General features: G+C 41.9%; 3 protein-coding genes across 3 annotated transcripts; all 3 read right to left on the reverse strand.

Annotated features, from left to right (window-relative positions):
* Positions 1-5399: 5399 nt before the first annotated feature.
* LOC113033334 (E3 ubiquitin-protein ligase NEURL3-like) lies at positions 5400-6735 on the reverse strand. The gene is made up of 2 exons (XM_026187030.1): positions 6723-6735; positions 5400-6193 (listed from the first exon to the last, which is right to left on the reverse strand). The coding sequence occupies exons 1-2, from the start codon at positions 6733-6735 to the stop codon at positions 5625-5627; spliced, it is 582 nt and encodes a 193-aa protein (XP_026042815.1). The 3' UTR covers positions 5400-5624.
* A 13938-nt stretch (positions 6736-20673) lies between these two features.
* Positions 20674-37831, reverse strand: LOC113033703 (type I inositol 1,4,5-trisphosphate 5-phosphatase-like). The gene is made up of 9 exons (XM_026187755.1): positions 37822-37831; positions 31265-31306; positions 30480-30580; positions 30142-30226; positions 22862-22935; positions 22665-22776; positions 21849-21917; positions 21713-21769; positions 20674-21061 (listed from the first exon to the last, which is right to left on the reverse strand). Exons 3-8 carry the CDS (start codon positions 30512-30514, stop codon positions 21725-21727), a joined length of 420 nt encoding a protein of 139 aa, XP_026043540.1. The 5' UTR covers positions 30515-30580; positions 31265-31306; positions 37822-37831; the 3' UTR covers positions 20674-21061; positions 21713-21724.
* A 19112-nt stretch (positions 37832-56943) lies between these two features.
* LOC113033907 (E3 ubiquitin-protein ligase NEURL3-like) lies at positions 56944-59520 on the reverse strand. Its single transcript, XM_026188087.1, has 4 exons — positions 59426-59520; positions 57860-58369; positions 57566-57724; positions 56944-57416 (listed from the first exon to the last, which is right to left on the reverse strand). The coding sequence occupies exons 1-4, from the start codon at positions 59481-59483 to the stop codon at positions 57241-57243; spliced, it is 903 nt and encodes a 300-aa protein (XP_026043872.1). The 5' UTR covers positions 59484-59520; the 3' UTR covers positions 56944-57240.
* Positions 59521-60373: the final 853 nt, after the last annotated feature.

Raw genomic sequence — 60373 nt, forward strand, 5'->3', positions numbered from 1 at the left:
TACTTCTCAGAAGGTGTTCATAAAGCTTCCTCATCTTCATGAGGATGTCACGTGCAGCACCTTCTGCTGGTTAGATCTGAGTGATCACGTCCCCTACTATACGGCACTTACGGTCAAACTGTCCAAGAAACAGAATTGGCTGGTAGCCCAGGGCATGTAGTTTTGAAACCTGCAAGAACAACAAAGAAAAACATGCAGCCAGTCTTTCATGTAAGCAAATTGATGTATAACAAACCTTTAAGTTTCACATCTTTGTTGTTTTATTGTTGTAGATAGTTAAAAAGTATTTATGGTGACCAAACCTGTAAATGTATGATAAAATCCATCTTGAAATGTTTTGTCTCTAAGTTAATAGCCGATTAAATTAAAAATCAGAAGTAGCTTAAATAAAAATTGTTTTTAACAAGTTTTTTCTAGTTTGATGTCTTTAGTGCGATGGTGTTATTCTGATGTGAATAACTTTTTTTATTTATGCTCTTTTATAAATTAATATTTTATGTGTATATACATGTCTTGTTAGTTTCTTACTTCATGATATACAAGAAAACATTGACAACTGTGATTAATAAAGAATTGTCTACCAGACCAACCACTTATTAGATCAGAACTTTTAAACTTACTGACAACTGGGCTGAATTAACCACCCTGCTCGCATTTCTGTTGTTTTTAACAGAGGCAGCCCAGTTACTGTTTTTAAACTGTTCTTGTTTTTTTTCAATCCCTCCTTTACGTTCAGGCTGCCCAGACATCCACTGCATGTCTTCCTGTTGCAGGTGTTTGGAGCCTGACAGGAAGGGCATGGTTTGGTTTTTGGCTTTGTCATTTCTGCAAATGAAAATGGAACATGTAGGGATCATTTCAGGTCTGTTTTGGTTAAATGACTACAAAAATAATTCATGACCAAAGAAATAACTTATATTACGAGGCAGTATTACACCATATTTAGAAAAAAAATCAATTACGAGATTAAAGTCGTTAATATTGAGTTAATTACGTGAATAGGGTTAAAAAAACTCAATTGATTACAGAAAAGATACATTGCTAAAATCGAGCAGCACTAACATTAGCTGGGTGGCCAAGCAAGTGTCTTACACATGAGAATACATCACCAAAAAAAAATTAAATAAACTTTTGCAGAAGTAGTTCTCTTGGTACACAGACTGCTCTGTGAAAACATTTCAAGTTTAATATCAGTTTAACATGCAAATTACCCACAGTTTATTACAACTTACTTAGCTAGGATCTGCCTCGTGTCGAGTCGAAAGATTCGCTGCAGGACCGTGAGTTGAAAGATACATTTACTATGACTCCCAAGATGCATTGCAGTAAAAAACCATCCAATCGCCTTGCTTAAGATCTGTTGACATGTCACTAAAGGCGCGCTGTAGATAAATATTGCAATTTGTAAAAAATAAAATAAAAAAATAAAATTTGCAATTTGTAATTACATAATTAAACACTGGGCCAGTTTATTTTCGTATTATCGCTGGTTATTATTTTAGAGTAAATAAAGGAATAACGGGTAGCACCAAGCTGTTGTTATCTTCATTTCTATAGCAACGGCGTTTGAGGATTATGGGTAGTGTGCAGTTACGGGATTAGTGCGCCGTCTGCATAAATTGGTCTGATTGGTTGGAGCCGAGCGCATCCAAAACTAACAGTGGTGGAGTGGTGGATGAATCTATAAATGTGTTTTACGTGTGAAATGAAAATAATAAACCTAACAAAGGATTATATACGTTAAATCTGCGCACTTTCAGCTCGTGAATCACTTTGGAAAACACTGTGTGATGGCCACAACATGAAGCGATTTTATTGTTGAATTATCCGTGATACTTTCATGTGTTTTTGTTGAGAAATGTTAACGATGTCATTAAAAGAAAGCATTCAATTGGGGGGGGAACCCGTTCGCGGAGAGGGTCCCCGGTTCTCCAGTTAGATTGTGCTTCACGGCGTCATGTTTTGCTGTGACGGGGTTATTATTGGAGTAAATGGATGGCTGGAGCCTCTGCTCGAAGCGTCTCTGATCGCCGCGAGCGGGTTCATATTGGAATGAATTGACAACCCACAGCGTCGCATAAAAATGTGGAAGGGTACCTTTAGCGTCAGCATGAGAAGTTAAGGGACGTGACAAATCGTCAGTATTTTACACGTCGGGAGTGAGAACGGGTTTGGCTAAGATGAATGATTCTAAAAGAAAACAACTAAACAGCAAAAAAGAGCAAAAACATTTCTAAAATTAAGCAATTTCCTATCAAAATTGCTTAATAAACATTTATTTTATTTTATTTTTTATTTTATTAGTATTTTCCTTAAATGTGTTAAATATATATTTTCTCATCTAAATGTCCACTGAGCTGTGAGCCAGCTGTGATCATAATTCATCATCATCATATATGGAAAAAATGAAGTTCCTGAAGTCTCTAAACAAGAAAAGAAAGACACAGATTCTGAGTTTGTCTCATTCAGAGAAGGCCTTCCTTTCTATGATGAACCATCACTTTAGTGTGATCTTTATTAGTTTCAGACCAAAATACATTTCAAAAGGTCTGTGTGTGTGTGTTTTAGTTTTTAACAATATATAGTATTTAAAGGAACACACTCCACTTTTTTTTGGAAATAGGCTCATTCTCCATCTCCCTCTGACTTAACAATGCAGCGTCTTCTTTCTAAATTAATAGGACTTTGGAGCGGGATCTTAAGGGATGGGGCGTGGCCAGGATTTTTGCTCGAGGCGCCATATCAGCTGGCCAAACAAATGCTTGCTGTGTGTGGACACACAGACACGCATACACGTTTACACACACAAACCATCATATAGAAGAGAGATTTCTGAATAGGGATTTTGTTTCTGTTTTTTGTTAAAGAGACATGAAAGACCTCAACTTAAGGTTAAGTGTATAAACTTGAAACATCTTTATGATGCAACCGAAAGAATCATGAATCTGAAAAGCTACATGATTTTTCTGGATTTTATTTTTGTCGACTTATGAAGTTATATATATTGTTTTGTATATTTTTGAAATTTCTTAAGGAGAAGATTGCTGATTGGTCCTAACCAATTACTGTATAAAAGATGAACGACACGACAGCACTTCCTCCCATTGTGCAAAAATGAAGCCAAAATATCCCGCTTGTGGGAGCTGCCATGTTCCACTTTTGGAGCCAGAGTCTGCTCAGTAGTAACTCGTGGTGGAGCGTCTCTGCCCACACACCCGCTGGACGTGACCGTGAACACGCCCCCTTACACTTTTTACATAGCCCAGCTGCTCTGTCTCTCATTCTGCAGGGTATGGGTAAAATTTATCATACAAAACATGCACTCTGTGCAATATAGATTAACGTTACTGCTGAAGATGTGAGGACATCTGATCTCTGAAAAAACAACTGTTAATGAAGCTGGAAAAACACACCCACGTCTTGATCCTTAAAAAAGCATATTAATATATAGTAAAAGCCAATCAGAAGTAAGTAGAAGTAAAAGGCTTCAGCCTACTAATATTAGTCAATAAAATACATTCTCTGCGTCAAAAGTGATGAGATAATATTGAAAATAATACTTTGATCTCTTAAAATAAATTAAATCATAACTTATTACTAAAACTGATTATGTTGTTCTCCACCTTTTGCTTAACCAGACCAGAGTCTTGTACTGCAGGATTAATCTGAGTGTACCAGTCCTGGACCGTTTTTTTAACCAGGAGGATCCCAGGCTTGATTTTCGGCTAAGCAGGGAGTCTATGGCAGTGTTGCTAAATCTCCTGGATGCCACAATTGAGACCCTGATGTTTCTTTTCTGGTTGGCAAGAGGAGCATCCTACAGGTGGTCTCAAGAGTGTTCGGGATGCCTCATTCTACTGTTCACTACATTGTTGATAGACTCACAGAGGGGGTGGTGGCCATTCGCCACTAGATCATGTTGCTCCCAAAGACCCTCAAGGAGCTGGAGGTATTGTCCTGTGGGTTTGCATGGCTGGCACGCCATAGAGACTTTCTGAGAGCCGTTGGTGCAATCGACAGCTGCCACATCTGCATCAAGTCTCCAAGCAGCCCTGATGGTCAGTGCTACAGAAACAGGAAACTGATCCCATCAGTCATCTTCCAGGCAGTTTGTGACCATCGGGGCCGCTTCATCAACACGTATGTGGGCTGGCCTGGGTCGGCAATACAGTCTGTTCTTACCTGAACTCCTGCTTTGATTTTTCACTTAATATCTCCATAATCAGTAAATACCTGATTGTAGAGACATCTTTAATCAAACATGGTCTCGACAGGTTCCCTTTCATCACAGTCCATTTAATATCACTCTTGTTTACAGTAAGTTCCATAAAAACACATACAGTTAAATAACAGAAAAGCGCTTATTATGGCATATTACAGATTATTTATACTGGCACAGTTGAATTTTGTATTTTTTTAAAAATTCAACATTGCTTTACAATTTACAATAACAATGAAAAATAAACCATACAGCACATTTTGTGTTTAAGTGTTTAAGTCACACAATGACTTAAAAATTACAAAAATACATTTTGTTTATAAAACAAAAAGAGATGTACTATTTCAATTATTTCAATTTAGAAATATTTCAGTTCAGTGTCATCAACCTTTTAGTAAAGTTTCTTTCTTCCTCTTCTTCTTCTTCTGGTTGTTCCCTTCCAGGGTCGGCACAGTGGATCATCCTATCATCCTTTTCTGTCTTGCTTTCTTCCTCCTGTCTAACAGCTCCATCTTCAACATCCTTTGGCCAGTTTATTCACCATCACTCTTCTGCATAAGTACAAACCATCTTAGCCTTGCTTTTTTAACTTTGTCTCCAAACCACTCAATCTGAGCTGTCCTCTAAATGTACTCATTTCTAGTCCTATCCCGTATGGTCACTAACGGAGACATTCTTAGCATCTTCAATACTGCCAACACTTGGCCTCCTGTCTGTTTGTCTGTGCCACCATCTCCACATCAGCAGACCTTCACTAGCATCTTGTAAACGTTCCTTTTCACTCTTGCTGCTATTCTTCTGTCACAATTCCATGCTGTTGTCTCAAAGATCAGCTGACCTCTATAAACCACCGCTCCCCCACTGATGGAGCGCTGATCGTGTGTCGACACAGCGGACAGGTGCCAAACTGCTCACAGACTCTGAAGTTGCAGTCTTTACATAAACATCGGTGGCCACAAGGCAGTGTGATTCTGGCCTCTTTCGCCATGCACACCACACAGACGTTATCTGTTGTAAAAAGAGAGAGATCCCAATTACATATGTGACATCAGGAAATGAGACCACACTATCACAGCTGATTTCACTTTTATCTTCTCTGGTCAGAAATGTGCAACTGAAAACAGCCAAAAATGTTTGAAATGACTCTTTACCTTCTGGCATTTTTGTGTCAAGACAGGAGATGCAGTCCTCACGTCTGAAGTCTGAAACATCAGGAACTGAACGAAAGTGACTGTCAGGATCAGGTGAGGCGAGCGGTTCAGGTGCAGGACAGGATCTTCTACGGTAAAGCAGCTTTTTGTTTTTCTTGGAGTCTTCAGCAAAGAGAAAGGAGTATTTGAATAGTCATTCAGTCTATGAATCAGACAACATTTATAACTCTCAGAGCATGTGAATTGCTCTGCATTCACAGAACAGGAAAAACATTCTGTAGGTCAAATATAACCGTGGTTCTAGTGAACTTACCCAGCAGCAAAATGGAGCGCGTCTGCCCGTAGATGTCTATCATGGCCCACAGCGGCTGTTTAGTGTCCACTCCTGGTAGTCGCTCGTACTCCTCGTTGTTGACACCTATGTATATGCTGCCATGAGAAGAAACCCAAAACTCCAGCTCTGAACCTGCTTGGCAGACAGATTCATCCAATGGAACAGCCCAGTGTCCGGACTTGTCAGTGAGGTTGGGGATGGACATGCTGGGCAGAGGCAGAGATCTGGTTGAGGGTGGCACAGTGGTAAAGCCCACACGCAGAGCCCCATCCCAGATGGATGAATCCTTCTCTATTCTCAGACAAATCTTCTCCTGGATCTTCACTGGACGGTTGCTGAACACCAGCCCATTCTTGAAGGTGTTATCAGTCTTCTCTGCGAGTCGACCTCCATGACTCAAGCGGACCTTTTCTCCCACAGCCTGACTGTCGAAGGACAGAGGACTGACACAGCGTGAGCTGCATCTGTGTGACACCTCTGACTTGCCAACTACACAGAATTAAATAAAACTTATTAGTGGTGATATAAAAATATTTCTTTGCATGTGATCAGATGCTTAAATATCATGCATACATTTAATGGTTTAATGGAAAATTAGTAGTCTGACTTACTATTAATAAAAGATAACTGAAAATAATGTGACAAGGTTTTCTGTCATGAGCTTATTTTACACCTTTAAGATGTTTCTGAAAAAGATTTTAGTGCAATAATAAAAGCTAATAAACTTGTAAACAAGTCGTAATAAAATTTGCAAACTCCTGTGCTTTCACTTTTGAGAATGATGTGACACTTTGGACTTCATCCTGATCATTAAATAAAGTGAACTAAGTTGCATTCAATGTCCACTAGGTGGCCTGTGATTATTCATTGTTTATGTCTCACACAGTTATTGTGTTTGCACTTTATCTTTGGCAATAAGCATTTCCTCTAAAATATAAACTTTATCTTTAAAGATTTTTGCATTTAATTCACAGCTTATAATTAAGATTTTTTTTTGCAGTCGTTTGCTAATCCTTACAGTACTTTGCCATTTTTCATATATTCTTTATTGTTTTCATTCAGTTTTCATGGATTTATTTCAATAGATAACAGCAGATTTTACATTCTTCAAAATTGCAAGTGAAAAACATCTGTTTCTCATATTTATGCACTATAATTTCCAAAGTCAATTATGTTGCTTGTTTTCATATAATATAAATAACTGTTTAGTCTAGTAACAATATAGAAACAGCTGACATTTGTTGATTTGGGTATAATAGTTCTTGATTTACCAAACTGATATATAAAGCAGCTCTGTAACTTACATTTAAAAATCCTCATAGAGCGTGACCATGGCATTTTGAAGTTGTAAATAATACTTGTCAGCTGAGTCCTGATGGATGATAGTGTGTGTGCTCCTTTATAGTTTCCACATGTGGGTTGAAAACACAAACACTCCCAGCATAACCAGGAAAGGAAAAGAGGAGGGGCTGGGGAAGTTACTGTACTTTCCGATGATGTCATTAACCTCCATTCACAGTTCAATGTCTGAGCTGAGTGAGGACATCAGGACACTCACAGTAACAGTCTTATTGAGCTTTAATCTTCTGTGCACAGATTCTATACTATAGTATAGAATCTGTGCACAGAAGCCTAACAATAGTACATATATGTACTATTGTTAGGCTTTGTTTATACATGTGAAATATCAGCCCAAAATGCTTTTTTTTTTTTTTTTTTTACACTTGTCAGGAATTAAATCCAAACCAACCTGCATGCTTCAAAATAGCCAGACAGTCTTCCAGGGACATAATAAAGACTTTCTGTTTGAATAACAAAACAAAGAAAAAACAAAAGAACTGGATGATGATGGTGCTAATTAAAAATATTGCTGTTTTTTGGTTTGCTTTGGAGTATCTTTGTCAGTCTTCTACTTTGGTTTTAGTTTTTATTTTGATGGATATTTTACGGCTATAAAACCGAAACACATTGAACTGTAGAAGAGTGATGCACTTTTCATGCACAATCTAGATAGATATTAGAACATTAACAGTAGTGTAATAGTTAATGACGCTGAAGGTTTAGGAGATGGCTTCTTTGTTGTTTTGCTGTCAGTTTAATCTTTGTTAACCTGACCTTTTCTGGGAGTGACTTTTATCGGTTGTAAATCTCTGCATCTATCTGCATTTTTGAGAACTTTGTTACACTCGTTCATGCATTAGGAAATCCTTTACACATTAACAAAGGAAAAACAGCGCAGCTTTTTTTTATACTATAAAGTGACTCAGATAAAGCTTTTAAGTTAACCTGTACACAAGTCATAATGAAAGTACCAAACTCTTGCTTTTACTTTTGCAGACCAGGTTAAAGTTTGGCCTTAGTCAGATGAGTTACCGACAGAAACAGTTCACTAGATGAGCTTTGATTTAAAATTCAGGGTTAGTTTTCTTTCTTTTGTCATTGCTGCAGTGGGTGGGATGAAAAAAATTTTTATGTTTAGATTTCTGTTGATGTAAGTTCAATGTGCTGCAGTAAACATCAGCTGAGTGAAAACAGGACAACCATGGCAAAAAGCATAAACATAATCATAAACTTAAGGAGAAGAAGTGAATTTGGAAAGAGTTTATGACCGTAAGGCAGGATTGTCCAACTCCAGGCCTCGAGGGCCGGTGTCCTGCAGGTCTTAGACGTGTCCTTGATCCACAACACAGCTGATTTAAATGGCTAAATGACCTCCTCAACAGTTAATGAACTCATCATTTGATTTAGGTGTGTGGACATAAGGTGATATCTAAAACCTGCAGGACAACGGCCCCCGAGGCCTGGAAGGTTGGACACTCTGGCTGTAAGGCTTTTGTCATATATAATCCAAAATGAGAAGAACAACACAAGAAACAAAAAACCTTTAGGATCTGAAAAATGTCCACCATGAATCACACCTCTTTATAAATACAAATAGTTACTCACAGAACAAGACTAAGTTTAAAACCTGCTGATTTGTTGTTGCATGTTGTTTGTTCACTGAACTCTAAGTTAAAGAATACGTTTTTTTATACAAATATGGGGTAACATTGCATACTAAAGAAAAGGTGCTACACCTATCAGGAAGATCAAACCACGAGAGCCGAATACAAAAGTTAGCCTTGATCTTCATTAATTTTCATGTCACAGCCAATCAGTCTTCCAGCTCTTTAATAAACTATTTGAAATAACGAACAAACAAACAATAGGAAAGCTCCGTGGGGCTGAGGATGGAAATTTGGGCCTTCAAAATCAAACTACAAACTATTTTTGTTTTATTTTGACCACCAGTGTTATTAATTTGTCACAGTCTGACAATAGAGAATAAGGTTTTTAATTTCACTGAGATTTTACTGTCATGGTTCTGGGTCCTTTTAGGCCAGCATTTTGTGTTTTCTTGTATTCCTGTGGTAGTTTGTATTATTAGATTATGTTCTGGTTCATTAGTGGTCTTTAGTTTTCCATTGTGAGTTATATTCCCTGTTTAGTATTTTCCCCTTGTGTCTGTGATGTCTCTCTCTGTGTCTGCGTTGTCTTGTGTCTTGTTTCCTCCTCGTGTTTCATTCTGTTTTCACCTGCCTGCCATGTTTATCCATGTTTCCCCAGTCAGTCACGTCTCTGTGTCTGTCTGCACCTCTGTGCGTGTGTTCCCATTGCTTCCTGTTTTATTTTGGTAGTTTCCTATCTGTGTGCGCCATGTTTTGCTTTGCTTCTGCTATTGTGAAGGTACCTTGTCTGATCTGTTATATTTAGCTTTATTTTCTTCTGTCCACCGTCACGGTCTCCCTCAGTCCACACTGTGTGTTCTGTCTGCTAAAACTGCTAGTTTATTTTGTATCTTCAGTTAAGTTAGTTTTTCCTTGTTCAGCAATAAAGCTGTTTTTTGAGTTTATGTTTCACATCCTGGAGTCTGCATTAATGCACCCAAATGCATTTGGGTCCTCCCTTCCTGCCTGCTGCATGCAGTTTATGACATTTACAACTGCAAACAATACAACAATGTAAATAAATAATAATAAAACTAAATGGACTGAATTGGACGTTTGAAGAAGCATCAAACATCTTTTTTTTGGTAACTGTTAGGTTTTGTATTGTTGATTGTCATTTATGCTTAGAAATATTCAACCATATATCCTTAGAGGTGTATAATCAATTGTGTAGTGATAGGATGTGTGATCTTTAGCAGGCTGCAAAGGCTTGGTGTGCATTCCTGGAATTTTTTGGTAGGATAAACGTGGCTATATCTGTTTTAGTCTAAGTGCTTTTTTACATATAGATGAACTGTTGGATTTTCCAGACCAGCAGGTTTAGGGAAGTTGTTTATGGGGCCACACACACACACACACAGACACACACACAGACACACACGCAGGCAAGGTACTCTTTGTTTGTATGAAGACGTCATATGTTAATGAACCTATGCATATTCATTTAACCTCAATAAAAGACCAGTGTTACGGGGGAGCGGACGAGAGCAACTGGGGTCAAGCGAAGGAACGGCGTTTGTCCGGTTCTCTCCCATGCACGAGAAACATGAAGAACTTTGCCTACTTCGTGTCTTGCTTGCTGTGTAATTATATTGTCTTCCAGCGAATAGGTTCAAGCTACAAACCTATCAGTAACCCAAACCTGAATTGATGATTTGTACCAGTACAGTTTACTTTAGTTACACATTAACAATAGAAACTGCTTAGGGTTGTTTTTTTTTTTTAATATAAATGATAAAGTCTTTCAGATAAAGCTTTCAATATAACTATAGATGTAGATAAAGTTTTAAACAAATCATATTGAAACTCTTCTTTTACTTTTGAGGACTATGTGAAGGTTCAACCACATTCTACCATTAATATTTAACTGCTGCACACTTGCATCTGCTGCAGGTTTTCTATCAGAGGAGTTTCAGTCTTCTGCAAGCATCTGTTTTCTTTTCTTTAGCATGATCCATTTAATAATAGTGTTATTTGCAGTAAGTTTCATAATATTAAGAGCAACAAATTACACTTTACTAATGTTGCCATAGTTTAACCATCAGAGAATTTGACAATTGTTCAACATAGTAATTTCACAGAAAGTTGCTTTAAACGGAACACATTTTGCACTCAATGTTTTAAGTCATACACTTTTAATGTTAATCAGACAAAAAAAAAGGTTGAGTATATTTTAATCATATAGAAATACAGTTCAGTAAATTTACATCAACTTCTGATCTCAAAGACTGCAGATTTACATGTTTAACAAACAGAAAACAACTCATATACAAAGTTTTACATCAGGTTCTGTTCACTGTGTTTGTGTGTTAGTCACTCAGCAGTTTTTATTTGGTGATAATTCCTGGCTGATGTCTTGGGGGTTAGATGGTCCCTGAAATAGTTATATGTTAGTGACCAATAAAAATTGAACCAATGTGAAGCAACGCAAACCCCGGGGTGTAGAGCTTCTGAGTACACACAGCAGTCCTGAACCCCTCCTCCTGCTGTTGGGTACCCTTTCATCCTTTGTTCTTTCTTGGTGAGTCTTAAGTTTTTATTTTATTCTTTCAACTGTACAAATGTCATATTACCCCAATCATTATATGTTTATCAATATTTTCCCCCAATCAGTTTTTAATCATACATGTTTCTTTTGTTTAATCTTAAACTTGGTTACACAACTTTCTGGCACCATAACTTTTCGAGTGCCAGTCCTGGCATCCATCATTTATAATTGGGTCACTTTGTCAGTTTAATGGCCAAAGTGAGTTCGAAGGTTTGCAAAAAGGCAGATAACAGTTAATCATTTTGGCAATTTTGTCGGGTTCGCTTGTCAGAAGTACACGACTATCCATGATAAGAAAGGGTACTTTTCACCTGTGGTGGCTGAGGCAAGAAAACAGAATCCTAGGTGCATCCTAGGCAGGGCCAGGTTTGTTTACCATATAGGCTGTGGAAGGGCTGGATACAGAATGAAGACGAGCAGAGAGTCCCAGGTGCACATTTAGCAGTGCCAAGTTGAAATAACTCTATGTTTGGACTTGTCACCATTGGCCTTAACACAATCAATCCTAATTATTACATTTTCAAACAGCATTGATCAACATGTGTTCATACAAGAAGTGGCACAAACTTCATTAATATAACTATAGATAATATTTGACCTAAATATGTGGGTCTTGTGATTTGAACATGTATGTTAGAGGATTATCATAATGATTACATTATATAAAACACTCCAGTGTAGGTATATATAGTATATTTGCGAGTATATGTCCAGTGTATACAGGTATATATGTCAAATATCATAAAAAATCCACAACAAAACTCTCTAGATCAATGTCCACTAGGTGGCTTGTGATGACTCATTGTTTAGGTGTGACTCTCACACAATATGTGTGCACTTTATCTTATAGGAAGCTGAGCATTTCCTCTAAAACATAAACTTTATCGTGGCGGTCATTCGCTAATCCTTAAAGTACTTTCTCTGTTTTATTTATTTTATTTTATTTATCATCAGTGATGTTTTACTTAATAACAACAGATCACTCTGAAATTCTTAAGAAAATTGAACCTTTGAGAGAAAATACAGCTGTCTCATAATGATATGCTATAAATTCCTTAAAAATAATCAATATTCTTGTCTACATGTACAAAATCTAAATTACTGTTTATTCTTGTAAAAAGACTGAAAAAGCTGTTTTGTGTTGATTTTAGCATAATAAATGATTTACCAGACTGATAGATAAAGCAGTATTTTAACTTATATATCAAGTTCTCTGTTAAGATTTACCAGAGCTCTTCTCCTTAGTTTGCGTTGCCATCTTAAAGACGTAACTAATACTTGTTGAATGAGTTCCACGTTTGAGTGTGACATGGGAACTGCTGGGTGCTTGAAGACATGGAGTGCATATGGTTTGAAAACACAAACACTTCCAGAATCGCAGGAAAAATGAAAGGGCAGGGACGGAGGAACGAACCCAATGTAGGAGATTTCCCAGAATTATTTTGAGAGTTTGGTTGTGACCAGTTTCCTTATTTACTGTGTAACCCCTGTTTCTTTGAGAGCAGACAAACAATTTTGATAATTAAAGTAGATTAATGCACGTAATCCTTTTTTTTTTTTTTTGTGGGGGGGGTTATTAACTGGCATTTTAATCTTATAGTGCCACGTGGCCTTATTGAAAGAATTTAGTTTTATCTGTTGTAGATCTAAAGTGTTCTGCATGTTTACATCTCTGGGAACATCATGTAACGTTGGAAACCATCAGGACAATCACGGTTAATTTTTTTTTCATCTGAGAATAAAACTTTCTTCCACTTTTCAGTGTTCTGTGGCATTCAAGGAAACAAGGCCTTTGAAGCCCCTTTTTTTTTGAAGCCCTTGAGTATGCCGCTTGATGGTTATGGGGCTGCAGTTCGCACCAGTAAAAGCCTTAATTTGGATCGTCCAATGTCTTAAAGGACAGCCAATTGGTTCGTGCTGGTGAAATTATTTTGCTGGTTTAACTTTTTTGTTCCATAACAAATGGAGATTAAAGTGATAGAGCCCCTCTGTCCACTATTGAAAAGTCACTGATTTATAGCTGACTGGGAGATGATATCTAAAAATCATGCATGTATGGTTGACTGGGAGACAATCCTGTATTAGTCAACATTAAATGTTGTCCTTTGAGATTTAAACATAAGACTGGGAATAATATTAAACTAAAGATTTAAACCTTTAGTTCCAATTTGTTCTTTTCATTTAACAACACCACCCAGAGTCAAAATTATCATCAACAGACACATTCATCCTGGGGAAAAATGAGTGAGGGAGACCATCAGAGTTAAGCTGGGTTTGCTGGCTGCAGAGGTTTCATCAAACATGTCCTGTTTTAAGTGTTCTGTTACTCACTGAAGCACCCATCTTGTCAGAAAGATCAGAGAGATTGAAGCTCATTGCAAGGATCAAGCAGGACTCAGAATCTTCACCAGCAGCTCCCTCAGAGGGAAATCTTCAGACCTCCACCGTAGAAGATGGACAAACCCAGCACTTTATGAACAGTGTGATAGTGACCTTTGCTTTGTATATGTTAGACAAACTTACAAGTTTAGACCTGAAGCATTCAGCATCTTTATATCTCTGGCAGATTTCTCTTGCACTTGTTTATACATTACAAGTTACTTTAGTTACACATTAACAATAGAAAAAAAGGCATAGGGTTGTTTTTTAATATAAATGATAACGTCTTTCAGATAAATATTTCAATATAACTATAAATGTAGATAAAGTTGTAAACAAGTCATATTGAAACCCGCAAACTCTGCTTTCACTTTTGAGAACCACGTGAAGGTTTGACCTTCATCTACGATTAATATTTAACTCATACACATTACAACAGAGTGAATCTTTTATTTTTAAATAGTCAGCAGTTTTTATTTGGTGATGATTCCTGGCTGATGTCTTGGAGCTTAGATGATCCCTGAAATAGTTATATATTAGTGATCCTGATACATGCTCAGTCATCCAGCTAAGAAAATCCCAAAAGGTTGATTCTGTTCATATAGACGTAACGTTTTCAGTGGGAGAAACGTTTCGTCACTATGTCCAGATGAAGAGAATCAACCTTTTGGGATATTAGTGAATACATACACATTTGATAAAACAATGTAATTAAATGCAGTTCTAACTCTAAAACATTTTTTGCACATTGCATAAACTTAAATTGTCACAATATATTCAAAGTTCTCTTCATGTTAACAATATAAAATCAGAGAACAAAATTCAGAAACATGTGACAAAGTTTTCTGATTGGAGATCACTTGTGCTTCTTTTGCACCATAAAGCTGTTGAAGTTTGATTAACCACTTATATACTATTTCTTTACCTGTAGTAACAAAGACACCAGTAAACCCGGATAAACTTGTAAAAAAGTCATAATATAATCAGCAAACTTATATGCTTCCACCTTTGAGAAACATGTGAAGCTTTGCACTTCATCCTTATCAGTTGAAGCAAACTCTCAAGGTCAATGTCCACTAGGTGGCTTGTGATGACTCATTGTTTAGGTGTGACTCTCACACAATTACTACGTGTGCACTTTATCTTATAGGAAGCTGAGCATTTCCTCTAAAACATAAACGTTATCATGGCAGTCATTCTCTAATCCTTAAAGTACTTTCTCTGTTTTATTTATTTTATTTTATTTATCATCACTGATGTTTTACTTAATAATAACAGATCACTCTGAAATTCTTAAGCCCTGTAGGAGTGTCCCCCCAAGAGGGACATGGACACTCTAATGATCCTCTACCTAATCACACGAGCCAAGGTGTGAAAACAGGTGTATGTCAAAATCAGCTGAGGTTTCGGGTGAGCTCATTGTGAAACCTAGCCCTACCTTGTATGTAAGTACAGGGTACTTCCACCTTGTTGCCTGCAAATTGCATGCCAATACAGGGTACTTACAGAGTACTTGTTTAATTATTTCTTGCAAAAAGTGATACTTGTTTCTTGCAAATTGCATGTAAGTAAAGGTTACTTGTGTGTGCAATTTGTATGCAAGTGCAGGGTACTTAAAGTGTACTTGTTTCATTGTTTCTGGCAAAAACCTGACTTGTTGGCTGCAAAACACACGTAAGTACAGTGTACTCGTCCCTTACTTGCGTCGTGTTATAAGGTGCTACAGAAATGCCATTGATTTATATAGTTGAAGAAATGTGGCTTTATAGTTGACTGGGAGATTAAAGTGGTAGAGCCCATCTGTCCACTATTGAAAAGTCACTGATTTATAGCTGACTGGGAGATGATATCTAAAAATCATGCATGTATGGTTGACTGGGAGACAATTAGTCAACATTGTCCTTTAATTTAAACATAAGACTGGGAATAATATTAAACTAAAGATTTAAACCTTTAGTTCCAATTTGTTCTTTTCATTTAACCACACCACCAAGAGTCAAAATTATCATCAACAGACACATTCATCCTGGGGGAAAATGAGTGAGGGAGACCATCAGAGTTAAGCTGGGTTTGCTGGCTGCAGAGGTTTGGAGAGACTCTCTCCCTCTCATCAAATGACTTACTTTAGTTACACATTAACAATGGGGAAAAAAAGGCATAGGGTTGTTTTTTAATATAAATGATAACGTCTTTCAGATAAATATTTCAATATAACTATAAATGTAGATAAAGTTGTAAACAAGTCATATTGAAACCACCAAACTCTTCTTTCACTTTTGAGAACCACGTGAAGGTTTGACCTTCATCTACAATTAATATTTAACTCATACTGTCATGATCCTGGGTCCTTTTGACCCAGCGTTTTGTGTTTTCTCTTATTGCGATTTTGGTTCTGTTCTTCCTCTGTTTAGTGTTTATTCGGTTCTGCTCATGTATTCCTGTGTTAAGTCCGCGTTTCTTAGTCTGTGTCCTTGCTTTGTAAGTTCCTGTTTTATTGTGAAGGTCTGTGTCTTATGTCAGTGTGTTCTGGTTACGTTTCCCCTGCCTCGTCAGCTGTGATGTCTTCCAGGTGTGTTCCCCTCCTGTTTCCCTTCTCCTGATTCCTGGTGTGTGTGTTTATAGTGTGTGTTACCTCGTCCTCGTTGCTGGTTCGTCTGTGTTGTTTCCCCTCGATCTCCCTGCGTCTCTCTGTATGTATTTCCCCGGACCTCCCTGCATCTTCGTTTCTGGGTTGTTTTGTTAGTTTTACCCAGTTTAGGTTTCCGGTTTCATGTTCACCCACCATTGCTGTTTGTACCCACTCCTGTAAATAAATACTCACCTGCACCAGAGCTGCCGCCTTTTGGGTCCTTTCTACAACTCCACACGTCTGCCACACCGGACGTGATACATACACATTACAACAGAGTGAATCTTTTATTTTTATGAAACAAGAACAGGTTGAGTATATTTTAATAATATAGAAATGCAGTTCAGTAAATTTACATCAACTTTTCATCTCAAAGACTCTGCAGATTTACAAGTTTAACAAAAAGAAAATAATTCATATACAAAATTTTACATCAGGTGCTATTCATTGTGTTTGTCTGTTATTTTTTTTTAATATTAATGACAAAGTATTTCAGATAAAGCATTCAATATAACTATAAATGTAGATAAAGTTGTAAACAAGTCATATTGAAACCCGCAAACTCTGCTTTCACTTTTGAGAACCACATGAAGATTTGACCTTCATCTACGATTAATATTTAACTGCTGCACATTTGCAGCTGCTGCAGATTTTATCATTTTCAGTCTTCTGCAAGTGTCTGTTTTCAGCTACACAATCTTTTTATATTTGAAGGTCACGTATTTCTTTTCTTTACCATTATCGATTTAATAATAGTGCTATTTGCAGTAAGTTTCATAATATTAAGAGCAACAAAATACATTTTATTAATGTTGCCATAGTTTAACCATCAAACACTTTCACAGAAAACTGTTTTAAACAGCACATTTTGCACTCAGTGTTTTAAGTCATACACATTACAATAGAGTGAACCTTTTATTTTTATCAAATCAGTAAATTTACATCAACCTTTGATGTCAAAGACTCTGCACATTTACATGTTTAACAAAAAGAAAATAATTCATATATAAAGCTTTACATCAGGTTCTATTCATTGTGTTTGTCGGTTAGTCAGCCAGCAGTTTTTATTGGGTGATAATTCCTGATGTCTTGGAGTTTAGATGATCCCTGAAATAGTTATATATGAGTATTTATCCTGATACATGCTTAACCATCCGGGTTAGAAAATCCCAAAAGGTTGATTCTGTTCATCTGGACGTAACATTTTCAGTTTCGTCTTGTCCATGTTGTCAAGTTTGCGTTGTCATGTCTGCGTTCCATGCTGTTTCCCGTTTTATTGTGAAAGTCCTGTCCTATGTGCTGTGCGTCTGGTTTTGTTTGCCCTTGTCTCGTTAGGTCTGATTTGTCTCATCTGTGTTCCCACCTGTTCCCCATTTATAGCGTTATTTTTGTGTCACTATTCTGAGTGCACTTAAAAAAATCTTTTGAGCGCACGTAAAAAAAAAAAAAAAAAAATAAAAATGCAGGTGCAAGTGTTGCATTTTGAGGAGAAATTTATTTTGAGCAAAGAAAAGCTGGTGATGGTGAGAATTGGTAAGCACACCACCTCATCACTCATCCTAAACACAGGAACGCCACAGGCTTGTGTGCTTAGCCCCCTCCTTTATTCCCTGTTTACACACGACTGCGTTGCTAAGCATAAGTCCAACACCATTATCAAGTTTTCAGATGACACAACCATCATAGGCCTCATCGCAGACAACGATGAGAGGGCCTATAGAGAAGAGGTGATGGCACTGTACGAGTGGTGCCTGGAAAATAACCTGTCTCTCAACATCAGCAAAACTACAGAAATGATAGCGGACTACCAGAAATGACCAGTCAGCGAACACCAGCCCATCCACATCTTCTTTCTTCTTCAAAGTTTGTTTCTTAGTTATTATTCTAATACATAATCATTTCTAGTATGACTGGACGAACACTGTGCCTTCATTTCTGAAGGCTGTTTGAGTCTGAGTGTTGCACCTTGTGTGTCTTGTGTTCTCTGGGCTTCGCTGATCTGTCTTTTTGCAGGAAAAGAAGTCAAGTCAAGTTGCTTTATTGTCATTTCAATCATGTGCAGTGGTACAGTACACTGTGAAGTAGCACCAAGACCATGGTGCTACATAAAACAGACAATCAACACAGGACAACATAAAGTGCAAGTGTGCATTTCTGGCACACCTTCATACAACTTGATTTATGAAGGTGAGCATGTGTGTCAGACTCCTGAACACTCAGTGACTGGACTGACGGCTTGGTGGAAGAAAGTATTTCGCAGTCTGGCAATGAGGGTCCTAATCCTCCAGTACCTCTTGTCAAAAACACAGCAGGGTGAAGAGAGTGTGTGTGTGGGACGGGTGCGTGGGATTATCCCTAACGCTGGTTGCTTTGCGGATGCAACAGGTGCAATACAAAACCAGGTTTAGTTTAAATCTTTCTTCTTTCAGGTGGCTGATACCTCTTCCAAACTCTTCCTGGCAAAAGGCTTTGGTTTTGTGAGGGAGCAACGCTGAGGAAGTGTGACTGAGTCGTTATATGTGTACTGTTGAGAAGGATGTACAGGGATACCTGCAGCCAAAACCAAGCCTCCTCAGGTTAGTCATAGTTGCAGAATGCTACAGAGGGACTGAGACAGCTCAGGCATAAAATATTTGATTGAATGGATGAAAAAGAAGTTTCTACCCTGTAAGTATCACTTACAAATCTTTAAGTCTGCCAGCATGCTGAAGTCACAAAAACAAGAAAAGACTTCAGTGTTTCGACCTTTCTGTCATCATGAATTCCCCTGAAGTTCGTCACTATTAGCCAGGCAGTAATAGAATAGAGAATAGAATGCCTTTTGTTGTCACTATACACATGTACAATGAGATACAGAGAATCTCCTACTCAGTGCAAACATGTGGGAAAAGAAAGGAGGTGAGGTGCACAGTTTCTACAGCACTTTATACACATGAAGAGTATTAAGAAAAAATATAAAATGTACAAATATACAAATCCAAAAAAAAAAAAAGTTTATATATTATTAATAGTTTTATATATTTACAGTGTGGGGTATTTTTGTTAAGGGAAAAGGAAAAAAACTGTAGTTTTGAAAAATTACTCTGACACCTGAATTGAAAGTGATACCTTACTGTATTCATTCAGAATTAAGAGATGCTCTATCATGCAACAATTCATTGGCCATAATTGTGAAATATAATGCCAAGCTGTCCACTAATCTCCTGTCTGTTCAATGGATTGTTGAAATTAAGAGCTAGTGTGACATGTTTAGAGCTAAACTATCCAAACTTGAGCTCTAATAGTAGTAATGGTTTTCACTTCTGTGATTTTTCTACATGCTGGCAGAGCAGCAGTTTGTGCTCACAGATGGTGAAGGTGTGGCAAGATGGCAGTGTATCCTCAGAAGAACTACCAGAGTCACAAAGGGCACGAGTCCATCTCACCACCTTGACTGATGCTCTTCCGCACTGCACAGAAGAAATGGGGTGGCTGTAGCTCAGGTGGAAGAGCAGGTCACCTACTAACTGGAAGGTTGGTGGTTTGATCCTAGTCTGCTCCAGCCTGCCAAATCCCATGTTGCTCTCCGGTGCATTCAGGAGAGTATGAATGCATGTGAATGTTAGATAGAAAGCACTTAGAAAAAGCATAGAAACAGATGCTAATGCAAATAAGTGAATGTACAAGTTGTGTAAAGCACTTTGAGTGCTCAGAGTATAAAAGCGCTACATAGGAACCAGTCCATTTTGTCACTTCATGACATTCATACCAACAAACAGACGCAAGCACATCTTCTATCCAGACGCATATGAGAAGTATTACTTATTTCTTCAAGATGGTGAAGCAGAGCAACAACAAGAACTCTGGTAAGTCTTTATAGAGCATTTGATGCATAAAAAGCAACAAGAAAAAGTTGTTTTGTTTTTTTGCAGTTGATTTTACTAAATGAAATGGCTATACAAATTAAATTTCACATTTTAGAAGCATTTGGGTTTTTGTTTCTCTTTGTGTGTGTGTCGGGGGAAAGATTTTCTAAACGGTTCATTAAGAAATATTTTATGGCTGTGGTACCACTGGAGATAAGAGAGGGAGAATAGAAAGTTTATGTTTCACAGCAAATGAGCTGCTTGTTACTGATGAAGAGCATACACAATAACTGTGTCAGTCACACCTGCAAGATAAGTTTTTGAAGCTGCTTAGCAAACAAAGCTGACTGCAACTCTCTGATGAGGCAACTTGGAGAGTTCACTTTAAGCTCAAGTTTATTAAGCATGGATCAAACTTCATGTACTTCTCAAAAGTGAGTTTTAGTTTTTTATTCCTTCATTTCACCAACTATTTTAGTTACATTAACATTGTTTATAGTATATTTATTAATACACAGATTAAATATCAAGAAAATAATTTTTAATAAGATTTTGTTAAATGTTTATTTTCTGCTAGTTTAAATCTCGGTTTGGTTCAGATTGACATTTAAGTTTAAGGAAATATTGCCAATATTACAAATACAACATCCCTAAAAAGAAATTAAAAGTTAACTTGCTTAATTCCAAATAAAACAAAATATACACCCTACAAAAATAACCTACCTAATCACCACATAAACAGGAGAAAATTAGGGATAACAAATTAAAGGCAGCTCTACCCTACAAACACAGTCTAAACAAAATCACATGTGGCTAAAAATACAACTCAAAGGCATTTAAGCCTCTAAAACCCAATGAGTGAGTATGAGCAGTCAAAATGGCCAGAAGTACAGCTCCCCAGACATACAGGGCTTTGCTGATCGACTTGATTTAGGCAGCAGCACCCAATCAGGACGGAGGCAGCAAAGCCTAGACAAGACACAAGGCATTACTTCACAAAAAAACAACGGTTACATAAACAACATGTTTATGAACACACCTTGCAAGAGCTAAAATGTAGCCTAAAAATAATAGCAGTAGGCCAAACCTTTCATATGCCTTGAAATGTCAAAAACACAAAAGAAGATAGTTGTAGCCTCTTCAAGCACTCCCATTGTGAAGAAGGACAATCATGAAAAGGCAGTTCTTCCTTAAAAAAATAAATTGAAATGGCAGCAAAACAAAATCATGGCCATAAAAATGGCCGTAAAAATGCCCCGCACAATGAATGTGTCTCCAGCCAGCCATCCATGTGGTAATTAATGAAAAGCAGGCCAGCATTAAACCTAATGTGTAGCCACAGTGACAGTGAGGAGGATTCAATAGACATAGATCAGCGAGAGTGCAGATCGCCTGCACTCCAACTACGATGTGCACAAAGGATCTCTTATGTCCCGCACGCATTACTCTTAGTTCATATCCCGACTCCACTGGGCCAGTAAGGTTATGGCTCTCCAGGGACCAGAGAAAGATTACTGTGCTCACTCTCTCACACTGAATCCATTCACTGGAATTACCACATCGACTCAGCTGCACTTGCACATGCAGTACAGAACACACACACTCAGTGAAACTTCTTACCATTTAGAAGTATCAGATGTGGTCATTTGTCTTCAGTGAGAAGGACAAGAACACAGGCTACAGAAGAAAAACAAAAAACATCAGAGTCAGTCCACATGGCTGATGTGCACAACACACTGCTTATGTAATCTGTTACCTTATGATCTCCCATACAGACATTAGGACCCATTGTGTTGTAAACAACACTCTTCTCACCATCGTCTCTCTGAAAAGAAGAATGAACTTGAAGATCATTTATATGTAAACATAACGAACAGATTCTTCTTAAATTATATTAACTTAAATTTTGAGTATCACATTTGTGTGGGCTGGATTATGTTCATAGTGGATTTACATCACATTATATATTAAAGGTTATACAGTATGTGTGCACGAATGTAAAACCGTGTACCAAAGTATGCGAAGCCCGTTGTCTAATGACTTGTGATTAACAACTTCTTATGCAATGAAGATGTAGTTTTACACCAAAGTTAATCCTCAATTTCAAAATATGATCCAGAACAATCCCAAAAACTCAGGAGGACTTTTACAGACTTTGGCTCACAGACTTCTACAGGAAAAGAAGTCTTTTTGCAAACACAGGTATCACCATCTGTTAGCTAACATTAGCTTTCCTGCAAAAACAGACAAACTGCAAGCTACATATTGTAGCGAAACACTATCTTAAATAGATAATGCTAGCTAATTTTTTTAAACCCCTAGAACTGCTCTGGCTGATAAATTAACCCGTCACTATCAGCAAAGGTTTACGAACTAACCAGAGTCAGAGTCATGCAGCATAATTGGTTAACCTTAAAATGTTGCTAACTAATGCTACTGCTAAAACACATTGACTAGAAATGTTGGCTGGCTAGCTTGCCAAAGTGCTTCCTTAACACGTCATGCTAACTCACGTATTATATCAAATTGTGTTCTTGTCATCATGAAATGATGTGATTGTGCAAAGACTCACCCTGTGGATTAAATCTTGGGCTGTATGTGACATAAGGATGCGATCACACCAGGCAGGACAGCGAGTGTTCATGTACTGGGTTGGTTTAGCATGCTCTTCACTGTATGGGTAGCTGAGCACAAGACAAGAGGGGAACAAATTCTTAAAGCATGAAAAGTAAATGGCAGAAATTTGCAGCAAGTAGCAGAGTTACAGACCTTGGTGGAAACTTGATACCCTCTTCCCTAATAACAACATGGAAGGCTGCAACTTCTTTGTCATACTTCAAAAGCTGAGGGAAAGAAGCCACTATGGTTACAAATGACTACAAACATCAACACATGAAAAACAAGCATGATTGATGAGTGCAGATTTAACATTGGGGATAATTTGGGTTACTGCTACTAATGTTTCTCCCTTTTTGTGTTTACTGTGCTGTCATTTCTTTGAAGTATTCCTGCTGATCTCCAAAAGTTGATTCTGTTCATCTGGACGTAGCGTTTTGTGGGAGAAACATTTCGTCACTCATCCAAGTGACTCCTTCAGTCTCAGTTCTTAGACTGGGGCAGGGGCAGTACTTTCTTCAAAGAAAGTAAGAACATTTGGTATGCTTTGTAGTTTGAATGTATGACACAGTGCATTGTTACTCTCCGAAAACACAGCAAACTTTAAATAATAGTCTTTCCTGGGGCCGATGCCCCAGGAGGGGCTTTGCTGACACCTACTGCTTCCTGGCAGGAAGCACCATGCCACTCCTGTGTTTTAAATGCACTTTAGAACATTACACATCAACAAGACATATGAGCGGGCTGAGTAAGGTGTGGGGTCTTCACACCCCCATTCTCTGTACACGATCGGGGCAGGGGGTTGGGAGGAGTTGGCAGTCTGGTCGGGGTCTGGGACGCTGGGCCATCCCTGCAGCTGCCGGGCCGGGGGCAGTCCGTCCCTCCACCCCAGGGAAAAGGGTAACATCTCCTGGCTCTGGGGGCTCATTGCCCCCCTGGGGGCGGTGGTACCTGAACCTCGGAGTGTAAAGTATGTTTGGGAAGTGTGAAAGGGTGTATAGTGTTCATTTCTGTTTGTCTCCACATTGCGCGAGTGCTGAGTATTTGTATTTATGTGCATGAGGGTGGGAATGTATGCTTGTGTCTGTGTGTGCCAGTTTGTCTATGTCAAACTGATGCCCTCAGCCCTCAGAACCTTTGGTGGTTCTCAGTGTCTGGGGCTGAGCGCTCAGGTATGTACCCCGCATACTCCCACTGGCTGCTTGGTGAGGCCTGGCGCCCCTGGCCAGGTCGGACCCTATCTGGGGGGTGGGGTTCCCTCGGACCTCAGGGACTGGGGCTCGATCCGCTCTGGCATGACTGTCTGCCGGCATGGCCTGCGGGCTCATCACCGCAGCCACCTGTGGCATCTGCACCGTGGCTGCTGGGTGACCCCACATCTGGTGCTCTCCTCAGCTCTTTCTGGGAATGTGGTGCATTTGCCTCTCCAGTGGTCCTCCTTGGGCTTTCACACTCTGGAGGGCCTGTGGATGTCTGGGGCCTGGGTCTTCTCCATGGCTGCTTCATGCTCTGGGGCCAGGGCTATGGCTTCCCACACCCTCTAGCAGATTGTTACATGGAGAAACCTTTTGAACGCAAACGCGCTCATGCACACAGGTGTACACACGGGTGCTCACAGACACAAACTATATCTTCCTTGTATGCTATCTTAAAGCATATTGTGCGCTGTTGGCCTTGCGTGCTGCTCAATAACATTCAATATTTAGTATTTACTGTTACTTATACATATCTAGTTGTTGCTTTGATCTCTGTATTGTGTTGTTCTCTTGTTTGTTTTCTTTTTTCTTGTTTTAACAGGTGATCCAACGGATTCTCTCAGTGTCTTCTCTTACTGTCCCCCGTTCCCCTGTTTTTCTTGGCTGGCCTTAAGAAAACAATTCTGATTGCTAAAGTGACAAATGGCACAGGCAAATAACAACAACAACAACAACAATAATAATACTAAAATATTTCCAAAAGGGCCCTGAAGTGTGCGTGTCTGTTTTTGTACCCAATCATCCCTGACGTGGGGCTAACAATTTTAAATGTACTAACTCCCTGCTCCTCTTATCTGATTAATCGTGCAATGTAAAATCAATAAAGACAGAAAATTAAAACCATTTAAAAGGTATTAACCGCTTGTGCCCCAGCACACCTGGGCAAAGGAGGAAGAGTCTGTTTCATTGGCTGCAACACAAGGTTGTTGTGCAAGGACGTGTTGTGCCAAGGCAGGTATCCCCGACAGAATTTGCTTCCCTTGCATGGGGAGTACGCGCTGGGCAGGGAGAGTGGATCCATTTTACTCCACCTCCATTACAACCAACTATAGGTGGAAGTGGTGATGTTTTACTTTTGTGAAAGTGAAAGATGGATGTCGTTACATTACCGTTCAGTTTATGGGTTACAACAGAATGTGAACACACTAGTCCACTATCTCTGAAACGTGATTCTGTACTGTTCCCTGTTAATAAGGTCCGGTCAGAGACGGGGAATTATGTCACAGTGCTGAAGAACTTTATTTAAAACTGGCCCGCATCGAACACACGCTCTAGCTGGTACGGATGTGGTTCTTAAATTAGTACAATAACATAAACATCTTTCACTGGTTCAGCATCTCTCACATTAAGCACTACAGAGAACACCATTTAAGCGTGGACAGAAACAGACACCATGAAAAGATTATCATAAAGACATGACAGGATGGCTTATAGCCAATTTAGATTAAATCAACACCACCCTCTAGTGGACACAATTGCTCAATCAAATGCCGCTATGTTTACACAGGGGTTATTAGCAAGAACAGGTTCGTATGTTAGCACAGTAACTGCATCAGGTAAAACCTTTCTGAACAATTACTCTCCACAACAACAGAAAACAACTTAGAAATACCCTGTGAAGTCAGGCTACTATCTACTTTACTTCTACAGCATAGCTGTCACACAGGCAGTAGTAATGGGTGTCTACATGGGTAAATTAACTGCAACAGAAATAAAAATAGGTTCCCAACGTGACTTACTGGTTCTATGAACGCACACTTGCTAACATCGGCCCAAAGTATTGTTTATTTCTGTGCCTCTTCTCTGATCGCACGTTAAAAGAAATGCATGCGCAAATGTTGCATTTTGAGAAGAAGGTTATTTTGAGCGAAGAAAAGTTTAATTTGAGGGGACAAAATTAATTTCTTCATGCAAGAAATGTATTTCAGTGTTTGCTATTATTTGTTATTATTGCACACACAATAACAGCCCCTCTCGCTCAGTTGTTGGCATTTGCTCTTGCTCAGATCTCTGCTGTGTGCTGACAGATACCTGCGGACCTGCCCTAGGTCTTCATGCTCACATCTCTGCTTCGTGCGCGCTCAACTCTCTATAGAGTGGTGCCTCGTTTATCGCGGGAGTTATGAAATAGATGAAATCCTCGAAGTAGCCAACTTTATTTTTTACAGTTATTATAGATGTTTTAAGGCTGTAAAACCCCGGACTACACACTTTATACATTTTTCTCAGACAGGCATGAACATTTTCACACTTTTCTCTCTTGTTTAAACACTCTCAAAGTTCAAACCTTCGTAGAAAAATAAGTCCAGTATCACAGAATGAAACCAAAGATACCCGCAGGTGCCTTTGACGACGGTGCAAAACGTTTCGTCGACATTGTGGTGTTTGTTGGGGAGAAAACGTACAAACATACAGTACAGCATTTCAGAGTCACACCGCTAACGATCGAATATTTATATAAATTGGACAACTGAACGCATTCTGTACTATTCAGGAGACAGGAGGCACGAGATTGATTGACAATGGTCTACAGCCAATCAGGACCGCGAGGGACCACTGTACACCGTTATACTGTAAGTGTGCCACAAAACCTGCCAATCACAGACTTGATGCAAAAATTCTGATTGGCTGTTACGGTCTCCAGTCAGCTCGCTACCTACTGCATTCGGAAACGCGGCCCAGAATGTAGCTAAATCCATTTTCGGTGAGTATGTTTAATTATTTTATTTTAAAATATATAATTGTTGGTTTTAATCTAGTTTAAACCAAACCACTCCACTGGATTTAGCTAGATTCTGTCTTCTGCCTTAGAAGACAGCTGCCCTAGTTTTAATCTAGACTTAAATGTATTGACTTTGTCCTGTCTCTACTCTCACCTGGCCACTGAGTATCCCCTTTTTTGACTTCACACAGCTTCAATCTGCAGATGCAGCCATTGACCCCTACTGTCAAATGTTCAGTGTGAGGGTATCACCTGGGAGGAGTGTGGGTTAATACTTAAAAAAACAAAACCAAAAAACACTACTGTGCAAAAGTCTTGAGTTGCTTTTCCTTTCTTTCTCTTTTGCTAGGAAGGTGGGAAAGTCATTCCAAAAACATCTATCCATCCATCCTCATCCGCTTTATCCGAGGCCGGGCCGCGGGGGCAGCAGCCTAAGCAAAGAGGCCCAGACCTCCCTCTCCCCAGCCACCTCCTCCAGCTTATCCGGGGGAACACCAAGGCTTTCCCTGGCCAGCCGAGAGATATAATCTCTCCAGCGTGTCCTGGGTCTGCCCCGGGGCCTCCTCCCGGTGGGACATGCCTGGAACACCTCACCCAGGAGGCGCCCAGGGGGCATCCTTGTCAGATGCCCGAACCACCTCAGCTGGCTCCTTTCGATGTGGAGCAGCAGCGGCTCTACTCTGAGCCCCTCCCGGATGGCCGAACGGATGCCGCTTGTATCCGCGATCTCGTTCTTTTGGTCACTACCCACAGCTCGTGGCCATAGGTGAGGGTAGGGACGTAGATTGACCGGTAAATTGAGAGCTTCGCTTTTACACTCAGCTCCCTCTTCACCACGACGGACCGGTGCAGCGTCTGCATTACTGCAGCTGCAGCCCCAATCCGTCTGTCGATCTCCGGCTCCCTTCTCCCATCACTCGCGAACAAAACCCCGAGATACTTGAACTCCTCCACTTGGGGCAGGAACTCATCCCCGACCCAGAGTGGGCACTCCACCCTTTTCCGGCTGAGAACCATGGCCTCAGATTTGGAGGTGCTGATCCTCATTCCCGCTGCTTCACACTCGGCTGCGAACCGTTCCAGTGCGAGCTGGAGGCCCTCACCCGATGAAGCCAACAGAACCACATCATCCGCAAAAATCAGAGATGAGATTCTGAGGCCACCAAAGTGAAAGTCCTCCGCCACTTGGCTGCGCCTAGAAATCCTATCCATAAAAATTATGAACAGAACCGGAGACAAAGCCCTGACGGAGCCCATCACCCACCGGGAACGAGTCCGACTTATTGCCGGCAATGCGAACCAAGCTCTTGGAACAGATGTATAGGGATCGAATGGCCCGTAGCAATGGGCCAGACACCCCATACTCCTGCAACACCTCCCACAGGACACCCCGAGGGACACGGTCAAATGCCTTCTCCAAGTCCACAAAACACATGTAGACTGGTTGGGCAAACTCCCATGCACCCTCAAGTATCCTCGAGAGGATAAAGAGCTGGTCCAGTGTTCCACGACCAGGACGAAAACCGCATTGTTCCTCCTGTATCCGAGGTTCGACTAGCAGACGAACTCTCCTTTCCAGCACCCTGGCATAGACTTTCCCAGGGAGGCTGAGGAGTGTGATCCCCCTGTAGTTGGAACACACCCTCCGGTCCCCCTTCTTAAAGATGGGGACCACCACCCCGGTCTGCCAGTCCACAGGTACTGCCCCTGATCTCCACGTAACATTGCAGAGGCGTGTCAACCAGGACAGCCCTACAACGTCCAGAGCCTTCAGGAACTCGGGGCGGACCTCACCAACACCCGGGGCTCTGCCACCAAGGAGTTGTTTAACTGCCTCAGTGACCTCGCCCCCGGAAATTGGCGGGTCATTCCCCTCATCCCCAGACTCTGCTTCCTCCTCGGAAGACGTGTCAGTGGGATTAAGGAGATCCTCGAAGTATTCCTTCCACCGCCTGACAATTTTCTCAGTCGAGGTCAGCAGCGCTCCGCCAGCACTATACACAGTGCAGGTAGAGCACCGCTTTCCCCTCCTGAGACGCCTGACGGTTTGCCAGAATCTCTTCGAGGCAGTCCGAAAGTCTTTTTCCATGGCCTCTCCGAACTCCTCCCACACCCGAGTTTTTGCTTCAGCCACTGCCCGAGCCGCATTCCGCTTGGCCTGTCGATACCTCGGCTGCCTCCGGAGTCCCACAGGCTAACCAAGCCCGATAGTACTCCTTCTTCAGCCTGGTGGCTCCCTTCACCTCTGGTGTCCACCATTTGGTTCGGGGATTACCACCACGGCAGGCACCAACCACCTTGCGGCCGCAGCTCAATGCAGCAGCTCCGGCAATGGAGACGCTGAACATGGTCCATTTGGACTCAATGTCCCCAGTCTCCCTCGGAATGCTGCTGAAGCTCTGCCGGAGGTGTGTGTTGAAGATCCCGCGGACTGGGGCCTCTGCTAGACGTTCCCAGCACACCCTCACTACGCGTTTAGGTGCACCAGCTCTGTCCAGCGTCCTCCCCCGCCACCTGATCCAACTCACCACCAGGTGGTGATCAGTTGACAGCTCAGCCCCTCTCTTTACCCGAGTGTCCAGAACATATGGTCACAGGTCTGATGATACGATTACAAAATCGATCATCGACCTATGGCCTAGAGCGTCCTGGTGCCACGTGCACTTATGGACACTCTTATGTTCGAACAAGGTGTTCGTTATGGCCAATAACAGGCAAATAAACCCCAACGTACCGGCAGCAAGCCGAGGGGATATTAGAATACCCACCCCAGCCCGCCGCCTCTCACCAGGGGCAACTCCAGACTGAGACAGAGTCCAGCCCCTCTCCAGGAGACTGGTTCCAGAGCCCAAGCCATGCGTAGAGGTGAGCCCGACTATATCTAGCCGGTACCTCTCAACCTCACGCACTAACTCAGACTTCTTCCCCACCAGAGAGGTGACATTCCATGTCCCTATTGCCAGTCTTGGCAGCCGGGGGTCAGTCCGCCAGGGCCTCCGCTCCTGGCCGCCACCCGGCACACAATGCACCCGACCCCTATGGCGCCTCCTGCGGGTGGTGGGCCTGCGGGAGGATGGGCCCATGTCACCTCTTCGGGCTGTGCCCGGCCGGGCCCCATGGACTAAGGCCCGGCCACCAGACGCTCGCCCTCGGGCACCCTCCCCGGGCCTGGCTCCAGGGCGGGGCCCCGGTAACCCTATCCCGGGCAGGGTAAACTGTTCCCTCGATGTTCTTTTCATAAGGATCTTCTGAATCGCTCTTTGTCTGGTCCCTCACCCAGGACCAATTTGCCATGGGAGACCCTACCAGGGGGCAAAAGCCCCCAGACAACATAGCCCCTGGGATCCCTGGGACGTCACTCTCAGAAACGTCTGATTTTCCCCAGCAGAATACATTGACTGCATCCAGTTATCACACAGCAACTGCTCTGTATGAGACATTTTTGTTTTTCTTACCGTGAAGCTATCTCCTTTGAACTGGTTGTCCACATAAATGCAAGACCTGTCAAAGTCTTTCATTTCTTCACTGGAACCGAGGGTCCTGGTAACAGCAGAGCAAAAAAGTATGATCACTGCAATGGAGGTTTCTTTGTATACATATCTAAAAGCCATCAATTAATGTTATGATTTTAAATAAAGATGTAATGACTTGACTGGTTCTCGCTTCTCAAATGACATATACTGTAACTGTAGATGGTTTTCATTTTTTTGACACATTATAACGAACTGTTTAATTGACAACAACGAATCAATGGAAATGGCAAAATGCATTATAATCAGCATATTAATCCTACCAGAACAAGTTTTCTGCATGGCCCATGTTTAACATGTAGTCCTTTCCTCCCACCTCCTGCAAGTGCAGGGCAATGAAGTGTGGCTTGTAGCTCTGGATAGTCTGTTATACAGCAAAGCAAAAAGTCTCAGTGCAACGTACATGCTTACACTAAAGAGCACTGAGCGGTGTAGAAGGTCAATAATGATGATCGTCTCCAGGGAAGCCTTTTAATTTGTAATGTCAGATACAAGAAATTTTGTGTTTGCAATGCCGCCCAAGTTAAATAGAGCAGGAGCAGCTCAAACGTACTAAAATATCCCAAATTATACTTAAAAAAGAGAGGTTCAGTTATCTTAAGCAGTTAAAGTATAAAAAAGGTAATCGCATATCATTCCTGTTAATAAATAAAAACAGCAACATTGTAGTTAGCTTTGCTTACTGATTATTTGATAAAATAAAGGAAATCATCCTGCCTTTTTATCCTCACTAGTAAAGAACACCATTTGTACAAAAAGAGGCCACTTTCTCTCAATTTTAAAGTGGAATGTTTTCTTGTATGTTGAAGTATGTCCACATCTTAAATATTTGACCTTTCAGCTTGTCTCGAGTGGTCTTTTTAAAAAGCATATGCTTTAGTGATGTTTGAATGCAGATATGCTATCAGTAATTACAACTGTATAATAGAACAGTGGCCAGAACCAACACAGGTTTCGCTTCCTAGAAGTGGCCATACTCTCCACAAAACAAAACAAAACAAAACAAACTGTAATATTATTATTGCAACATGCAGAAGCTCAAGCTTACCTTGTACAGTTGTTTTAACCATTCACTTTGAATTTCACCGACCTATGAAATGTAAAAACAAACAAACATATATATATATGGGCTCAGATAATTTGGGCTCAGATCCACACATTTTTTTCAGTACATCTGGAAATCAGAATTTTTTTCATAGATTATTTATTTGTAGGTGTCAAAAATGGATAATATTTACTTTCCCGTTTTAATCTATGATAACATGATGTCCCTATTTAAATTTCACAGATCGTGAGGCTAAAGGCAGCAGAGGTTAACCAATTTGCAGTGAAGAAAAAGAAACTCATAACAAAATGGCGCCGGTGAGGTCGGCTGCCGTGCTGGATGCTCTGCCCTGACTTCTCCACTTTTTGCAGTTTTTCGTCACTTTTTGCTATATCTGCGATAATCTTGCATGGGCATCATGCAAAACACACAAATCCGCTACAGTAGAGACACTTTGGTTTCTATTGGTCTGCAGTACACGAGCATTTCACCATGTTTAACTCCGGACCCAACCTGGCCAAAGGAGATCCTGAGAGAGAACAAAGGACGCGACCCTAAGCGACGGCCTCGAGGTAAAAGAGCCGGCATCAGGAACAGGCTACGGGCTCGCGCACACCGCGCACCCATGCCCAGTATCCTGCTAGCCAATGTTCAATCCATCGAGAACAAGCTTGATGACCTCAGAGCCAGAATCAAGTTCCAGAGAGACATTCGGGACTGCAACCTCCTCTGCTTTACCGAGACTTGGCTGAACCCAGCGATACCAGACCACGCCGTACAGCCGACGGGGTTCTTTTCGGTTTACCGCATGGACAGGACAATGGAGTCGGGGAAGAAAAGAGGTGGTGGAGTGTGTTTGATGGTGAACAACAGATGGTGCGACAGCACAAACATCTCCCCACTCACACGCTCTTGCTCGCCCAATCTGGAGCTTTTGATCGTTAAGTGTCGCCCTTTCTATCTCCCTCGGGAATTCACTGCGGTCATTGCCTGCACTGTTTACATTCCGCCTCACGCGGACTCGGACACTGCCTTATGTGAGCTACATGAGGCTCTCACACATCAACAAACACTTCACCGAGATGCCGCACTCATTGTTATGGGAGATTTTAACAGAGTGAATCTCAAACGGACATTTCACAACCTTCACCAGCACATCAACTGCCCCACCCGGGGCACGAGGACATTAGACCACTGCTACACCCCGTTCAAGAACTGTTACAAGGCTCAACCCCTGCCGGCATTTGGAAAATCGGACCATTCCGCCATCTTCCTCATACCTGCTTACAAACAAAGGCTAAAGCAGCAACCACCAATCAGGAGGGAGGTCGCTCGCTGGACGGACCAATCGGTGGCCGCGCTGCAGGACGCACTGGATGACGCAGACTGGGACATGTTTCGGCGCAGCTCTGATGACATCAACATGTTTACGGAAGTGGTTGTGGGATTTATCGGGAAACTAGCGGACGACACAGCAGAAAGAACTATCATCCGAACGTTTCCCAACCAGAAGCCGTGGGTGGATAAAAACATCCGCGACGCTCTGAGATCACGCACCGCTGCCTACAATGAAGGGCTTGTCTCCGGTAATATGGACCTATACAAGGCTGCGTCCTACAACGTGCGCAGCGCGGTCCGAAAGGCAAAGCGGAGCTACGGGGAAAAACTAGAGTCACAGCTACGACAGTGCGACTCTAGGAGCCTGTGGAAAGGACTGCGGACTATAACGGACTATAAACGACCAGCTTCTTCAATGATGAATGCCGATGCTTCACTGGCTGATGAGCTGAACACGTTTTATGCTCGCTTCGACGCCGCATCAATTAAAACAACAAACGGCTGCCCGCGCTCGGAGTGCACCAATGAAGAAAATGCATTCGTCATCACAGAGCATGCCGTGAGGAACACCTTCAGGAGGGTGAACACCAGGAAGGCAGCAGGACCAGATGCAATCCCTGGCCGGGTCCTTAGAGCCTGCGCTGATCAACTAGCACCGGTGTTCACGGAGATCTTCAACCTCTCCCTGGCCCAAGCTGTGGTTCCCACATGCTTCAAACGGTCCATTATTATCCCTGTTCCAAAGAAACAACAGCCCGCTTGCCACAATGACTACCGTCCAGTAGCACTGACTTCAATTGTGATGAAGTGTTTTGAAAGACTGATGAGAGATCACATCACTTCTTCACTTCCTCCCACCATCGACTCACTTCAGTTTGCTTACCGGACTAATCGTTCCACAGACGATGCCATATCTCACCTGCTCCACACATCCCTGAGTCACCTGGACACTGGCAGAGGGAATTATGTTAGGATGCTGTTCGTGGACTACAGTTCAGCATTCAACACAATAATTCCCTCTAAGCTTTTCACCAAGTTGACGGATCTAGGACTCAGCTCATCACTGTGTCAGTGGATCCTCAACTTCCTCACAGACAGACCCCAATCAGTGAGGGTAGGAAAACAAGTCTCCCCCTCCATCTCACTCAGCACTGGAGTGCCTCAGGGCTGTGTTTTAAGCCCCCTGCTGTACTCACTGTACACTTATGACTGTGTAGCCACATCCGACACCACCTCCATTGTCAAGTTTGCTGACGACACTGCTGTTGTGGGCCTGATCTCCGACAACATCGAGACGGCCTACCTGGAGGAGATTAGGAACCTGGAGACCTGGTGCCAGGAGAATAACCTCCTCCTAAACATCAGCAAGACTAAGGAGCTGATCGTGGACTTCACTACAAAGCAGGCGAGGAATTACAAACCCCTCATCATCAGTGGCACGCCAGTGGAGAGAGTGGACAGTTTCCGATACCTGGGTGTCCACATCACTCAGGACCTGTCATGGTCCTGTCACATCAACACCCTGGTTAAGAAAGCCCGTCAGCGTCTCTTCTTCCTCAGAAGACTTAGAGACTTCCATCTGCCACTGAAGGTGCTCAAGAACTTCTACTCCTGCACCATCGAGAGCGTCCTGACGTCAAACATCTGCACCTGGTTTGGGAACAGCACCAAGCAGGACAGACGAGATCTGCAAAGGGTGGTGCGCTCGGCAGAACGCATCATTCAATCAGAGCTCCCTGACCTGCTGTCCATCTACACCAAGCGGTGCAAGTCCAAAGCTAGGAAGATTATGATGGACCTCTCCCATCCCAACAATGGACTCTTCTCACTGTTGAGGTCTGGGAAGCGCTTCCGCTCCCTTAAGGCCAAAACAGAGAGAATGAGGAGGAGCTTCTTCCCCCAGGCTATTCGGGCCCTGAACCAGGTGTAGGACTGGACTCTCCCAAACACGTCACTATAAGACTGGACTCTCACACACGTCACCACACGCACCACCACACATTTCCTATAATCCTATAGTTCCTATAATTTATAATCCTTATCTTTATAATCTCTTCTGCTATTTGCACATTCTTTACTGTAAATTCCTAAGTTAATTTGTAAATTTTTGTAGTAAATTGTAAATATTGTAAAACTTTTCTTCTGTCATTTAATGGTCGGGCATTGTACAGCTACAAGCATTTCACCCCCATGTCATACTGTGTATGGTTGTGTGTGTGTGACAAATAAAATTTGAATTTGAATTTGAATTTGACAACACAATAGATATTTAATTCATGTTTTTTCCTTTCAAATGGTATTTTCTCCCTCACTTGCACAGATATAATCATATATCACTGCTATTGCAATGTCTCAATTATCACAGAGTCACAGTGCCATGATAGCAGTATTATTGTGGACAATGTATTTTGATATCACAGTTTTTTTACATTGCTCCTTTAAGTGGGCATGGAAATGATTTCCATGCCCACTTATTAATACATTTTAAAGTTATAACATCTCACTTTATATCATAACTACACCAAATTAAAGAAAAAAGGTTAGCCAATCTTCAACTATTTAAAATGTTCAAAGCTAAAGGACTAAAAATATTGCAGTCATGGTAAAATAAATAACACCCTCTCTCCGTTTTAAGCTTTTACTTACTAGGACATAATAAAAAATAGTTTATCTTGCCCCTAGCAGGTTCAAAAATTATTAAATACCGTCCCACATAAACAACTGCACATTACATATTACACTGTGGAATTATTTATTTAACAAAAACTAAAGCAAAATGCAGATCTAGTGTGTGGTAAACTAAGTAGACTAAATGATCTGATGTCTTGTAGGAGTATGCAGGAGTAACTTAGGAGTAATCATTATCTATATGACTTTATCACTCTCTCAAATCAATGTGGAGCTGCTTTGCTTGGGGTCATTGCCCTGCAGCACGACACAATCTGGGCTGTCAGACAGATGGCCTTATATTTGACTGTATAATACTTTTGCATACAGTAGAGTTCATGGCTCAATCACTGCAAGGCCCCCACAACCTCTGGCTGCTGTGCTGTGCTTGTCGGCTTGTATGAGGTCTTTGCTGATACGCTGTGTTTGGTTATTGTCAAATGTGATACTATGGATTATGGTGAAACATCTTCATCTTAGTCTCGTCTTTCTTAAGGACATTGGTTGAGAAATCTTGTGATTTGATGAGATGCAAATTTGCAAACCAAAGCTGTGCTGCCAAGTTAAATTAAATAAAATTAAATGCAGATAAGAGGCTTGTTATATACTTATGTGGTATGTGTATTTTGACTTTTTTTGCCATGATGCCAGGTCTCTCTTGAAAATGAGATTTTTAATCTCAATGAGATTTTTTACCTGGAGGTAAAAGGACTAATAATAATAATGAAAAACCCTGGTTATAGTGTGAATCGGTTGATAAAATAGTGCAAGTTACAGCGCTGATGTAAAATCTGTGATTGTTGGGAGCAGTTCTGATTGTACAGTCTGACAGCTGCAGGGAGGAAGGACCTGCGGAAACGCTCCTTCATGCATCGAGGATCCAGCAGTCCGTCACTGAAGGAGCTCTGCAGTTCACCAACATTTACATGCATGGGGTGGGAGACTCTGCCTATCAGAGATGTTATTTTGGCCAAAATACTGTCATGAGTTGTAACATTTAACATTCTAACTGAGACTTGTAGAATCTGATGTGTAGTTCTTAGGTTTTTATTTGCAATTTCATTGCGTTTCATTTCAAGATCATGGCTGGTGTCTTTCTGTCTTTGTTAACATATGCTAGAAAAACTTCTTTTTCATAAAGGTGCTCACACTTGCTGATGATCAGTTAATCACGCCCACTTAATTAGCAGCACCTGGCGGCTACTTACCTGGTATGGAAGCAATATGGTAGGGGTGCAACGATACACAAAATTCACGGTTCAGTTCGGTTCGATACTTTGGTGTCACGGTTCGATATTTTTTCGATACAAAAAAAAGGTTCATGCCTTTTTAATTTGTCATTTATTAAAATTATAAATATATATTTTAACTCAAAAGTACAGTTTTTAAATTTAACCCTAACCCTTGTGCGTGTTTTTTATTTTGACAGCGAATGCGCACCTGCGGACCACTTATGTGCAGCCCTGGTTATTTAGCTCGTCATATTGCAGCCATAGAAATTATTTTGTCCATGAAACCATAAAGCTGCACTTTCTTTTTGCCTTATAGTCTGATTTGTCATAACTTCTCCGTTTTGTGGTAAGCTTTTCTTTGGCTGTCACTTCTTCACCCTGACCTGTCTTATTTGGCTCAGCAGAACTAAAATATAAATCCTGCTGCTTTTACACACGCACTCACATAAGCTCAGCAATTCTCTGCACGATCAACCTCTCACATGTTTAAGCTTGCTGCGGGAGATTTCACTTGTCATGTTTGCATAGTAAGCTAACGATTAATAAGACGATGTCAGAGGAATTGGTGCACAAATTATCATCACTCACAGATCAGTGCTGTCGCTCTCTATACACAGTTCGCACGATTGCAAAGTGAAAGCAAAAAACAAGCGCAAATTCAAACGCGATTTCAATATGTCACATATTGAGAGTGGCTCACCGATGCCAATGACATAATTACCCAGCTACATTTCTGAAAGAATGCAAAAGCATTGACATATATTTTTACTTCCTACAATAGCCCGACGGGCAGGGCAGAGATAGATTCTGGTAGCCCGACTGAAAAAATCTAGCCCCGGGACGTCGGGCTAGCGATATTGCAAGCCCTGTATCTGATTGAGGAATCACTCATCTTAGGAAAAGAGAGTTTATTACAGAGAAATGTCTCTTTCCAAAATAAAAGCGATACTATCCGCTTCTTCTGGGCTATATTCTCAGCAGCATAAGGAGAATCATGTGCTAACAGCTGTCTAAATGACTCGGCTAAAGTTAGTAGCATGCTTGTTGTTTTTGTCTTTGCACTAGGATGATGTAGGCGTAAATGTGCAGTCATATTCGTTGTGTTCCCACTAGTGCTTTCAGGTTAATCTCGTTGAAATGACCTTAACGCCACAACACGGCAAATCTCCGTTAACGAGCTACCGCCGATCGCCCAGTGCATGGGGCTAGACGGCCAACACGTTAACGAGCTAACTGCGCTAACACACTAGTTCCCACCCATGTAATTGAGCATTGCATGGCACATCCAACATACTGTTTTACTTTAGTCCATGACTCGCTTACCTTCAGGGTCATACGTCACATGAAAACCAAAATAATTCCAAACGCCAGATCTGAATGAGGGTGGGGGAGTGCCATGTTGCAAGGAGAGCTTAACTTCTGTCTTGCTAGCTTGCCCTGCGCTCTTCCTTCTGACTATGCTGTCTGTGTTGAGCGCTCAGTGGATCTGCGCTTGACAGTGCAGCCTAGGCGGAGTAGTCGAACACAGATTCACTGAGCGCTCAACACAGACAGCATCGTCAGAAGGAAAGTTGATAAAATAAATTACAAATGTTGTATTGTTCGATACATATGCGTACCGAACCGAAAGCACTGTATGAACGGTTCAATATCGATACGAATATCGTTGCACCCCTACAATATGGGTGTACTTAATTTTAGATACACTGTTTTTACATTTTCCCATAATAATAACATGTTGTTTTACATGTACATGTATAACATGTACATGTATAACTCAGTACATTAAACCTTAGAACTGAAAGAGAATGCCTTTTCTTTTTCACAAGACTATATCTGTGTGTGTGCGTTCTGTTAGAAGGAATTAATTTATTTTATAAAATAATTATAAATTATAAAATTATAATTATGAAATTATTTTTATAAAATAATTTTAAAATATAATATTAATATGCGTTTTTGCTGCACTGTGTTGCTGTTCCTGTGTTTTCATGCTTGCATGACTGGCCACACCTGAAGATATTGCCACGCACCTGCAGCTGATCAGCCTTGTCAGGGGAGCTATTTAAGAGTGTGATTGAGCTCCAAGTCAATTTTCCTAGTGAGCTGCGGCTAGTGAGTGTATGCTTTCTGTAGTTGAGTGTCCTGACAGATGCCTCTGTTATTTCCCCCAGAAGGAGCGTGGGAAAACAAGAAGACAGAGAGCACGGGGTGTGAGGACACACGGGAGCAGAGAACACAGAGCACCACACCCTCGTGACCATCAGTTGAACAGTACTGCACTGCAGAATGTAGTGTGTGGAAGAGAGACAGACCATCATAACATTCTAAACCTACAGAAAAATTACAAAGAAAGTCAAGGTGTCAGTACAGTTTCCTTCACCGTCAAAAGGCACTCAGAAACAAACTCTAACAGGAAGAGGTCTGGCTGATCAAAAGCCACAGCTTAATCAGAGGATGTTTCTGATAGTTACCAGCTTGCGTGATAGGCGGTTCACAGGACAACAGCTTCAAGCGCAGCTTAATAGCGGTCGGAGTAAGCAAGTCTTAGTTTCAACTGTGATTAGAAGACTTCGAGTTGAAGGTTTGACTGGAAGAGTTGCAGCAAGAAAGGCATTGCTAAGATTTCAGAATAAGACAAGAGAAGACTTTTTCAGGATTCTAAACTTTTTCCTCGGAATTCTGGAAAAACAAACAAAAAGACGTCCAGTGGCCTTAATCCTCTTCCATGCAATGGAGCCCATTCAATGTTAACCCCCCCCCCCCCCCCCAGCTTTCCTCATACCCTATACCCTGCCTTACTTATTTATGCATGAGCCTATTAGAGTTTTTACATACCGTAATCCTGTGACTATACCATCATTATAGTGTGACTTTAATTGTGATGCCATTCTACTTACATTATTAAAGAGTGAGCCGACGTTTGCAGTGACAAGAAGCACATCCGTGTCTGTTTCCATGTTAACAACGCAAGCAGTTTCAAGGAAACTTCGTAGTAGCAGCAGCAGCGTCACCACTGACGTTCATGCAGCCCTGCGATACGAAACTCTGCAGGAGCTTATCAAGGTGTGTGTCTGAGAAAGAGAGAGCTTTATAAGCAGCCAGGACTGGGCATCTGCTGCTGACAAACCCTGGGAAACCTTCTGCAAGTGGGCGGTGTTCTAATGGGCTGACCACATGCTCTTCTATCCATTTGGTCAGATCGCAGCTTTTTTCTTTCTATTTCCATAGAATATGTTTATCAGTGATAAACCAACCATCACTAAATCAGAATCAGAATCAGAATCAGAATACTTTATTGATCCCTGGGGGAAATTATTTTTTGTTACAGTGCTCCATTTTAAACCAACATTAAGACAAGACAGACAATACGCTAACTAAGAATAGTACAATATATACATATATATACATACATACATACATAAGTCACTTATAAATAAATATTTGGAAAAGAAACATGTGTAGTTGTAGCAGCAAACAGTGTGTTAAGTGGATGCGTTGTACAGGGAGATGGCCACAGGCAGGAATGATTTCCTGTGTCGTTCAGTGGTGCTTTTCGGTAATCTCAGTCTCTCACTGAACGAGCTCCTGTGACTGACCAACATGTCATGGAGTGGGTGGGAGGTGTTATCCAACATTGTCTTTATCTTGGACAGCATCCGCCTCTCCGACACCACCTTGAGGGAGTCCAGCTCCATCCCCACAACATTGCTGGCCTTACGGATCAGTTTATTAAGTCTGTTGGCATCTGCGACCCTCAGCCTGCTCCCCCAGCATGCAACAGCATAGAGGATCGCACTGGCCACCACAGACTCATAGAAAATCCTCAGCATTTTCTGGCAGATGTTGAAGGACCTCAGTCGCCTCAAAAAATAGAGACGACTCTGGCCCTTCCTGTAAAGTGCTGTGGTGTTTTTAGCCCAGTCCAGTTTATTGTCAATGTGTACTCCAAGGTATTTATAGTCCTCCACAATGTCAACACTGACCCCCTGGATTGAAACAGGGGTCAAGTGTTTCCTGGTCTTCCTGAAGTCCACGATCAGTTCCTTGGTCTTTGCCACGTTGAGCTGCAGATGATTCTGCTCACACCACGTGACAAAGGAGTCGACCACAGCCCGGTACTCTGTCTCATCATCCCTGCTGATGCATCCAACCACCGCAGAGTCATCAGAAAACTTCTGAAGATGGCAGGTCTCTGTGCAGTGGCTGAAGTCTGTGGTGTAGAGGGTGAAGAGGAAGGGGGAGAGGACAGTCCCCTGTGGTGCCCCTGTGTTGCTAATCACCTTGTCAGACACACACTGTGGGAGACGTACATATTGTGGTCTTCCTGTCAGGTAATCAACAATCCAGGACACCAGAGAAGCATCCACCTGCATCGCTGCTAACTTATCACCCAGGAGGGTCGGCCTGATGGTGTTGAAAGCACTGGAAAAGTCAAAAAACATGACCCTCACAGTGCTCGCCGGCTGGTCCAGATGGGTGTAGACACGATTGAGCAGGTAGATGATGGCGTCCTCTGTTCCGAGACAAGGCTGATAAGCGAACTGAAGGGGATCCAGATGTGGTCTTACTATGGGTCGCAGCTGGTCCAGGATGAGCCTTTCCAGGGTCTTCATGATGTGGGAGGTCAGTGCCACGGGCCTGTAATCCTGGGGGCCACTGGGACGAGGCGTCTTTGGTACAGGGACGAGGCATGATGTCTTCCACATCACCGGGACCCTCTGCAGACTCAGACTCAGCATAAACAGTTTATGAAAGACTCCACACAGCTGGGGGGCACAGGCCTTGAGGACAAGGGGACTCACTCCGTCTGGTCCAGCAGACTTGCCTGAGTGAAGTCTCCTCATTTGCATCTCAACCTGGTATTGAGTGAAGGTGATGGGTGGGGGAGGGGTGTCAGGAATCTCACACGAGGCAACATGTGAAGAGAGAGGCTGGCACAGTGGTGTGGTTCTGGATTCCAGGCTGACTGCAGGTGAGGTTGTGGGGGTGGGAGCAGACACTGTGGTGTCGAATCTATTGAAAAACAGATTCAACTCGTCGGCTCTATTCTCACCTCCCTCAGCTCCCCTGCTGTTGGTTGGCCTGAATCCAGTGATGGTCTTCATGCCCCTCCACACCTCTCTCATGCTGTTCTGCTGGAGTTTCCACTCCAGCTTCCTCCTGTAATTGTCCTTAGCCTCTCTGATCTTGTCCTTTAGTAACACCTGGACCTTCCTCACCTCCTCTTTGTTGCCCCCTCTGAAAGCCCTCTTCTTGTTGTTGAGGAGGGCTTTGATGTCCTTAGTCACCCACGGCTTGTTATTTGGGTAACAATGAACAGTCTGAGCTGGAACAATGGAGTCGGTGCAGAAAGTTATGTAGTCTGTGATACACTCAGTAAGCCCATTGATGTCCTCGGCGTGAGGCTCACAGAGTGTTTCCCAGTCGGTCACCTCGAAACAGCCCTGTAGTTCCGCTATTGCCTCCTCTGACCACCTCCTAACAGTCCTGGTGGTCACAGGTTCCCTCCTCACAATTGGCACATAGCGGGGGGTGAGGTGAATCAGGTTATGATCTGACCTACCAAGTGGGGGGAGGGAGGAGGAGCTGTATGCATCCTTGACGTTAGCATACAGTAAGTCTAAAGTTTTCTCTCCCCTGGTGGGACAGTCCACATATTGTTTGAATGTTGGTAGTGTATTGTCCAGTGATACATGGTTGAAGTCACCCGAGATCACAATAAAGGCACTCGGGTGCTGAGTCTGTAGCCGAGCTATGGCAGAGTGGATAGTGTCACATGCAGCTGTGGGGTTAGCAGAGGGGGGAACATAAACAGCCACCAAGATGACGTGAGAGAATTCCCTGGGTAAATAATACGGCCTGAGTCCAACAGCACACAGTTCAGTGTCCGGGCAACAAATCCTTTCTTTGATTGTTATGTTGGCAGGGTTACACCACCGGTTGTTAACTAAAACAGCAAGCCCACCTCCTTTACGCTTACCGCTAGCGATGCTGTCCCTGTCCGCCCGAACAGTGTGGAAGCCTTCCACGGAAGCATTCTCATCGGGAATGACCTGGTGCAGCCATGATTCGGTGAAACACATCAGGCTACACTCTCGGTATTCCCTCTGACTCCGTACCAGTGCTGAGAGCTCGTCGATTTTACTTGCCAACGATCGCACATTTCCCATCACGATAGACGGCAGACACGGTTTAAACCTCCTCCTCGCTTCGAGCCTCCGCTGTCTCACCGTCACCTTTTTTCTTCTCTTCTGTCCTTGACCTCTGCATCCCCGATGTGTTTTCCTCCAAATTTCAGCTGGTACTTCTGCGGGCACTTCTGCAGAAGCAGAAGATCAGCTGATCAGGGCGATCAGCTGATCTCTGGAGTAAACAGTCCGTGCGTGTAGGAGATGTGCCACGGTCCCGTTCCATGATAAAAGTAACAGTTCCACGGCCACCAGAAGAACAAAAACTCTCTCAATCCACATGATTGAGTAAGAGATAGAAAACGGAGGAAAATACAAGTCAGAAAAAAAAGAATACGTAAGAAAAAAGAGCTAAACTAAGAGAAAAGCAGGAGCGACTGTAACAGGCTGCACGCTGGTTGGCGCATGCGCACTATAAATAATAAGATAATTTGGAGATAATCTCAAAACATTTGAGCGTCCCAGGAACTTTTATATTTGCCTTAATGTACATGTCAAATCAGCTATCTTTTACTAACTGCAACCCCTCCATAACCACACTGAACATTATATTTTTACAACAATGATTTGGGAGGTGTTAGAAGCAGCATGTAATTTATGCACCACAAAAAGACACAAAAGAGGAACTTAATCATCTTCTCCCTGTGTAGCACTTCTTTTCACTTGGGGCAGGTTGCTTTTCTTCAGGGTGTATTAAAATTATATAACAGGTATATCTTGCCTTAATCTCACTTCCCCTTAGCTGTATGATCAGTGATTATACCCTGCTGCTATCACCATTAACTACACTGTAATGTGCAGTCCTGTGCCAACAGATGCATGACTTCCACTTTAGTCATTTTTCTTTAGATAACCCGCCTTCTCCAGTATCTTTTCATCACCACAGCAGCATAACAACATTTCCCCATCCTTAGTTTCCAGTGGAGCCAGAAGCTATAAAAGACTTATTTGGAGTCGATAGATGTTCCTTGAAGTCACTGTTGTTGTGATTTGGCGTTATATAAATAAAATTGAGCTGTCAAGTTTTCCACATTTTTTTCAATTGGTTTCAATAATCTCAAAACTAATTCTGTTTGATTGTTTTTTCATCAGTTTACACACCAACAAGATCAAGATGTTTTGATATTTTTATGCGTTCAAAATTCTTATTCAAACTACTTTAAAACAGGTCTGTCTTTTGTTTTCTCCCCTATACACTGTAAAAATTATCAACACTTTTAAGAATAAATGCTTTAGTCATTTGGACGCATATCATGAGCAGGTATCAGACTAAAAGTGAGCTTATGACATCTGACTGTGTGCTGAAACTCAGCAAATATTTGCTCCCTTCCTGGTTTATTCTCAGATTATCTACAACACAAGTCATTAATATGCTGCTGTGTGGTTTGGATGAATTTCTGATCCTAATCTTCATCTCCCCACTGAAATCTTAGTCAGCCTGGGAGTTATTCTTTTCTGATGGGTTAAAATGTTTGGTGCCTGGCAAACCTTGAGCCCATAGGTGGTAGATGTATGATAAGGTTTTAAAAACTGATCTTAGAGGCATTCTGCACATGAACAATGCTAACAAAGAAAAAGAAGACTGACAACAACCACTGGTTATTCTTAGTGGCTTGTTTATGTTAAATAAAACAGATACAAAATAATACAACACTTTAAAAAGACAAGAGTCTCAATGAACACCATAGGAGCTTGGGCATGAAAGCAGGAGGTCCATCATCATGTAACAAGCAGATAGGCTGCCATCTTGACTGCTTTTTAAAAAGCTATAGCAAATATATATACCAAAGGAAAATTGGATTTTTCATCTCAGGACAACAATGTTATGAGGTTTCATCAGTTTGCTCAATTCATCACATAGAAACATTAATGGATGTAGTTAAAACTGAGTAAACAAAATCTCACTCAAAGAGATCACGCACTGGGAATTATTTGCGTGTTGTCATTTGTTCACTGTAAATAAAAGCACTGTATTCTACATAATGTCTCAGGTTGGCCTTTACCATTTTCACATAGACACTCAATGTGTCAGGTTGGTAGAGTGTTATCTTACCTCAAGCGATCGCCTATGGTTGCGATTGGGAAACTGTACTGCATCGTCTCCCTCCTATTGGGAGGACCAACATAAATGTGATTCTGGTAAGCAGGTGGTCATAAATGATCAACAGCGTTGCTGCTATCAATTGCAAAATCTTGTTATTTTGTCTTGCTAGAAGAGATCTCGGTGGCAGCATATGTAGCTTCTATAGTAATAATATGTAGCAGATGCTCATAGGTTTACCAGTGATAAACCAACCATCACTCAATAACAAGATCATTTGGAGGTGATCTAACAACATATGAATGTCACAGAAACCTTTATATGCGCCTTACAGAACAAATCAAAACAGCTATCTTTTACCAAATGCAGCTCCTCCATAACCACACTGAGCATTACATTATTCCAATAATGTGAGGTGTCATAACATAACATGTAATTTATACACCACATAAAGTTGTTTGCAAGGATTTGAAACTGACAAATCAACGTGCCACAGGCTTGTTGTCCGCTCTTCCGGACCATACCCCTCCCAGTCCACCAAGTATTGGAAGCCCCTACCGCGGCACCTAGCGTCCATAATCCGCGTTATGGAATATGCAGGTGCGCCATCGATAATCCGGGCAGGTGGTGGGGACCCAGCAGGTGGGCACAACGGGCTGGTCTGGACTGGTTTCATCTGAGAAACATGAAACACATCATGAATCCGCATATTGCGGGGCAAAGACAGCCTCAATGTCACCGGATTGAGGACCGACTGAACAAGGAAAGGCCCGACGAAGCGGGGACCCAGCTTTTTGGACTCAGTCTGAAGGGGAATGTACCTGGTTGAGAGCCATACCCTCTGGCCAACCTGGTAAGCGGGCGCCAGGGTGTGGCGGCGGTCCGCCAAATGCTTGTTCCGTTCCACCGTCCTAAGCAAGGCTGCCCTAGTTGCCTTCCAGGCGCGCCGACATCGACGAATATGATGTTGGACAGATGGCACGGCAAGCTCACCCTCAATGATAGACAGGAGCGGAGGTAGATAACCCAGGGAGGCTTCAAAAGGTGACACTCCTGTTGCGGTTGACGTACTGGCGTTGTGGGCATATTCAATCCCGGCCAACTGCTCGCTCCAAGTGGACTGGTTAGATGAGATGACACAGCGGAGCATAGCCTCCAGTTCCTGATTTGCCCTCTCAGCCTGACCATTTGTCTGCGGGTGAAAGCCAGAAGACAAACTGACCTGGGCCCCCAGTTCCGCACAAAACTCCTTCCACACCCGGGAAGTAAACTGGGGCCCTCGGTCCGACACAATGTCTTGGGGAATGCCATGTAAACGGAAAACATGCTGGACGAGGAGTTTAGCAGTTTTGACAGTATTACCAGAAGATGGTGGCAAGCCAGTGACAAAGTCCACTGCTATGTGAGAACATGGATGGCTGGCGACAACAAGTGGCCGTAACTGACCCGAGGGTGGAGAGCTAAGAACTTTGTTCTGAGCACAGATGGTACATGCAGCGACATACTCCTGGACGTCCTTCGCCAGAGCAGGCCGGGATGATAGTCCTCTCCTCCTCCTCCCCCTCCCCACTGGGAGCAAACTGGCATGAGAGGTCATCTGACTTGGTGTTACGCAACCCTGGCCTGTAAGTGATGACAAGATCAAAATGAGTAAAAAACAAGGCCCACCTGGCTTGCCGGGCATTGAGGCGTTTGGCTGTTTGCAGGTACGACAGATTCTTATGGTTTGTCCAGACCAGCACCGGATGCACACTCCCCTCCAGCCAGTGGCGCCATTCTTCCAAGGCCAACTTGATCGCCAGGAGCTACCGATCCCCGACATCATAATTATGCTCCGCCTGGGAAAGACGATGGGAGAAGAAGGCGCAGGGATGGAGTTTACCTTCCACTCGTTGGGAAAGGACTGCTCCCACACCAGAACCGACGCATCCACTTCCACAATGAAGGGTTGAGATAAATCTGCTTGAACGAGAATGGGGGCAGACGAGAACAACAGTTTCAGTTGCACAAAAGCCTGTTGGGCCTGGGGTGACCACACAAACTGCTGTTTAGGAGAAGTGAGAGTAGTCAACGGCAACACCACAGTGCTAAAGTTACGAATGAACTTACGGTAGAAGTTTGCAAAGTCCAAGAATTTTTGGAATGCCTTTCAGGTCTTAGGTTCCGACCACTCCACCACTGCCTTGACCCTAGCAGGATCTGCTCTCAACTGCCCCCAATCAATCACAAATCCCAGAAAAGACACTGTCGGGACGTGAAATTCACATTTCTCACCTTTACATTACAGGCGATTCTCCAACAGCCGTTGAAGCACCAGTCTGACGTGTTCAACATGCTCCTCACGAGTCTTGGAAAAAATGAGAATATCATCCAAGTACACAAAAGCAAAGTGGTTAATGAAATCCCGAAGCACGTCATTCACCATAGCCTGTTCTTGATGGTTGTTTTGTTGAGATCACGGAAGTCAATGCAGGGGCGAAGGAATTTGTCCTTCTTTTCGACGAAAAATAATCCTGCCCCAAGCGGAGAAGTGGACGGTCGAATGATGCCAGCAGAGAGTGAGTCGGTAATATAGCGCTCCATGGACTTGCGCTCAGACTTGGACAGGCTGTACAGGCGGCTGGTGGGCAGTGTAGCTCCTGGAAGCAAATCAATGCCACAATCGTAAGGTTGGTGAGGCCGAAGCGATGAGGCCAAACTAGATCAACTAGCTAGATCATGGTATTCAGCCGGAACAACAGAGAGATCAGGAGCACAGACAGCATCCTTCGCCACAGTCGGCGTCAGATTGGGAACAGCTGACCGTAAGCACTGCTTGTGACACCACTCACTCCATCCCCCCACACTACCCTGGGCCCAATCTATCTGAGGGTTATGACGTTAAAGCCACGGGTAACCTAACACCAATGGAGTATCAGGCGCCTTAAACAGAAACAAACTTATATTTTCAACATGATTACCAGAAAGAACGTGAACGTGAAAGAACGAAAGCGTGATTTCATGCGTGCGATGCGTGACTTTGGCCAGCACTTCCCCATTGAGGGCAGACACATGTAAAGGAACATGCAGGGAAACAAGCGGGACCCCCAATCTCCTGGCTAAAGACTCGTCCATAAAGCTTTGTTCTGCGCCTGAATCCACTAGTGCGTTACAGGAATGAGTTATGGACTGAAAGATAAGCTTGGTGGGGTAGCTGAGGTGGGGTAACACATCTCCTGTCGCACCCATCAGTAACCCCACCGCTACTGACGGGCCAAATCTTTTAGCCGGGACGGGCAAGAGTCTGCAAAGTGCCCCTTCTTTCCGCATGCAAAGCACTCACCCATCTGTCATCTCTTCCTCCACCCGGAATCTAGCTGAATCTAGCTCGCCCTAGCTGCATCAGCTCCTCCTCCGTCTCCTCAAGCTCACGCTCCCCTTGTCCTCCCCCATCGGAAGAAGTGCTCAGCCAACCACCTGGGCTTCCTGTTGCCCGGCGGGCTTCCTCAGACCGCCCTCCATATTCTTGCATGTGGCCATCAAGGCTGATACACATATTAATCAAAGCATCCAACGATTTAGGTAATTCTTTGGTGGCCAACTCACGTCTGATTCCTTCATTCAGGCTATTGAGAAATGCCCCCCAAAGTGCTTTTTCCTCCCAGCCAGTTTCCTCAGCCAAGATCCAAAAATCCACAGAGAAATCCACCACACTCTTTTTGCCCTGTTTTAAAGAAAACAAACGGTGAGCAGCTGCATCTGGATTAGAACCTTTATCAAAAACACTGCGGAATTTGGTCAGAAAGTCAGGATAAGAAACATTGGGGTTGGAACGCAGCACTGCCTGAGACCACTTCAGTGCTCTCCCCGTCATGAGTTGCACCATGAGAGCAATTTTGGCACCGTCGGTAGCATAGGCTTGAGTCTGTTGGCGAAAACTCAAGTCGCACTGGGTTAAGAAGCCTCTACACTTATCTAAATCCTCTGAAAATTTTTCAGGCACAGGTAAGGTATGCTCACGCATGGGTGGAGGTGGAGAGGGAGGAAGAGGGCAGGCGGGTAAGGAGGGTAAATGAGGTGAAACATTAGCTGCTGCTGGGTGAGGGGAGTGCCACATACCTTTGAGTTCCGTTACTACCTGAAGCAGGGTGCCCTGTTCCTTAGAAATATGCTGAAGCATCTTCTCGTGTTGTTCCAATAGGTCCGCCTGAAGAGATAGCTCACGCTGTACAATCTAATTAAAACAATTAAAACCTCAAGGATTCGTAGTTTAGATTTAAAAGCACTTAATGAAATGAATTCAGTCATTTTCCATTCGTTCTGCAGTTTGTTCCAAGCCAAGGGTGCTAAATGGACAAAAGCTCTTTTACCAAATTCAGTTTGGGCAAATGGAAGAGAAAGCAACAATTTAAATGTATGTGAATGATAGATCATTCTGATTGGCACATTGACTTCAGGCTTATTTTTAATTGGTGGAGTTGTCTTCAGCAGACAGGTGGATTAAATCTAGGCAGCTGGAGTCAGTTGATGACTTTTAGAATCAACTTTTATGACTGGGTGATTATAGGGAGTGCAGAATTATTAGGCAAGTTGTATTTTTGAGGAATAATTTTATTATTGAACAACAACCATGTTCTCAATGAACCCAAAAAACTCATTAATATCAAAGCTGAATGTTTTTGGAAGTAGTTTTTAGTTTGTTTTTAGTTTTAGCTATTTTAGGGGGATATCTGTGTGTGCAGGTGACTATTACTGTGCATAATTATTAGGCAACTTAACAAAAAACAAATATATACCCATTTCAATCATTTATTTTTACCAGTGAAACCAATATAACATCTCCACATTCACAAATATACATTTCTGACATTCAAAAACAAAACAAAAACAAATCAGCGACCAATATAGCCACCTTTCTTTGCAAGGACACTCAAAAGCCTGCCATCCATGGATTCTGTCAGTGTTTTGATCTGTTCACCATCAACATTGCGTGCAGCAGCAACCACAGCCTCCCAGACACTGTTCAGAGAGGTGTACTGTTTTCCCTCCTTGTAAATCTCACATTTGATGATGGACCACAGGTTCTCAATGGGGTTCAGATCAGGTGAACAAGGAGGCCATGTCATTAGTTTTTCTTCTTTTATACCCTTTCTTGCCAGCCACGCTGTGGAGTACTTGGACGCGTGTGATGGAGCATTGTCCTGCATGAAAATCATGTTTTTCTTGAAGGGTCTTGTTCAGTGGTGGTCGTCTTTCAGCCTTTCTTACCTTGGCCATGTCTCTGAGTATTGCGCACCTTGTGCTTTTGGGCACTCCAGTGATGTTGCAGCTCTGAAATATGGCCAAACTGGTGGCAAGTGGCATCTTGGCAGCTGCACGCTTGACTTTTCTCAGTTCATGGGCAGTTATTTTGCGCCTTGGTTTTTCCACACGCTTCTTGTGACCCTGTTGACTATTTTGAATGAAACGCTTGATTGTAGTGATGGGACGTTCTGTATCGAGGCTTCGGAGCGTGTGTCGAGTAATGGAGGGGGCGTTTCCGCGAAGCGCGTATCGAGGCTTGCTTCATTTATGGGAGGAGCTGAAAATGATGACGTCCGAAGCCTCGCTGCCCGGCTGTACCACGTGACTGGTTCATGAAGCGGTTCGAACTTTGCCGCAAATAATCATTTTCCATACTGCCAGCATAAATATACACAGTATACTGCCATCACTACACTATAGGTGTTTTACACACTCCTTTTGTTGTTGACATTTACAGGCTGTGTGCAAAATGCCACACTCTTCAAATTCATGCCAGCTATTATTTTTACGTCCAGTAGGTGTCCTGCTAGAGCAAATGAAGCTTCATGAAGCTTCGCGTTGGGGTGAACCAATTGGATGAAAAGCTTCAGTGCTTCATGGGGCTTCATCTGCCCATCACTACTTGATTGTTCAGAAGCTTTGCAATTTTGAGACTGCTGCATCCCTCTGCAAGATATCTCACTATTTTTGACTTTTCTGAGCCTGTCAAGTCCTTCTTTTGACCCATTTTGCCAAAGGAAAGGAAGTTGCCTAATAATTATGCACACCTGATATAGGGTGTTGATGTCATTAGACCACACCCCTTCTCATTACAGAGATGCACATCACCTAATATGCTTAATTGGTAGTAGGCTTTCGAGCCTATACAGCTTGGAGTAAGACAACATGCATGAAGAGGATGATGTGGACAAAATACTAATTTGCCTAATAATTCTGCACTCCCTGTAGAACTGAAACCATTTACCCGTTTCTAGTGGATTCTCCCACATTTCAACTAATCTAACCTAATTTAATGTCTCTGTTTTAAATCTGACAGACACACAAACACAGAAGCACACTCACACAGACCATCTCACATACTGATACAGACATAAACACACAGACAGAAAAACACGCACACACACACACACACGCATGCACACACACAGATAGACACACACACACGCACACACACACACACATACACACACACAAAAGTTGTGATTTTTTTTCTCCATTCACTTAAAAGGGAACCGTCTGAAAAAGTACACCAAACCAGCCACTTTGGATCCCTACTGCTCTGTAATACCTTATCACAAAAACATGATTTAAGGTTTATACGGGTCACAAGACTTTGGCTTGACAAAATCTATGTTTTGATATGTTTATGGTTTCTTCCAAGATTTCATGAAGAATTTTTATTTTTCATGGAATTTTCCTGTGACTGCATGATCACATGACCTGCTCTAAAAATTGAGTCTGGAGAATAATGTGAAAAAAAATATTTCTCTTTCTTTCATGCCCAAACCTTTTCTCTGACATGTATAATATTTACATTAAAATGTAGCCATTACTGTCCTCTTTCATGCAGTGTCATTCTCATTTAGATGGGATTTACAGTTCTGTCATAAATGTTATCAAAGTGCCTCCCCCATCTCTCTTTCCCATAGGAAACAATTTTAAAACAGCTCCCGAATTTTGGCTTAACTTCTCAGTCGGAAGCTGTCTTTACACTGTCACAATGTCCATATAATAAACTCTACAAATATGAAAATGGAGTAATTTTCCCTGCTCAAGGGAAAATAATTTTTCCAATATGACTTGTATTTTTCACTTGGGATGCATTTGTTTCAGACGTACATTTCTGTTTGTCGAGTCTGATTCTCAGGCTGTTTCCAAATTTAGGGGCTGTATCCTTAGGAGGACACATTACGTCACACCAACGCTACGAAGGCTGTTCAAATTCGACGGCTCCTCCAAATGCAGCCTAGAAATGCGCCCTCCTTTATATCAAATCAGTGATTTATAGCCGACCTGTCAAATGATTTATGACTTAGGAAGTAATAAAGGGAGGAATAAAAGTTAATGACAGTCATAACTTTTGTGAAATATCAAAAAATTATGATATTTCATAACTCGGTAATAATCAATAGTCAAAAATATGATCATGAAAATATTTCGATGGAATTGGATTACTTTTTTGACAAAAAGTTTACTTAGTTTTTTTTGATAAAAAATGCCACCTTATTGGACAACTGATTTTGGGGACCTGTGTGTGTGTGTGTGTGTGTGTGTGTGTGTGTGTGTGTGTGTGTGTGTGTGTGTGTGTGTGTGTGTGTGTTGTTGTTGTTTTTTTGCTTTTTTTATACTTTCAGGAAGATTAACTTAATCAAAATAAGTCATCAGACAAGCAATTTTGATGGACACTAATTAAAGTAGATTCATGCACTTGACTGGTTGATTTACTGGTATTTTAATCTTTGCTAACACCACATGACCTTATTTAAAGTTTGACTTTGCCTACCAAAGCAGACTTTTTTGGCAGTTTAATCTAATGTATCGTGTCTGGGGGAAAAAAGAAAAACAACAACCCAAGAGTTAAATCTTTAAAGGCATCAGTTGCTATGTAACCATTGTTACATGTTAAAACAGTTCAATTAGAAAAAGAATGAAGAGGTATGGCTGATTTGACAGGGCTGACAGAGAAATGTGTATTAAACATGGCAGCATGTATGACTGCAGAGAGTCCCGTGAAAGCTTTCTTTTTCACATTACTGATGTTTTAACAAAAAGGAAGGTAACAACATTACAAGTTTTCGTGTTTGGATGTAAGATGCTGGTAAGTCAGATAGTCATATACTTTTTTATATTTCTTTTATGTTTTTGAAAATGATTTTAGTGTGATTATAAAAATAGAAGAATTCATGAACAAACAATAATGAAACTAGGAAGAGCCTGTGTTTGTACTTTAAAGAGGCACAGGAAGGTCTGGACTTTATCTGAAGACAGCACTTAAAGAGAAAACTGGAAACTGCTGCATTTGATTGTAAGAGGATGAGCCGCAGTCTAAAAGAGTCCACTAGATGGCCCTGAATTTCTAGTTCAGGAACTTGGATTTCACATGTGTCTGATGTCCTGGGTCTTTTTCCTTTTGAATGTTAAGATTGACCTGTTGAGAACCACAATTTTGCACAGAGATTTTGGAGAGCAGGTGCTTGAGCCAGCAAAGGGCACATAGGTTTTTACAAGATAAATAAGCTGAGCTCATTAGCAGTCCCTTTACATGCTTATGAATTTATTTATTTTAACACTGATACACTGATGCAGATGTCTATCACATCAAAATTCAAACCCAGCAGACTCCTACAGAATTATAAGTTCGCACGGAGACAATGGTATTTGTATTCATTATTTTTACATAGAGTTTTCAGGTGATAATAAATCTCCCTTACCCTTCTTACTGTTATATGGCCTGATGCACAACAGAAGAGAGCTGTTACCCTCTGCTGCCTGCTGTAGTTGCCCTTTTTTTCTAGTTTCTTTTACTGCATTTTTTTTGTCTGCAAATTAAAGGTGGGACCAGTTATGAAAAAATAGTTATTGGACATTACTTTTTAAAATTATGAATTGATACAATGGATCAAATTTAAAATCAAAAATATGAAATCATAAAATATAAGTAATTGTTTTTAAAATTCTTGGAAAAAGAGCATTCATCAAAGAAGAGGCCTCGACCACCACCTGTATGGAGCCAAAGGAGTCACACACATCAAATAATTAAGTGTACAATAAAATATTGTTTGTTTTTCAAATATGACCACATATTTTCATTATGGTTGAAAATCACCTTCATGCCTACAAATATAATTCACTAATGTTTTCTGGGCTTCATCGAATTTACTGAGCATCTGTGCATGGAGAGACTTATCTCAGAGAAAACACAGGAATGATCAGTGAGAGCGTTATCAGACATCTGCGCCAGAGCAAATTAATAACAGATATTGGCAGGGGTTGTAATGTTTCTACAGTTCCCTCTGCCAGCACCTTTTGACAAAAAGGAAGGTAAAAGCGTAACGTTTTCATGTTTGGATGTCACAGTGAGATGCTGGTTAGTCATATAGTCATATACTTTTTTATACTTCTTTTATACTTCTGAAATGATTTTAGTGTGATTATAAAACAGATTAAATCATAAAAAAGTAATAAAGAAACCAGGAAGTTACCATGTTTTACTATAAAGAGGCAGATGAAGGTCTGGACTGAAACAAAAGCTGGAAGCTGCTGCATTTGATTGTCAGAGGGTGAGCTGCAGTCTAAAACAGTCCACTAGATGGCCCTGAATTTGTGGTTCGGGAACTTGAACTTCACACATGTCTGATGTTCTGGGTCCTTTTCTTTTGTTAAGAGCTGTTGAAAATCAATCTGCCATTGTTCTGTGTCCAGTCTGTGTCTTCATGTCTGCCCTGGTCCCACGTCTCTGTGTTCCCACTGTTGCAGTGTCTGTCTCTGCTTCTGAGTCTGTGTCTATAAGTTTCCTGTTTTACTCTGAAGGTCTGTGTCTTATGTTAATGTGTTTTGCTTCCCTTGTCACGTTAGGCCTGATCTGTCCCAGCGTGTTTCCCTTCTGTCCCCCATTCCCTGATTGCTCCTCTGTGTGTTTAAGCGCTGTGTTTTCCTTTGTCTGTGCTGTGGTCTCCATCTTACTATACTGTGTTCTGCCGGTTAGCCTGTTTTTCTTTTGTTAATATTTGAAGTTTAGTTAGTTTTCTGTTCTTTTGCTGTGTAGCATTAAAGCTGAGTTCTGAGTTCATATTCATCTCTGTGAGTCTGCACATTGGGTCCTCTATTCCTGCCTGCACACACCCTTCATTTGACATAAATCCCTTTTATATATGAAATATTTATGAATAGTAGTTTATTTAGGAATATTTATTTATAATTCTTTGTATTGTTCATTAATTTATTCATCCATCCATCCATCCTCATCCGCTTTGTCCGGGGCCGGGTCGCGGGGGCAGCAGCCTAAGCAAAGAGGCCCAGACCTCCCTCTCCCCAGCCACCTCCTCCAGCTTATCCGGGGGAATACCAAGGCTTTCCCAGGCCAGCCGAGAGATATAATCTCTCCAGCGTGTCCTGGGTCTGCCCCGGGGCCTCCTCCCGGTGGGACATGCCTGGAACACCTCACCCAGGAGGCGCCCAGGGGGCATCCTTGTCAGATGCCCGAACCACCTCAGCTGGCTCCTTTCGATGTGGAGCAGCAGCGGCTCTACTCTGAGCCCCTCCCGGATGGCCGAACTTCTCACCCTATCTCTAAGGGAGAGGCCAGCCACCCTTCGGAGGAAGCTCATTTCTTGTATCCGCGATCTCGTTCTTTCGGTCACTACCCACAGCTCGTGGCCATAGGTGAGGGTAGGGACGTAGATCGACCGGTAAATTGACAGCTTCGCTTTTACACTCAGCTCCCTCTTCACCACGACGGACCGGTGCAGCGTCCGCATTACTGCAGCTGCAGCCCCAATCCGTCTGTCGATCTCCGGCTCCCTTCTCCCATCACTCGCGAACAAGACCCCGAGATACTTGAACTCCTCCACTTGGGGCAAGAACTCATCCCGGACCCGGAGTGGGCACTCCACCCTTTTCCGGCTGAGAACCATGGCCTCAGATTTGGAGGTGCTGATCCTCATTCCCGCTGCTTCACACTCGGCTGCGAACCGTTCCAGTGTGAGCTGGAGGCCCTCACCCGATGAAGCCAACAGAACCACATCATCTGCAAAAATCAGAGATGAGATTCTGAGGCCACCAAAGCGAAAGCCCTCCGCCACTTGGCTGCGCCTAGAAATCCTGTCCATAAAAATTATGAACAGAACCGGAGACAAAGGGCAGCCCTGGCGGAGCCCATCACCCACCAGGAACGAGTCCGACTTATTGCCGGCAATGCGAACCAAGCTCTTGCAACGGTTGTATAGGGATCGAATGGCCCGTAGCAATGGGCCAGACACCCCATATTCCCGCAACACCTCCCACAGGACACCCCGAGGGACACGGTCGAATGCCTTCTCCAAGTCCACAAAACACATGTAGACTGGTTGGGCAAACTCCCATGCACCCTCAAGTATCCTGGAGAGGATAAAGAGCTGGTCCAGTGTTCCGCGACCAGGACGAAAACCGCATTGTTCCTCCTGTATCCGAGGTTCGACTAACGGACGAACTCTCCTTTCCAGCACCCTGGCATAGACTTTCTCAGGGAGGCTGAGGAGTGTGATCCCCCTGTAGTTGGAACACACCCTCCGGTCCCCCTTTCTTAAAGATGGGGACCACCACCCCGGTCTGCCAGTCCACAGGTACTGCCCCTGATCTCCACGCAACATGTAATTTATTCATGAAAATAAAAAATAATTGTTTTGAATTAATGAATTTCTTATTGCATGCTTTATTGTACAATTAATTATTGAAAAACAAAATGCGAGATTGTTTGTAATCTTTGCTAACCACAACATGACCTGATCGCTGGATTGAAAGTTTCGTTTTTTGCTTTAGCATCATTATTCCTGCGATGTCTTGACACAACTAAGTGTTTGAAAATGCTCTTGTGTTCCAAGCAAGCTTTTGTTTTCAAGCTACTCTGTCTCTTCTTATATGATGCCCTCCATTTATTTATAGTTCAGTTCAGTCATGACTGCAATTTGGTTCTCTTGTTAATCTTTAAGGTATGTTTAACCGCTGTTCACACGTGTGTATTTCTTTATCCCCCAACATGTTCTATTTAATATGCACTGCTATTGATTTATTTCTTATAGCAACATCCTTAAAAACACATTAGAGAAGAAAATATGATGATTGAAACAAGGTTATTTATGTTTTCTTTCCATTGTCTAAGCACAAACACTATAACAATTTTAAGACAAAACGAGTTTATGAAAATCAAACATCTCTTTAAGATTTACACCAACCTATAAAATATACTGTACAGAAATTTTTTGTTATAATGCTATTTTACATATTCACATACATACATATTTTGCACTTAGTGCAATATTTTGTCTCGTCACATACTGACTTAATTGCAATATTTACATAAAAATAGTCCAGTTTGACATCTTTACATGAATTTGAGGACATTTCATCACTCTGAAATTTTTACATGTTTAACAAAACAGAAAAGCCAAACATGACAAAGCGTCATAATAAGTGCCATTCACTGTGTGTCGGTAGTTTATATTTGGTGATTCTTGGCTGGTGTGTCAGAGCTTAGACGTCTATAAACCGCCTCTCCTTTACTGATGGAGCTCTGATCTTGTGTCGACACAGCGGGCAGGTGCCAAACTCTTGACAGACTCTGGAGTCACAGTGTTTACATAAACACCGGTGGCCACAAGGCAGTGTGATTCTGGCCTCCTTCACCATGCACACCACACAGACGTTATCTATAACCAGAAGAGAGAGACTCTAATTACAAATGCGACATCAGGCATATGTGAGACCACACTATTACAACTGATTTCACTGATCACACTCTGTGGTCAGAAATGTGCAACGGAAATCAGACATTAATGTTTGGAGGGACTGTTTTTACCTGCTGGGATTTCCATGTCAGGACAGGACATGCAGTCATCAGGTCTGAAGTCTGAAACATCAGGAACTGAACCAAAGTGACTGTAAGAATCAGGTGAGATGAGCGGTTCGGGTGCAGGACAGGATCTTCTAGTGCAAAGGAGCTTTGTTTTTTTGGAGCCTGCAGCAAAGACAAAAGCATATTTCAACAGTTAGTCATTGTTTATTGCTGTCAGTGCATATGAAATGCTCTGCCTTCACAGAACAGGAAAAACCTGCTGTAAGGCAGATAAAACTGTGGTTCTAGTGAACTTGCCTTGGAGTAAAATGGAGCGCGTCTTCCCGTAAATGTCTATCATGGCCCACAGAGGCTGGCTGAGGTCCACTCCTGTCAGCCACTTGTGCTGCCTGTTGCTGACAGCTACGTATATGCTGCCACCATGAGAAACCCAAAACTCCAGCTCTGAACCTGCTTGGCAGTAGGATTCATTTACAGGCACAGCCCAGTGTCCAGGTTTGTCAGTGAGGTTGGGGATGGCCAAGCAGGGCAGGGGCAGAGATCTGCTTGAGGGTGGCACAGTGGTAAAGCCCACACGCAGAGCTCCCTGCCAGTTGATCGAATCCCTCTCCACTCTCAGACGAATCCTCTCCTGGACTCTCACTGGACGGTTGCTGAACACCAGCCCATTCTTGAAGGTGTTATCAGTCTTCTCTGCGAGTCGACCTCCATGACTCAAGCGGACCTTTTCTCCCACAGCCTGACGGTGGAAGTTCAGACGACCAAGACAAAGCAGACTGCATCTGTGTGACACCTCTGACTGAAGAACTACAAAGAATAAAAACACACAGTTATGAATGTTGATGTCAAATCATGTTATTTCCAGAGAATTACTTAATAGCAACAATCACAATAACAATAAGTGTCCCTTACATTTGTGATGTGTAGGAACCTCAAAACTATTTTTTTTAACTGAAATTAGGTTGGGGGTTTTTTTTTTTGTCTGTCCCGTTTGGTTCTTTTGCCATGAGAATTATTGTCTTAAGGCGAGGAAAGATGCCCAACGGATTTACTTTACCAAATTGACCATCACAGCCTTGCCGTAATGGTCTATTTGATTCACCTTTTATTGTTTATTTTATTTTATTTTTATTTTCACTTGCTAGATACAGGACAGACTTGAATTGAAATGAGGTTTAAAATTTTAAAAAGTTCAACAAAGATTTTTTCAGTTTAAAGGTCAATTGGTCATGTCGCAAATTTTTATAATTTTCATTCTTATAAAATAATAATAATGATAATAATACTAATAAAAATAAAAATAATGCTGTATTAATAGGTGAATTGCCATATTAATTGGATTAAAGAAGCTACATATGTCAAGCTGTTTTTAATACTTCATATTAAAGTTAAATTGTGCAAACTGTAGCCAAAATTTCATTTTCATTTTAACAGTACAAAAGCAGACATATAAATAAGTCAGAATAAAACTAGCAAACTCCCGCACTCTTGTTTTTGCAAAGCATGCGGAAATCTGGACGTCTTTCAAGCTGACGAGCTAAAGTCGTTGCACAAAGTTTCATTTGTTTGGTACAAGTTGTCTGAGTGGTAAACTTAGTTCACTATTTGGCACTTTGCTTTGTATTGTGTTGTCTTAACAGGGATACTACTTCTTAAATGACAAAACTGGTGCTGCACTGGAGCACATGCTAGATTTGGGGAAATTTGCAAAATCTTTTGAGCTGCAGCATTTTGCACCCCCTTACTGTGTATTACAATAAAAGTACATAAACAGCTGTTATGTGTTAATTTATGCAACTAAGTATCAGCTTGATAATGATTTGTTTATCAAACTGAGAAATATAGTTCTCTCTAAAGACTTACCAGAGTTCTTGTTTTTATTTTCTCTTGCCATCTTGGAGATGTAGAAAAAACTTGTCATACAAGTCTTGATGCATGATGAGGTCGAGTGTCCTCAAGTCAGGTGTGTTGACTACCTTTTAATCATGGAGTACGTGAGGTTTGAAAACAGAAACACACCCAGACAAAGGGGAGGGACAGAGGGAGGCACCAAAGTTTGGAAATTTACCTGAAGTGTACAATAACAGAACTTGGTGATCTGGGCTTTTATTGTGGATTCCCAGTTTCCTTTCCACCCTTGTTAGTTTAGTATCTTCTCTTTGTGCATTTCCCTCCAGTAGTTTGTTGTTGTTTTAATCAGCTGATTGCCATTCAGTGTGTACATGTAACATCTCTATGGCTCTTCCAGTTTGAAATGTCACATGAGTCTAATCTTGCAATCACTCATCACAATAGCAAATGCAATAGAAAAAATCTAAAACACGAAAATTGAAACATTTCTTCTATTTTTTATAGTTACATTTAATGTTTTATAATAATAATACAAGTTTGTTGTTGAGTTGGTGATATACTTCATATGGCTTTAGCTGAATAAAACAAACTACGTATTCAAAATCTTTTCTTCATGTTTATTTAATAAATGTAAATTGTGGAAAATATATCCAAAGTTACCTCTTAGCAGTGTAGATATACAGTAGTTAAACATGTAATAAGTCATAATGAAACTAGCAAACTCTTGTGCTTTCACTTTAGAGAAGAATGTGAAGATCTGGACTTCATCCAAGATGAGAAATTAAAGTCAATGCTGGAAACTGCAGCGTTTCTTTGGTAAAGTCTGAGTTGCAGTTTTAGTCACTAGATGGCTTGTCTTGATTTGTTTTGCTGATGTGACACACCCACACGCAGGTACCTTGTCAGTGTTTTATCGTCAGTGACAAGATTTTTATTTCCACAGAACCATAAAGTTTGTAG

Source organism: Astatotilapia calliptera, chromosome 12, assembly GCF_900246225.1.
Source record: "Astatotilapia calliptera chromosome 12, fAstCal1.2, whole genome shotgun sequence".
Classification (NCBI taxonomy): Eukaryota; Metazoa; Chordata; class Actinopteri; order Cichliformes; family Cichlidae; genus Astatotilapia; species Astatotilapia calliptera.

Excerpts from the sequence above, each read along its gene's own strand:
- LOC113033703 (XM_026187755.1), bottom strand. The coding sequence starts at position 30,514 with ATGTTAAACATGGGCCATGCAGAAAACTTGTTCTG. Across the intron at positions 21,918-22,664 it reads CCCAAGATTTAATCCACAGG|AGAGACGATGGTGAGAAGAG; the intron begins GTGAGTCTTTGC and ends TCTTCTTTTCAG. Across the intron at positions 21,770-21,848 it reads TCTGTATGGGAGATCATAAG|CCTGTGTTCTTGTCCTTCTC; the intron begins GTAACAGATTAC and ends TTTCTTCTGTAG.
- LOC113033907 (XM_026188087.1), bottom strand. The coding sequence starts at position 59,483 with ATGACAAGTTTTTTCTACATCTCCAAGATGGCAAGAGAAAATAAAAAC. Across the intron at positions 57,725-57,859 it reads GCGCTCCATTTTACTCCAAG|GCTCCAAAAAAACAAAGCTC; the intron begins GCAAGTTCACTA and ends TCTTTGCTGCAG. Across the intron at positions 57,417-57,565 it reads TGACATGGAAATCCCAGCAG|ATAACGTCTGTGTGGTGTGC; the intron begins GTAAAAACAGTC and ends TTCTGGTTATAG.